Source organism: Crocuta crocuta, unplaced genomic scaffold, assembly GCF_008692635.1.
Source record: "Crocuta crocuta isolate KB4526 unplaced genomic scaffold, BGI_CrCroc_1.0 scaffold3, whole genome shotgun sequence".
Taxonomy (NCBI): domain Eukaryota; kingdom Metazoa; phylum Chordata; class Mammalia; order Carnivora; family Hyaenidae; genus Crocuta; species Crocuta crocuta.
The window spans coordinates 13,961,673-14,032,822 of NW_027529934.1; the positions used below are offsets into that span (position 1 = coordinate 13,961,673).

The window sequence follows — 71,150 nt, forward strand, 5'->3', positions numbered from 1 at the left end:
TGATGCTAGGAGACCTCCAGATTTAAAAATCTCTAGGCAGGAAGATTACGGAGACATGGCTGTCTGGTTTGTCATGAGAGCAATCCCAAACTTGTCTCCTTGGAGGAAAGGCAGCCAGGACCATATCATTGGGCCCAGTTCTCCTAAGAGGTTAATTTAAGAGTTCAGAAAACATGTCTCTTGAGATCCATTTAAGCTTCTTTTTGCTTAGGAAATGTCTTCCTCCATTCATACTGCCCTAATCTTATCTCTGATAATACTAGCTACTTTTTAATTGAACAATTACTATATACCAGGCAGTGTGTTGGGTACTTTTCATAAGTTGTCACTGACTCTGATAGTAACAACTGCAAGCCAGTCATTATGGTCCCCACTCTATTTCTTTCTCAAGGAAACTGAAGCTTGAAAAAAATGAACTAGCTAACAGGTGGCAGAGTTAGGATTTAAACTCTGGCCTGTCTCTAAGCTCACCTATTTCTCTGATCACAGAGGGCCTCCACAGTAATTGTTGAATGAATAATTGCTGGTGAGATAAATGAACAAACATGTAGTTAATTGGGATACTTCGATGTTGTTTTGGAGCTTTATCTATGACTATTCTCTGTCTCCCATGCCTCCCACATCTATTGTTGCTCCAAGTATTCTTTTTAATTTTTAAATCAAGATCAATATAATTGTCTAGCCTGTTAATTATTTCATGTATCTGCTTGAGATCTTCTCCCAGATATCTCTATATCACTGCTTATGTGTTTTGTTTTCAAAAGTCCTCAAAATGATGTTTCAAATCATCATGTTTGGAGATAAGCCTAAAATGATCATTTTTTTTTTTTTGTCTGCAGGAAGATAAAATAATTACATAACTGAATAAAAACACAAGGGAAGTTCTGAGGGTCAGGGATGGAATTTTGGGCTCCCCAATGGCCACCTCAGCCACGGGGGAGGCCCACAGGACCCTCAAAGGATCCAGACAGAGGGCTTCAGAGAGATGGAAGCCATCGGCCCGTTCCTCACTCTCGGTACCATGGAGAGAGGTACCATCAATGGCAAGACACAAGCCAGAGCCCCCAGCCCCAGCAGGACCCCAGGACAGACCACCAGCAGCCCCATTATGCATCCAGGCCTGGGGAAAGGCATCAGCCTGTGTCAGGGGTTGACTATTATGAAGGTGGTTACCCCGGTCAGTTGTATTCAAGGTATGGTTCTCGGGCTTGGAGTTCATCCAACTCTCCTACGTTCTTCTGAATAGATTGTCCTTTTCCTTCTTCCTTTTCCTTTTATTCTTCCTCTTTTTCTTCTTTTTCCTTCTCCACCCTATTACATTGGCTTCACCGGACACTCCCCCCCCCCCCAACTGGATTTAGGGAACTGAAAATAGTATTTCCCTCCTTTTTTTCCCCTAGTGGGGCTTCTTAAAGAGGTGATCACAGTGTGACTGGGTGTTGGGGCCAGGGCAGAAAGTAGAAAGAATGGTGGATTCAAGATAGCAGATGAGGAGACCCTTTGACTTGGGATGGCAAAAGGCAATATTTGTAGATTACGGAAAAGTTTGTGCTTTTTAAAAAAAATTTTTAAAAATGTCTTATTTATTTTTGAGAGAGAGATAGAGACAGCGTGATCAAGGGAAGGTCAGAGAGAGAGGGAGTCACAGAATCCGAAGACAGGCTCCAGGCTCTGAGCTAGTTGTCAGCACAGAGCCCGACGCGGGGTTCGAACCCACGAACCGTGAGATCATGACCTGAGGCAAAGTCGGACGCTTAACCGACTGAGCCACGCAGGCGCTCCAAAGTTTGTGCTTTTGTAGAGATCCCTACAAAGCTTCTCAGTGTTGTTTGCATTGACACCACCAGCACCAAGAAGAGACTCAGTGCCCAGAGCAGTACTTAGGGTGTGACTGGCATACAGAAAAAATATGCATTGGATGAATAAATGGGAAAATTTAAAAAAAATGAAATTGACCAGAGAGCAAGCAAATATAAGCTTGTAGTCTCCAAATTCAGAGTGAAGAGGTCTCGGTGAGGTAATGCTAGGAGAATCTGGAATTTCTGTTCCTGAATTCTAATTGAGAGCACAGGATTTAATATTTTATGAAATATTGGAAGCCATGTATGTTTTACTTCAGCTTTTCCAGGTGGAGTGATATTTACCTGCCTACAGATTTCGGGTTGAAATTATTATTATTTTTTTAAATTTTTANGGGTTGAAATTATAACAATTACTATAAACCTTTACCCCTATGAAATACTGAAGAATTATTATTTAATAAAAAGACTAACAATATGACATTCCTTTCCTCAATCTGTTTCGTATTGTTGAATTCTCAAAGACGGTATGTTAAGCACAGAGGCAATAAAAGCAATCAGATTTAAGAGAGTCCAATGTGACTTCTTCATCTCATTTCCATCTGTAATATGCATGGAAATTACAATGGCATATTGGGTACCTACAGAGTCATCTCAGGAAGGAATATTCTTTTTTAGACCTTATTTATTTATTTTGAGAGAGAGAGACAGAGAGAGAGAGAGAGAGAGAGAGAGAGAGGGCGAGCACATGGGGGAGGGGCAGAGAGAGAGAGAATCCCAAGTAGGCTCTGCACTGACAGCACAGAGCCTTACATGGGGCTCGAACTCATGGACCACGATGAGGTTGTGACTTGAGCCAAAACCAAGAGTTGGAGGCTTCACGGACTGAGCCATCCAGGTGCCCCAGGAAGGGGTATTCTAAGATCAGGGCTGGGTTTTCTAAGATGACATCGTGTATTGTTGGATGTATGTATTTGAGAAGTAGGGGGAATCATGGGGAAAGAGAATGAGACACTGGGCTGTGGTTTTGCTATAAAAATCCCAGATCTGTTCTGAAATAAAGGCCTTACTCCTGCTGATCTAGAATTAACTGCAGTTTTAAAGCAGGTTCTAGACTGAGGTCACAGATTTGTCCTCTGAAGTTATCTGGTTTGTCAAGTCCAACATTGGTTTCTCTCTTTACACACTCATCCTTGAACAACTGGCCTTCTTCGTGATATTTTAGGCCAGGCATTGAGGATCCGTATCGGAGCTATCGTTCTCCAACCATGAGGGAAGAATATGCTTACGGAGATTATTACTACCACGGATACCCGCAGCAGCTACGGGAAGAAAGAGGTATGGAGTAATCTCCCAGGAGCCTTTGGGGTGGCGCTGCTGGTCTGGTAGACAGGCCGTGCTCAGAGCCTCACCTGGGCCGTCCTGCTTGGCTGACGTAGAGCCCCTGTCCACACCCGCTTCTTTCTTGGCCGGATGTGGCCACAGCAAAGACACTACTGCCAGGTGTCTTGAGGGGAAGAAACAGAAAGGAGTCATTCTCCTTTGTATGTGTCGGTGATAGCCCTGAAACTATTATGGGTAGTTTGTACTTCACCCCATTTTTTCTTCCACTCCTTGTTACAGCCAGGATTAACAGTCTCTGAGCAAGTAACAGTGAAGTCAGTTCTTTTTTTTTTTTTCTTAAATAGTTTATTGTCAAGTTGGTTTCCACATAACACCCAGTGCTCATCCCAACGAGTGCCNTTGGGGTTACTCCCAGTAACCGCACTGTGGAGCCCAGGAGCTCCTGTTTCTCTGATATCGGTAGACTGGGGAAGCCGAGGGAGGGCAATGCTTTTCCCTGTGGCACACAGGCCACCTGACACTGCCCACGCTGTGCAGCGGAAGTCTGCAGCGGAGAGCAGCTCACTCTGGCTGGCTTGCCCAGGACACCCCTCACCTGCTCCCGTCATTTTGCTGTAGATCCAAGAGTCGGAACCCTTATAAAGACAGTCCTGCTTCTAACACTGGACAGGAGAGACCTGGGGACCTATTTCCGCAGAGTCTGCTAACAGAAACCCAGAAGAACAAGGTAATCGGAAGTGACATGGGGGCTGGTGGACTGTGACAGTGCATCACACCCAACAATGAAATAGTGGGAAGGCAGGGCCCTTGGGAGTGGGGATGGCCAGTGGCCAGAGGTCTGAGTGGTGCCATTGTCCCCTCTCCATGAACCTCCACTCATACCTCCTCCTCCCTGCCTTCCTGGGGCCCTGACCTGGCCCTTAGGCTTTTATGTGTATGTGCGTGCGCGCGCGCATGTGTGTGTGTATGTATGTGTGTGTGTGTGTGTGTGTGTGTGTGGCTGGATCAGGAAATGTCACCCAAGTCATTCTGAGGTGTTGGGAAAGAGGAGAGGCTGTCACCGGTACCCCAGTGGATGGCAATTTGGTTTACCCAGCAAGTAGGGATTTGCTAGAATCTGAATTCTGGTCTGAAAAACAGAGCTTGAAACCTCTCTTGACTCTCCCAAGTCTCTTCTGAAACCTTACTGAGTGTACCAGCTGGACCACACAGTGAAGTTCTTACAGTTTTTAAAAATAAATTCTTAATTTTAGAATAATTTTAGATTTATGGAAAAGTTGCAAAGATGTTACAGAGACAAGCTATTGATTTTTAAATTTTTTTTTTTAACATTTATTCATTTTTGAGAGTGAGAGAGGCAGAGCATGAGTGGGGCAGGGGCAGAGAGAGGGGGAGACACAGAATCTGAAACAGGCTCCAGGCTCTGAGCTGTGAGCACAGAGCCTGACACGGGGCTCGAACTAATGGACCGTGAGATCATGACCTGAGCCAGTCGGACGCTTAACTGACTGAGCCTGCCAAGTGCCCCAAGTTACTGAATTTTGACTGTATTATATTACTTTTGTTTCCATGATTAGATATATATGATTTTTGAGAACATTTTCTCCTGTATACCTTAAGTCTTAACAGTGCAGACTACAGACTACAATATATACCCATAATATTAGAAACCACACACAAAAACAGCACTTTACAGTGTGTAAAGGGCTTTTGCATCTATTGTTTTACCCTCCCAGGCTAAATTCTGTGAATTTCTTGTACACCTTATCCCCAGGGAAAGCACAGCACCTGGAGCATAATAGGTACTTATTAAATAGTTAGTGAATGCATGAGTCTAAGTACTTGAACTATATAGGGCAGATATGATTATTTATATTACAGATGAGTGCACTGAGCTCAGAGAGCCTAAATCATTTGTCCAAATGATTATCACAGCAGCTAGGTATCGGTAAAACTGGGATTTGTAGATTTATTTATTCTTATTTTTATTTTTAAGTAATCTCTACACTGTGTAGAGCGGGGCTTGAACAACTCCAAGATCAGGAGTCTTTTGCTCTACCAGATGAACCAGCCAGGCAAAACTGAGATTTGAATTCAGGTCACATGGCCTCAGGGCCCACACTCTTTCCACTAAGCTTTAATTCTTTTTTTTTTTTTTTTTTAGCAAACACCTGTCAATAAAATGATCCCTTCTTTCCCTTTCAGCACATCCACATTCAATGTATTTATTTGAAAGTTTCAATTTTGTTGCTTTGAAGGAACACTCAAGAGGACCCTTTCTCTGAAAGTGCTTCTGATTCTTCCCATGGGTTTTCGTTATTTTTATCTCCCAGTCACCCCTGGCCAACGAGTCCAACCTTCTCCAGCAGCATGAGGCTGGTCTCAGCTCCAGCGCCTACGAGCTCAGTCAGTACATGCGAGATGACCCTGAACCATACGACCCCATGGCGTCAGCAGCTTGGACTCCAATTCAGGCCGGTGAGCACTGCAATGATCTAAGGAATTGGTTGGGTCTGGGGAGAAGAGGCCTGGGTGGCAACTTCTTGGAAAGTCACCCTTCCCCTGTACCTCTAAGAGTGGACAACTGCCTGCCTCATTTACTTATGTAGTTTCTCCTGAGGCCATTGTGGCTCCATTTCTCAGCTTTTCTCTTGTACTGGAGATTGCATCATAGCTGATTCTTGGAAGGGAGCAGGGCTTCTAACCTCAGGATCAGGCTGGGAGAGGAGCCACCCAGATGTACTTTTATATAACAGGTGAAGGAAGTGAAGGCAAGAGTCAGTTTGGTAAAGCAGGGGCAGGCCACAGAGAGTACTTGTTTTGTCTGGATGGAGGGTACATGCATGAGTATGGGAGCAATGAGAGCAGAGTCCTCAGCCTCTTGCCGTCACTGGGGATCTGGGCCTGGTGTTTTCCCATTTGGACCAAAGCAGTGGATCCTCGTTTTATATTCTGACATATTCTGAGAGACTTCAATCTGACTTGTAGCATGGGCTTAGTTTTTTGTTTTTTTAAAATAAATGTTTGTTCATTTCTGAGAGAGAGAGAGAGCATGAGCAGGGGAGGGGTAGAGAGAGAGAGAGACAGAGACAGACAGAAGATCCAAAGCAGGCTCTGTGCTGACAGCAGATAGCTTTATACAGGGCTCGAACTCATGACCCATGAGATCATGACCTGAGCTGAAGTCGGACACTCAACCGACTGAGCCACCCACGTGCCCCATCGTGGGCTTCTTCTAATTATGTCACCTACCCAGAGTCTTATCTTGGCTCAGGTGGAATTTGGATAGAAAGGTGTCTGTGGTGTACTTATAGAGTGAAGAAAAGCAGTGGCAGTAATGCTAACCGTGGCTAACTGTGTCTGTTGGTCAGAGGATGTCTCGGCAGCTGGTCCCAAGGCACCCATGAAGTTCTACATCTCTCATGTGCCTGTGAGTTTTGGGCCAGGAGGTCAGCTGGTGCGCGTGGGTCCCAGCTCTCCCAGTGACGGACAAACGGCCCTTGTTGAACTGCACAGCATGGAGGTAAACGAGATTCCGTGTCCCGGAAAGCTGGCACGCTGCCTTCTGCTTTCCTTTACGTGAGTCTGGACATCTCCAGGAATGGGGTGATCTTGTGGGGAACTGCATCAGGCATTCTGTGGTTTGCGGTATGTTTTGTGAAGGAACATTAGGGATCTTCTCTTAAAGAAACGATGCTAGATTTGTGTTTTTCCTGAGATGCTCTTGGCTCATTTTCAACAATTGGAGAACTCACTTTTGACCTGCTGTGTTCTCCACGAGGCACTGAGCCGCAGCCCAGGACCATAGCTATGGGTTCTGATGCTAGACTTGACTGACAGGGGCATTGGGTAGACATAGTCTTGGACACGAAATATGATATTTTTTTTTTGTTCCAGATTATTCTTAGTTACTCTGAGGAACAAGAAGAGATGAGGACTTTCTCAGGACCCCTGACCAGGTAACTCATCTTAAGAGCTGCCCAGTAAGGGCTTTTGAACCTACAAAATCTGCCTGCGCAGATCAGCATTTTGGGGATTTGTTCTTGGCTTCCTTGAAAGAAAATGTCTATCCCCCTTGGAATGGAATATTCTGTGCAACGAGATTGAGACAAATGTGCCCTGAGCCATTTTTACAAGCAATTTGATAGCTGAAGGACAGAAAGAAAAATTAAGATTAAAAATCTGAAAACAGTTCTATTTTGCAGGAGCTACGTGGTAGGAGGTTTTAACATTCTTAGCACTTAATAGGTACTGGTAGAAAAGTGGAGCACAGCCTGGGAAATCATAGACAAGTGGATCATAGTGGAAAAAAATTTTTGCCTTTCTCTAGAGAGAGGGATAGCATAGTCTGCGTTGTTATCGGACAGTGTGCAAGTCTGCCCTCTGCAGGACTGAGCTAGAACTGCTTTTAAATTCCTAAGTTTCGGATAAATTTTCAGGGCACTCTGGTAGAGAGAGTCCTGGCTGGAGTCAAAAGGAGCTGGGTCCTTGGCCCACGCATCCTACTAACTAGAGACCCCATGGCAGACAGGTGAGTTAGTCTTCTTTGAGCCTTAGTCTTCTCTTTTGGGAATGATGTAACACTGGTTATGTCTACTTTAAATGGTGGCTTTGAGACACAAGTGAGATAATGTATATGGAAGCCCTTTGTATTTCATCATCACTACTCTATAAACTTATCCTGAAGCTTCTCCCTCCAAGAAAAGCCCATAGCATTTTGACAGTTCCTTCAAGTAAAAGTGAGTGTCAAATCTATTTCTTACACACAGGTATACAGAAGGGGGCTAGAACCCCGAGCTGGCTGTGTGGACACTGAGGTGCTACTCCCAATTTGAGTGATTTTATTGAATGACCTTGAGCAAACAATGTTGCTCATTTATTGAGCCCTTAATATACATTGTTAATTCCTTTTATATGGAGGTATTTTTATAAGGTGAGAAGTGGCAGGCTAGATTGAAATGCAGGGTGGTCTGACTCCAAAGTCTGTGCTCTTGCAGTCACTGGGTCTCAGTTTACTCATCTATAAAATGGGGAGGGCATGTGAGAGAATCTCTGAGGTCCCTTCCTGTTCTGCAAGGAAACTATGGAGTCAGTACCCCAGCCCTGGGTGGTCAGGCTTCTATCTCAGTCTCCCCACCATCTGCTAGCACCCTCATCTGTACAAGGAGCTTGCAGTGCTGTGCAGGGAAAGAGTCTGCCCCTCACCCTTTGTTCCCTGAAATCTTTCCATAGGGAAGATGTACACAAGGTGGACATCATGACATTTTGCCAGCAGAAAGCAGCTCAGAACCGGAAATCTGAGACACAGAGGAGCAGAGACTCAGCTCTATTGTGGCAACTATTGGTTCTCCTTTGCCGGCAGAATGGGGTAAAGTATTATTACTCCAACGGGTGAGCAGGTGCAGGCTGGATTGAAATTTAAGTCTTCCTGGGACAGAGAGGATTTGGCTCATGGCATGATTATAAAAGATAATGTTAGGGGCGCCTGGGTGGCTTAGTCGCTTAAGCGTCCGACTTTCGCTTAGGTCATGATCTCCTGGTTCGTGGGTTCGAGCCCTGCGTCGGGCTCTGTGCTGACTGCCAGCTCAGAGCCTGGAGCCTGTTTCAGAGTCTGTGTCTCCCTCTCTCTCTGACCCTCCCCTGCTCATGCTGTCTCTCTCTCTCTCCCCTAGAAATAAATAAAACATTAAAAAAAAAAAAAGATAATGTTAAAGAAGCAACAAATGGCCCTAAGGGTCAAAAATTGCTCAGATGTCAGTTCGCTAATGATAATCTTTTCCCTGCCCTTCTCCACTGGCCTGGGGTCACTTTACCAACCACATAATCCACCTGTAAGAGTGTGTGTATTACTGGTAATCTTGGTGGCTCCGGACAGGCAGAAAATAACCATGGGAGAGTGAAGATGAAGTTTGAAATACAATAGCCCAAGGAAGGGCTGTCTTGTGTTTGCAAGCCAGCCTCCTTGGCAGACGGCAGTACTCTGGTGACTTCCTTATTCCGTGGGGGCTGCCGGCACGAGCACCATAGGATTCTCCCTCAGGATGACCCCCTTTGCCCTGCAGTCCATGGCGGGATCCGACATCGCGGAGCTGCTGATGCAAGACTGCAAGAAGCTGGAGAAGTACAAGAGGCAGCCGCCGGTGGCCAACCTCATCAACCTGACAGATGAGGACTGGCCGGTGCTGAGCTCAGGGACGCCGAACCTGCTCACCGGGGAGATTCCCCCCAGCGTGGAGACGCCTGCACAGATCGTAGAGAAATTCACTAAACTGCTCTACTACGGCAGGAAGAAGGCAAGTGTGGCCTTTCCGTGCTTGTTTTTAAAAAGTAACCACGCCCACATCACTCACCCCCTCCTCTGATTATATGAGAAATTTATACCCACGTTACAGCACCTAAGAAGTTCAGAAAGGTACAAAGAAAAAACATTATATAGTCTTTGCATTAAAAGATAACATCTAGGGGTGCCTGGGTGGCTCGGCTGGTTAACTGGTCGCCTTCAGCTTAGGGCATGATCTCACAGTTCATGAGTTCAAGCCCCACATCTGGCTGTCTGCTCTCAGCACAGGGCCTGCTTTGGATCCTCTGACCCCTTCTCTCCTTGCCCCTCCTTGCTAGCATTTTCTCTCTCTCTCTCAAAAATAAATAAACATTAAAAAAAGATAACATCTGTTAACATCTTGATATACTTACTTTTAGCATTATTCTATGCATATATATTATAAATTAAATTAAATTACAATACAATTATTTCTGTCTTTTCCGTTAAGATTACATGGTGTAATACTCCCATGATATTAAAATGCACCATTTTAACAAATGAACAGTATTCTATTACATGAATGTTTAATATTTTATTTATCTAATTCACTGTTTATGAATATATCGGCTCTCTACAACTTTGTCACCCATTCTAAATTACACAATTTGAACATCTTGTTATATAAATCTTTGGCTTATCTTCTTATTTTTTCTAGAATCGATTCCTAGAATGGAACGATGAGTTAAAGGGTACGCACTTTTAAAAGCTTCTTCACATATACACTAAATTAGTTTCCAGGAAGTTTGTTTTACAAATGTTATCCCCACCAGCTATATCTAAAGCATGCCTACCAATACTGCATACTTTAATTCAACAGATGAAGAGACACCTTTTTTTTGATATGTAAATTAGATGATTTTATTATTTATTCAAGAAATTTTTAATTGAGGTATATTTGATATAAGATATTTAAGGTGCACAATGTGATGATTTGATGTACAAATACATTGTGAAAGGATTTTCCTCACGGAGTTAATAACATTAGCCACCTCGTATACTTACCTATTTTTTTTTTTAACGTTTTATTTATTTCTGAGAGAGAGAGAAAGAGACAGGGTGAGCTAGGGGACGGTCAGAAAGAGAGGGAGACACAGAATCTGAAGCAGGCTCCAGGCTCTGAGCCAGCTGTCAGCACAGAGCCCGACGCGGGACTCGAACCCATGAACCGTGAGACCATGACCTGAGCCGAAGTCAGACGCTTAACCAACTGAGCCAGCCAGGCACCCCACTTACCTATTTTTTTCCTGCCTTGTTTAATTTTGAAGTTGAACTCACATTTTACAGGAGTCTTAAAGAGAGCTTAAATACTGGAGTATATGATTGAAATCAATTTGAATCACTATGATTCAAAACTCAAAAGATAAGAGGAAAGATCGTGTCCCCATCCTCTCAGCCACCGAACTGCTATCTCTGAGATACCCAGAGATATTTTCTGTATGTAAGCTTATTTTCTCCTTTTTTTCCCTTATAGCTTACTACATACTATTTCTTTTTAAAAATATTTTATTTTAAAAACTAAAAAAAGAAAAGATTTTATTTTAAGTAATCTCTACACCCAGTGTGGGGCTCAGACTTAACAATCCTGAGATCAAGAGTCACACGCTCCAGTGACTGAATCAGCCAGGCACCCCGTATTCCATTTCTTCACCTTCCTTTATTTCATTTAATGAAGTACCTTAGAAAATGCTCTCTGACATGGTTGCAATCATTTTCTGTAAAAGAACAGACAGTAAGTATGTAAGGTTTTGCTGGCCATGAGGTCTCTGTTACCACTACTCGTATCTGCTATTGTCCAGTAAAAGCAGGCACAGACAATATGTAAATGAATGGATGTGGCTGTGCTTTATTTATGGACATAGACATTTGAGTCATATATAATTTTCATGTGTAATGAGGTGTTATTCTTTTTTTAAGTTTATTCATTTATTTTCAGAGAGAGAGACTGAGAGAGAAAGAGAGAAGGCACATAGGGGAGGGGCAGAAAAGAGGGAGAGAGAGAGAGAATCCTAACCAGCCTCTGAGCTGTCAGCACAGAGCAGAACCTAACCTGGGGTTCAGCTCACCAACTGTGAGATCATGGCCTGAACTGGAATCAAGATCTGATGCTTAACTGACTGAGCCATCCAGGGGCCCCAGTGTTATTACTTTTTAAATTTTTTCCCAACCATTTAAAATTGTGAAAAGTTATTCTTAGTTTGTGGGTTGTACCAAAATGGGCAGTGGGCTGAATTTGGCCTTCAGGCCACATTTTTCTGAACCCTGCTCCTTATAATATAGAAATATCTTCTTCCTTATTTTTATGGCTGCATAGATTTCTAAAGATAAGTCATAATTTATTTAACAAAACCCCAACAGATTGACAGTTAGATTATTTACAGTCTTTTGCTATTACAAATAGTGCTGAGATAATGACCAATATCATTTGCGATGTGAGAGAATATACATATGATTTCTAGAATAGTTTCTGGAAATGGAAGTGTTAAGTAGAAAGGTTTATGGCTGGATTTTGAGGAATATCAACAAATTGCCTTTTAAGAGGTTGTACCAATTACTCAACGAGCAATATATGAGAGTGCCCGTTTCCCTGTTCCTACCNTTTGGAGAGAGAGAGAGACAGAGCACAAGTAGAGGAGGGGCAGAGGAGACAGACACAGAATCTAAAGCAGGCTCCAAGTTCTGAGCTGTCACCTCAGAGCCCAATGTGGGGCTCGAATCCACAAGCCATGAGATCATGACCTGAGCCAAAGTCGGATGCTTAACCAACTGAGGCACCCAGGTGCCCCTAATCTGTGAATTTTTTTGTCATGGATCTTCTATAGTGTTCTGTTGGGTGTTTGATCTCTATTTATTGGTTTTTAGGAGCTCTTTATTTTTTAAGGACTTTACATACAAAATTACTTTTGTGGGGTGATATTTAGAAAGGCTCCTACTTCAAAATTAATTTATGAAAATAAGGTTCAAGTACTTTTTTGACTTTACCTTTACTTTGAATCTTTAATCTTGTTTATTTGTATATGATGTTATATATTATTTCCCCCCAAATTTTATCTAAACTCCAGTCAGTTAGCATTCAATGTAATATTGGCTTCAGGAGTAGAGCCCAGTAACTCATCACTTATATATATAACACCCAGCATTCATGTGATATTATATTTTAAATAAGTGCTAGACATGATATTCAGTGAAGATCAGTGGGATCGTATGATAGCCATCCCCTGTTCACTATATAGTAGCGACCTGGAGTTTCACCAATTTATTTATTTCGTGAACATTTGTCAAACAGCCACAACTTCTAAGGCATTGGGTCCAGTGGGGGATACAGAAATAAATCAACAATAATCTCTTTCCTCAAGAAAGATTAAGTAATGACCATAGCAATAATGATAACAAAAACAACTATTTAAAAAACACTTTTTATGTACCAGGCACTTACTTAACGTCTTACATGCATTGTCTCATTTATCTTCATAGAAACGCTGTAGGTTAGGTTCTATTCTTGTTTTATGTGCTGACAAACAAGGAAAGTTAGTCAGTAATAAAGCCAGGGTTCAGATCTAGGCAGCCTGATGTCTGAACTTGGGCTTCTAACCATCCAGGACACCACCACGCCACCATACCTATAGCCCCAGGTGAGCAGGGGACAGGAGAGCTCTGGGAGTTCAGAGTGGTTTGTGAGGAGCTGGAGACCAAATATCTTTAAAACCTTTATTAATATTGACTAGGGTCTCATTTCTGGCACTGTATGAGATTAATATCATCAATGTTAGTTCTCAATTTCTTCACTTACTGTTAATTATATTCTTGGAGATGCAAATTTTTGCTCAAAGTGGTGATTCCCAACCAATTATTAGTAATTCCCTTAAAAAAATACTGTTGTGGGGGCACCTGCATGGCTCAGTCCGTTGAATATCTGATTTCGGCTTAGGTCATGGTCTCACGGTTTGTGAGTTCAAGCCCCATATTGGGTGAGCTAGAGCTCTGCTTTGGGATTCTCTTTCCCTCCCTCTCTCTCCCTCCCTCTCTCTCTGCCCCTTGTTGGATTCTCTCTCTCCTCCCCCCTGCCCCTTGCTTACTCATGCTTTCTCTCTCTCAAAAATAAACTAAAAAAAAAAAAATAAAGTAGAAAAGCTATATTTATTTTAAAAAATACTGTTGTGAATTAGTTTAACCTATGAAAAGAGTAACTCAATGTCATTTTTGCTTGTAGTGGATGTGAAGTTGAATTTCCTAATGGTGGTTGTTTAAATTGTTCTCTCCCTCTTCAAATAAGATAGCACGGAGATGTCAGCATGATCAAGGAAATTTGTACTTGGAAGTGGAGTTACCTTATTAGCGACTTCCTGTCCCCAAATCACATTATTTGGGGGTGCTAAAGAAATTATTAATACCAGGTCAAAACCTCAAATATAAATTAAGCTCTTATTTAATAATTCTGAAAATTGAATGAAAAGATGAGTGTGAGTGTGTATTAAAACTTGCAGTTTCTAACCCATCTCGCCAAGTAAATGGTGCCATTAATTTGGCATACGAAGTTGATAGATAACAAGCACTTGATAGTTAACAAGCAATTTGTTATAATAATCTTAGGTGGGGCAGGTTAACTGCTATACAAACTGGCTTAAACATGGTAGCAGCTACACTCTATTCATGTGGGAGTCCTGGGCAGGTGAACAGAACAGTGGGGCACCCCCTTCTTCCTGGAGTAGTTCAAGGCATGTAACAGGCTGTACCATCTGAGCATATAGTCTCTTCGGTTTCCAGGGGGCTGTCTTCACTCCAGCCAGCCAGATGGGGAAGAGGGTATGGGGGACTGCACAAGGGGCTTCTATGTGCCAGGTGTGGATGCAGCACCCATCATTTCTGTTGCCATTCCAGAGCCTGGAACTCAGTCACCTCTAGGTGCACGGGAGGCAGGAAAATGCAGCGCAGTTCTTTGCCCAGGAAGGGGACATTTGGTGGGGGAACTAGCAGTCGCTGCCACAGTTGTTAAAAAAGAAACCACTCCTGGGGCGCCTGAGTGGTTCAGTCGGTTAAGCGTCCAACTTCGGCTCGGGTCATGACCTCGCGGTTCGAGGGTTCGAGCCCCGCGTCGGGCTCTGTGCTGACAGCCAGCTCAGAGGCTGGAGCCTGTTTCAGATTCTGTCTCCTCTCTCTCTGACCCTCCCCTGCTCATGCTGTCTCTCTCTCACAGAAATAAAATTTTTAAAAAAACATTAAAAAATTAAAAAAAAAAGAAACCACTCCTGTAACATGCCCCCACGAATATCATCTTGCTCCCTGTATTATGAGATTCAGTCCGTGGGGTGTGGTGCTTCTCCCGTGTTGGGTGCTTAGGTTCATAAAAGTATCGTGTGGCTTCTGCTAGAGAGGTAAGGCTAACTGGGACCTATGTCTGAGGGGCAGCTGATGAATTAGCAGAATGGATTTGATAAAGTGAAGGCTGGAGTAGCGACAACTTGGACAGAAATACGCACCACTGTTCTTTTGTCCCACTCACAGATGAGACTGACTCTTCCTGGGAGCCCAGCCTGCAGGCTCAGGGGCAGCTGGACCCAACCACCGACTGTTGTTGGTAGGAAGGTGAATAGGGCCATGTTGAATGTGATATGTTTTTGTTTTCAGGAAGCCTTGGAGTGGGCCATGAGGAACCACTTGTGGGGCCATGCTTTGTTCCTCTCCAGCAAGATGGACCCAAGGACCTACAGCTGGGTTATGAGTGGGTGAGTGGGGCACTGGCAAAGAAGAAGACCTAAGGGGCAGTGAGGCATCCCCCCACCAAGGGAGGGATTGCGGGGGGGGCGATGCAGGATGCGCTGGGAAGCCCTACACACCAAGCATCCTTCCAATTTTTCTTTTCTGACCGGGACGTAACATATCACTTCTCCAGATTCTTATAACCTAGACACGGACACATTCTTTCTACTTGCCGTGTCAAATAAACAGTTTAGTAATATTTCCCAGGTGCTGAGTTTCCAAAAAGTACATAGGTTTCTACAATCCGGTGGTTTTCTTTGGGAGGGGCTGTTCTAGATTGTTCCATCAGGGAGGGAATAGGTGACCACTTAGGGTTAACTGACAGAGCTTTAGGTCTGAGAGTTAGTAGTTGTCTATCACTGAGTCTTGTGGCGGGGGATGCAGACGCTGAGGTGAAGGTAGGGATACGGGGGAGCAAGAGCTGTGCTGGGAACAGACTTTATAGGTCTGGGGATTAGAAGCAGAAGTCTTCATCTAGGGCAGGGGACATGATGAGAATGAAGGAATGTGTTTAGTCGGAGATCATGCCGGCACACCAACACCAGGAAGAATGCCCCTATCAGGACGAGACAGGAATGGAGGCTGACTACATAGAGCCGGGAGTTTGGAATAAGGGGATTAAATGGAGGACGGGATAGGGGGTGCTGGAGAAGGGCTCCTGAGTAAGCCTCTCACCTCCGCCAGATCTGTGGGTCGGCGGGGCCCTCCCATAAGGGGCAGGCTTGGACCGGACTGTGAGAAGAATGTTCCCTCAAAACGTTCATCTTCCTGTGTTGGTTGAAGCTGTGAAGCTGTGAACCTCTCAGCTTGACCTAAGTTTAAATTGGCCATAAATGGACTGTTGGGCAGATGGCTGAGACGATGGCACCTCCCTTCAAGGCTGTCACACTACCCATCTCCACCACAGCCTCCGTGGAGTCTCTCTTCTACGCTAACCCTCCGTCTTCCCAGGGACTAGTACTGCCTCTGCGCACTTCATTATGTTCAGGATGGTGAGGAGCACTGGAGTTTTATTACGATAAGCGCTCTGAGCTCCCGAGGCAAGGGTGCTATTAAATAAAAGACCGTGTTCCGAGGGGTGATTTTCCTCTGGGTTTTGGGAATGAACATCCCACGACCCCACGTCAGAGCATACATCTCTGCCACAGATTTTTGCCTTGGGCCATTGATTTTTGATGGGGCCCAGTGAATGGTGAAAAATATCTCTTACTGGGTATGCTTAAATCTCAAATCAGCTATAGAGCTTATTATATCCTTGTTAAGCATATCCCACGATTTGTCATCAGGAAGATCATTTCTGGTCCCTGTTCTACACCTCTTTGGTTACTGAAAATGGCTATTTAGTGCATATGAGTCAAAGCACTGTAGACCCAGGTTAGTCATGAGCCAGAAAACCAGCCGGGGAGGCTGTGGGAGTGGCACGAAGGGAGCCACTTCAGGGGACTGGAAGTTGAGGGGAGCTAAGCACAGGCACAGCAGAAAAGCGAGGAGAAATTCATGTTCTGAAAGAAGCTGCTGAAATCAAATAGAGATTGACGGGGCGAGGTGGGGGGTTGTCCTGCTGGCAATGGGTCAAAGGCTCTCTTGACTTGGTCCCCACTGACGGTCACCTCTCTCTGCAGCTTCACCAGCACGCTGGCGCCCAACGACCCGCTGCAGACCCTCTTCCAGCTCATGTCAGGGAGGATCCCACAGGCAGCCACGGTACTCTTTGCAACAGACCTCCTTCCATACCCCCAGCATCCTGGGGGCTTGGGGGGGCTGGGGACAGCTCAGGAATGAGGTGATGACTTTCAAGATTAAAAATAAGTAGTAATTGGTCGTTAATCTCCTACCATGCCCCTGGCCCTGTGCTAAGCACTTTGATTCATTCATATTATTTCATTTAATGCACAGAGGAAGGAATTATTACCCCTGTTTTACAGATGAGGAAACTGAGGTGCAAAGGTGTAAAATGACCCAAGATCACTGAGCTAGGAGTTGTGGAGCCATGATTGGCTCAGGTCTGTCTGATTCTAAAAACCTTGCCCTTTTCACAATACCATAGCTGCCTGCTTTGTGTGCATGGATAGCCCGAGAACCCCACTGTTCCCAGGCTTCCTGCAGCCAGGCCGCCATTCCTTTCTCCCCCTGCACATCCATCCTGCAAAGCTGGACACGGTAGATCTTTCATGTTGTCTAGAGTTGGGGATGGTTCAGGAGAGCTCTGAGGCCAGCGTGATAGTTTTCCTATGAGAACAGATTTTATCTTTTTGCCCCAGGGTATCCTTCTTTACCTTTGAGGTCTAGTAACTTTACCAGGATATATCTTGTTATTCACTGTCAGGGTCACTTTTCCTTGGGACATAGCATGCTCTTTTACCATGTGCATTCATATTTTACAGTTCAGGAAAGTTTTCTTTAATTATATCCTTCAATATTTGTTTTGTTCTATTATCTTGGTTTTTTCCAGGAATTCCATATGTGCACATTTCATATATATATATAAACGAACTATATAAATTTGGATATACAGATTATATATACATCATTTTCTCTTTAATTAAAATTTCTTTCTTTCTTTCTTTCTCTCTCTCTTTCTTTCTTTCCTTCCTTCTTCCTTCCTTCCTTCTTTCTTTACCTTCCTTCTTTTCTTCTTTCCTTTTCTTCTTCTTCTTTTTCTTCTTCCTCCTCCTCCTCCTCTTCTTCTTTTTCTTTTCTCATTTCTAACCTACGTGTCCCTTACTGTATTTTCATATTGATGAAAGAAACACTGTCTCTTCATTTTTGTGCTGTTGCTGTTTTTATCTTAATGTCTCTCATTTTTCTCTCACCTCCCCCTGACCTCTGCAGGTCACATTTGCTTCTTCCTGTTGTTCACTGTCACTTAGTTCTTGTCACTTAGCGTTAGTGATAATGCCCTTGCTTCACAGAAGAAGTTTCATGATTTTACTTAAATTCATAATGAGGGGCGCCTGGGTGGCTTAGTCGGTTAAGTGTCCGACTTTCGCTTAAGCCATGATCTCGCGGTTCGTGGGTTCGAGCCCCGCGTCAGGCTCTGTGCTGGCTGCCAGCTCAGAGCCTGGAGCCTGTTTCAGTCTGTGACTCCCTCTGTCTCTGACCCTCCCCTGTTCACGCTGTCTGTCTCTCTCTCTCCTAGAAATAAATAAAACATTTCAAAATAAATAAATAAATAAATAAATAAATTCGTAATGAAATGTTTGGTGATACTTGTTTGTTTTGTGGTAACATTTTCCAGTGAATCTTCTTTCTACCTTCCATTTATTTTTCATATCACTTCCCTCCTTCTGTCTTTAGCATGTATTTGTACAGATTTTGTCCTTGTTCCTTGACAGGAGTTGAGTCTTCCCTGGGCCAGTAGTTTCTGGTAGGTTTGTGCTGGGTCAAGGGGCCAGGGCCACACTGCAGGCTCTCTGGCATTTCCTGCATGATCTGGAGGGTTCTGTGGGTATCTATGCAGCCTTTCCTTCTCCTAAACCAGCAGAGATGGCTGGAGAATCCTCTCCTTCTGGAATTCTCTCTCTGCTTCCTCCTGCACTCACTCTGTTCAATCTCCACTACCTTTGGCAGCCTTTTCTTGCGTTTTTGAGGTTTGGGTTTTTCTTGACACCCAGTTTTAATGAAAATGGACTTCACACTTTTGCTTTTCTGTTCTTATTGCTTGGGGATGATTCCTAGAAAGGGAAAGAGAGATGATGACTTTCATACCCCATTGTCAAACCCACTGGCTGTCCTGGAACACGGAGTGCTCACAGTTCAGCAGACGGTCGCACATCGCCAGGACTTTGCATCATGTCGCAAAGCACTAAACGCAGGAAATGATGTGATCAGTGTATGGTCCATTGGGTCTCACTGCAAGGGTAGAGTTAGCTAAATGTTTCCTGCGTTTAGTTGAGAAAACGAGGAGTTAAGGTGATGCACCAATGCAGTATTTGGTCTTAGTGTCTGAGAGCATCCTGCATTGTGACACCCAGGAAAAGGCGGGTCGTTAGTTGCTTGGGATGAGTGGAAAGGGCACGGTGGCCAGAAAACCCAGATGTAGGCTTCTATCCCATGTTTAACCAGAGCTTGCTCCTTACTGCTGTGCAAACTTGGCCTTGTTACTTAATCTCAGAGCCTCAGGTTTTCCTCTTTGTGGGCATTTTGATGCCTAACCAAGAGAGTTATTGTGAAGAGTAAAGGAGAGAGAATATCTGAGCATATCAACCACCATGCTTGACCCGTTGGTTAGTCAAGTCAAGTCTTTCTCTCCATATATCTGTTTTACAGTGATTTTTGTCAAATCACCTGGGGAAGAGAAAGCAGGATGACTTCTACATGTTTGTTCTTTTCAGCAAGGGTTTTTCCTTTGCTTGTTCCTTTCATTTCAGTGAGAAAGGGCCTGGCTTATGTGGGGATAATAATAGTACCCAATGCGTGTGATCGTTCACGGAGAAGCGCTTAGCAGCGGATATGGTTCACGGTCAGAGTGCAGTGAGTGAGAACTGCTATTCTTGAGATTCATCATCATCATCACCCTCATTCACACTGCATCACCCAGATAAACAAAGAGCAACTACAAAATGGAGTTGGATAAAACATCTTTTGTTCCTGGGGATAATTATAAAGACCAAATAATTAGGAATTATTTTGACTTCCAAATCTTAGCGATTACTGTCAATCTCTTGCTCTACTCACTCCATGTAACAAACTGGGAGATGGACTGGCCTGCAAATCACCTCTTCCCTTTTGCTGGGCTTCCGTGTGTGTGTGTGTGTGTGTGTGTGTGTGTACGTCTGTGTATACGCACTTACGTATAATTTATATAGGGCAAACAAACTAAGTGCAAAGCACTATGCTATGCGTATCACCTAGCTATCTTATTTTATTATCAACAATAACTCTGTTAGGTAGAAATTATGATCTCCACTTAAGAGATGAGGAAAAAAGGTTCTGAGAAACGTGCTCAAGGTCACACAGCTAGTAAGAGGCAGGATGCCAGTTGAATCCAGGGCCTGGGTTGTCTCTGTTCTGTTCCATTGTTTCTTTATAGATATTTCCTGTCCTAAAATTCCCCTTCATTCAGGAGGAGGGAAGCCCAAGCCCCATGGTTTGTGGGGGGGGATTTCCCCACCTGCAGGGCTCTGTGTGCACCCTGCTGCCCCCTTGTGGAGTTCTGATGTCCCTGCATTGTCCCCAGAGGGAGAGGGCAGAGTCCTCGGCTGGGAGCAAGGTGAACCCACTGGGTACTGGGCTGGGCCACCTGGCCTGCTTTCCTCCTTCTTCAAGTGGCCATAGGAATTCGACTTAACAGGGTTGTGAAAATTAACTAAGGTGATGTGTGTGAAAGGCCTTTGTAAAACCAGAAAACACAAGCCATTTGGTAAGGTACCAGGGGGCATAGGGTTGCCCCGACTTCCAACAGGCTAATGTGGATTCTTCATATGAGCCCAGGATGTTTGGTCTTCCTTCTCCCACTGCAACATCAGGGTTTGTTTTGTTTTCTGTTTTTGGATTTTTTCCCTAGCTGTTGGGCTTAGGGGTACCACGGAGAAATTTGAAAATCAGTTAAGTGATCCATAGTGTCATTTTATTTCCCTATCAGTTGAGGTTCCTGTAAATGCATGTATGTGTATGTGTTCTGTCTGCCTACCCATCCTTCTGGGAACCTTGTTTCTTTTTTTTTTTTTTAAGTTTATTTATTTATTTTGAGAGAGAGAGAGCGAGCAAGAGAGCAGAGGAGGGGCAGAGAGAGAGGGAGAGAGAATCCCAAGCAGGCTCTGCACAATCAGTGCAGAGCCCAAAGCAGGGCTTGAACTCGTGAACCGTGAGATCATGACCTGAGCAGAAATCAAGAGTCAGTCGCTTAACCGACTGAGCCCCCAGGCACCCCGAGTCTTGCTTTCTGAAAAGGAGATCTGGAAATCAGTGACCGGCAGCGCCGCAGACCGCAGAAGCCGGCCTTCCCCGAACTCTAAACCGAGAGACAGACAAGGAAGTTCTGCATCTACGTTGTGGCCCGTGATCCTTCAGCCAGTAAATCTCCCATTTTCTGCTGCCTTCCAGTGTTGTGGGGACAAGCAGTGGGGAGACTGGAGGCCTCACTTGGCTGTGATTCTGTCGAATCAGGGTGGGGACCTGGAGCTGAATCAGCGCACAATTGTCACCATGGGGGACACCCTGGGTAAGCAGAAGCCACCCCTAGCCCCCTCCTCTCCTCTAGGTTGTGTCCAGGCCGCTTTGTACATCCATCCTCAGGCTCTTAGGTTCTGTGCGGGGCCTCTGTGCCTCAGGCTTTCCTCTGACCTCCGGCCTCCATGTTTGGGGGACAGAAGCTGCAGGGAAAGGAGCGTCATTCTTGCCTCTCCATTTCCCAGATTTCTACAGTCCAGGCCCCAGAGACTCAGGCTGTTTTCTGCGGAGTCTCCCCTCAGCCGCTGGTTTTCTACCCCTGGTCAGATTACCCCCAAGACGGAGCTCACACACGGGGACCCTTGCCTCCTGTTACGGTTACTCGCATGGCGGCCCAGCTTAGCCAGATAGGAAATTCTCTTTTTGCCTGAACTACCCTGGGTAATCGTGTAGTCTTCACCTCTATTATCTCTCAGTGAACATTCCTTTACAAACACTTAGGGGCTCCAGAATGTTCCAGATCGGCGGCTCTCAAATTTGGTCAAGGGACTGAACGCCCTAGAAATCATGATACTCTCTGTTAACTTTGTGAAATACGCTCTGTTCAACCGAAGAGAGCGATGTGCAGCCTTATGCCAAGTCAGATGGCAGGTGGGTCCGCAGCCAATGGTTAGAAAGGGAAGCGGTTTTCTAACCTCTGGGCACCTGGCACTGTGCTGGGTGTGTCACCTACGTGAATTAATTCATTTTGAGGTAATGGAAAATGTATGGAAGAACAGTCTGAAAGTGGGAACAGGCTAGTCATTATTGGTGGTTTTTATGAGCCCTGGGGAAAGTTTTCTATTGTTTGATTTTAGCAGGAGAAGCATTAGTGCCCCAAGGAGCCTAATTTAAAACCAGTTACCTCTTTGCTCAGGTGTAGGCATCTGCTCTTTTTTCACCCTCAAGAAGGAGCAAAATGCTTAGAAAATCCCTAATTACAAATACATCAGGGGGACAGGAACCAGTGATGTATTCTGGCTGAAGAGAATTGAAACATAACGTGTCCGAAGCCAAAAATGCTGGTGGGAGGGGGGAGTGTGGTTTGGGACCAGCGACTTTGACGTGACTCACTGCCTCCTTCACTCCCTCGAGGATTCTCCCCTCTGACCTCCGAGCCCCTTTCGCCATCTCTCTCCCACGGGCCCAGAGGGCGGGTCTCCACACAGCCATGTCCTGTGACTGGGCCTTGCTCTCCTCCTGCAGCTGCGAAGGGGCTGGTGGAGGCCGCTCACTTCTGCTACCTCGTGGCTCACGTGCCCTTCGGCCACTACACCGTGAAGACAGACCATCTGGCCCTGCTTGGCAGCAGCCACAGGTACGCGGTCTCCTGGGGGAAAGGGACCGGGAAGGACGTTTTCCAGGGGAATGTTTTAGGGAGGCCTTGCTGGGTCTCATGGCTCCACTTTCTTGAGTGAATTTCAGCTACGGCTGCTCCCCTCCTCTGGGACTGTTCTGCACAGATCTGGGAAGGGAGGTGCCGGGTGGGAGCCGCATCCCGCCAGCAGGGGGCCTCAGGCCCCAGTCCTGCTTCCCAAAACTGCCTGTGGGTCTTTGGGGTGTATTGTCCCCCTCTGACCACTTGATGGCGCCCTGGCTCCATGACCGGACGTCATCTCTTAGGAAACGTCAGTGCGATCAGGGTGGCTTGAGACTCAGTGTTAGGCAGCCCTGGGCTTTCAGAGTCAGCCCCGGGCAGAGCTGGAAATTGGAAGTTTATGTTTACTCCTCACATCCCTACACTGAAGATGCACAAGCTCCTCAAAGTCCAGCCTGTTACTTACTCTTTGTCGGCCATAACATGAGGCTTTTCACACAGACGGAGTTTTTTAAAAGTTTGTTTATTTTGAGAGAGACAGAGAGATTGCGAGTGGGGGAGGGGCAGAGAGAAAGGGGGCATCTCAAGCAGGCTCCGCACCATCAGCGCAGAGCCCAATGCGGGGCTCGAACTCACGAAGCTGTGAGATCATAACCTGAGCTGAAATAAGAGTCGGCCGCTTAACCAGCTGAGCCACCCAGGCTCCCCTGCACACAGAAGGATATTAATAAGCCTGTAGACAATGAGTACATGGACAAAAAGACCAGTTTGCTTCCTTGCAGTTCTCCATGTTCTGGATCTCTGTTCCCCCCTCCCTGTAATATTTAATGTATCCTAAGCTTTTACATTGTGCCAGTCATTTTATTTGCACTCTTTCCTTTAATCACTACAAATTTGCCCTATGAATAAAGTATATGCTTAATCTTCACTTTAGAGAGGAGGGAAACCAAGGCACAGAGAGGTTAAATAACTTATCTAAGATGGCACAGCTGGCCTGCGGTCACATTGGCCTTGGAATCCAGGCTGTGAGGCTGCAAAGCCCTTACTTTTGACTGTTGCGCCAAACTGCCTACCTCTGTGGAAACACACAGGCGTGGCCGGCTCTCTCCGGATGGCGGTCTCTGACCGCACGCGGTGGGCTTGTCAGAGAAGCCCATCTGTGCCAAATGTGACAATACATGCGCACGGATTAATTCATCTCCCTCCTATGTTTATATCGTACGAGGACATCTCTGGAGAGAACCGTGGTGACCGTGATTTCAAACAGCACTCCAAGCTGTCGGGACANTATAACACCCAGTGCTCATCCCCACAAGTGCCCTCCTCCATGCTCGTCTCCCCCCTCCCCCCCACACCCAAAGTCCTCAGTTTGTTCTCATCATTCAAGAGGAGCCTAGTGCCCCACTGAGGGAGAGGAAGGGCTGTTTGCTTAGGTAACCTCCAGCAAAGAAGGTGGAGAACCCCCCCTTTCTGCACCTCTGGTGCAGGACTCTGCTCTGTTCCTTCCCAGCCCCAAGGAGGAGCAGGAGGAGGCAAAACATTCACTCCGGAGGCCCCCAGTCTCTTTGCTGTCTTGGGGACGCCCCAGGGATCAGTCCGGGGCAGGAGCCCTAGCACATTCGGGTCAGCTGGTGCTTGTCTACTAGGACCTAAGTTCCTCCCTCCCCCACCCCTCAATTTCTTTTATTGTTATTCCCTGGTTGTAGTCAAGAGTTTTTGAAATTTGCAACAACCGAGGCTATCCAGAGGACGGAAATCTTCGAGTACTGTCAGATGCTGGGCCGCCCCAAATCCTTCATCCCTTCTTTCCAGGTAACTGAACCCACGAGGCCAGCACCGTGGCTGTGTCAGATGACCGCAGCGTTGCTATTTGGCACAGGGTAGCTGGGCGAAGTCATCTGCAGCACTTGTCCTCGTTAGCTTGAGCGTGGGAAGAGTTAGGATTTCTTTCTAGGTCCCCTAAAAGCCTGCATTTAAGATGTGAAAGCCAATCAGTCCAGCAGCCGCTGTTGCTGGTTGCTCCAGCCTGGCGCCTGAACAAATGGAAATTAGCCCGTGTCCTGGGGCCCTGCCCCTCGCACCTGCCCCGCAGCATCTTCAGTTCTCCGCAAACAGCAGTCCCTTCTTCCGGGCCAGGCTGGCCACCCTGCCGGGGGGGGGGGGTGGGGAGGGGGGGCATTGCCTAGCCTGCTTCCCCCTTCTGAGTGCTCCTCGCATCTCTTTGGGACCCCCGTGTCTCCTAGCTCTGAAAGTTCTTTCCCGCTCTGTCCCTGCCCTCACACTTCCGTCATCCTGTCTGGGTTCAGCTGTGCAGGTGGCCTCTGCAGGCTCTGCTCTTCTCTCAACTTCTCCGCTTGACAGCCTGATGTCACCTCCAATTCATAAGACTCCTTCAGTGCCCGTGTGGAGAGTGCGCCTGGCAACGCGCGAGCACACACTCACAGCCCACGAGACAAAAAGCACAAAAATGCTTGAAAATGACGGAATTAGTGTATAATGACCTGTCAGTATTTTCCTTCATTGTTCTACCTAAAACTCTCCCTAGCAAAGCCCAGCCGACCGGCTCCTTTGGGAACAGGTCTTCTCTCTCTTCCTTCTTTGGTTGTCCTACCTTTCAGTCACGTTGGGCAGACAGGAAGGGGATTAGTTAGCTCCAGAGAGTGTGCTCTATGTGCTACTGTGCTTTGAGTGTATTATTTCTAACCCAGTGAGGTGGGCATGGCTGCCTTCCGTTGACAAAACAGGAAACTGAGGCTCAGAGGAGTTACATGCTGTGAACTCCTATCTCTCACGTCCCATTTGTTCTAAGAATTTTACATGGGTTATCTCATTTAATCTTTACAACACCCAGTGGGTGAATAGTATTATGTTGAATATTTCCTCCCTCCCATGTTATAGTGAGGAAACTGAGGCACAGGGAGGTGTGGTAACCTGCGCAATGTGACGCACCCAGCGGAAAGCTGGGATTTGAAGCTGGGCCTGTCTGATTCCCAAACTGTCATGCCTCCATCTTGCTCTGCCACTCATGCTTCTGTGAATAGTTGTCTGCCCGCATCAGAATCGTTCCTTCTTCTTTTGTATGTCTTCCCTGGTCCTATGCTCCACGTGTACCAGGCTTTCCAGAAATGTGGGCTTCCTGATGAGAAGGAAGTAGTGCATTTCCATGGTGACTAGGTCTACAGAGACTACACTGAGGTGACTCCCATCCCTTTCTCAAAGATGCATGACGTGCAGGCTGGATTTGAAATCGTGCCCGTACCCAGAGAGTAAACCAAGTGGTGTGAGGCCCTCCTTGATATTTTGGATGCCAGAGTTAGCGGAAGCTGGCAATCAGCTGACTTCCAGGAAGTCTTATCTACATTTCTCTCCTTCTATCCCTGCCCGGAAGGACTAGTCACTGGCCCTGCTCCTCTCCACAGGTGTACAAGCTCCTTTATGCTTCCCGGCTGGCAGATTTTGGCCTCACGTCCCAGGCCTTGCATTACTGCGAAGCCATTGGCACGGCCCTCCTTAGCCAAGGAGAGAGCAATCACCCTGTGCTATTAGTGGAACTCATCAAGGTGAGTTTCTCAAAGGGTCCTCTGCAGGTGTTTTATCTTCGGTGTTCAGAGAAAGCTATTGTTAGAGCAGCTTACACTCCACAGCCCATCTCCTTTGAACATGCTGGAAAATTGGAGCCCATGGCTGTCTTTGACCACGTACGCATGCCCAGGCGTGATAAGCAGAGTCCTGACACCTCGCAAAGAAGCAGGCAGTGGGCGGGGGTGGTGGGATCGCCGGCTGGAGAGCAGGCGTGTGCTCTGCCAGGAATCTATTCTTGCATCTGCTTTTCTGGGACAGTAAAACCGCACGTTACGGTGAGCCGTTCTAATTATAAATGCTGGACTTAGGAAATATATTTTAGTGATTAAAATGGGAAATCATCCTTATTAAAACGCCTTTAAATGCATGGAATACTTTATCACATGAGGGGTACGTTTCAAAAAGAAAACATAACGTATCAACGTGTAGTTCCACTGGAGGAAAATGATCGGGTAAATAGTTGTTCCAGTTAACTGAAGAAAAATCCATTAGCTGGAGAGTGACAGCCTGTTGTCAGTTCTTGCTTTGCTTTAGACAAGGCCCAACTTGGATTCTGGAGCCAATAAAATCTGTGATGCTGGCGCCCCTGCCCCCGAAATGTAGGGAGCTCAGGGACCCAGAATGGAGGCGCTGCTCGTGCGCCCCCCTCACCGGCCCCAATGCTGGAATTCCGGGGATCGGAATTAGCATTTTAGCAACTGTCCAGGTGATGCCTAGGGGCACCGAAGTGTGAGAAGCACTGCTTAGAGCAGACAGCTCTGCAGAGACTTAAAGCTGGGTAACAGTTCCTTCTTGTATTTTACTGAATATCTAACACCAAGATGGGTTAATTGTTTATTTACGTTGCAATCTCAGGAAGGTATCTGCTGAATTTGCTACCTCTCAATGATTCTTTGTAATCCAATTTGCAAGGGAGTTAAGACTGTCTTTCTTCTGTTCCCCCATTGCCTCTTGCCCCATCGTCTCCGTATCCTTTCCCCTCTGTCACCTTCGCCCCTGACCCTGTGGGGAACCTGGAGCAGCTTGCGGAGAAACTGAAGCTGTCAGATCCCTTGGTTGTAGAGGGACGCGGAGACAGGGACGCGGAGCCAGACTGGCTGGTGCACCTTCGGAGGAGATGCGAGGGGCTGGCGGTGAGTGGGGTTGGAGCCGGGCCAGGGGCTGAGGCCTCTGTTTCTCTCTTCGTTCCCCTGGAACAGAGCACTGACCTCGGCAAGTCCCTGACCCCACGGAGGGCCGTGAAGTCCCCCATCATTCGCGAGATGCGAACCCAGAAAGGGGTGGCACTGAGCCTCCCAGCTGTTGCCTCCCTCTCGGGCGGAGATGGTTTCCTGGGTTTGCCTGTGAGGCCCTGGGGCCCTCTTGCCGATCACCCTTGTCTGTGGTCCGAGAAGATACATTTATGAGCATGAAAGCTTTCATCTCTCTGTTAGGAACGGATCACAGTGGGCCCGTGTCACTTTCATGTAATGTAGGGCAATTGCTTAAAAGATTTCCGGGCCTTTCCTTTTTGTCCTGACAACTGCAAAAGCGGCTGGTAGTAATTGTACCAGTAATTGGAACAGGGCTGCCTCCATTTTCTTTCTTCCACTCTCTCTAACGACAGGAGAGGGTGGATTTTTCAAGGCGCACACGGCCCTGACTCCTGTGTGCTGCACACACGGGGCCCTGGGGCCCTTCCCTTTGCCGATGGGAGATGCTGGTCCCTGGCTGCTGTGAGCACACCCAGGAGAGAAGCAGGGCTGAGGCCTCCCACCAGCCCTCAGCAGCCAGTCCAGGTTCCCATACCCTCTGAAGTTTCTTTTTGACTTAATTTTTATTTAAAATTTTTAAAAAATGTTTCTTTATTTTTGAGAGAAAGAGAGAGAGAGAGAGAGAGAGAATCTGAAGCAGGCTCCAGGCTCTGAGTTGTCAGCACAGAGCTCAGTGCAGGACTCAAACCCACAAGCAGCAAGAGCATGACCTGAGCCAAAGTCGGAAGCTTAGCAAACTGAGCCACCCAGGCACCCTTTGACTTAAATTTAAACCATTGTTCCCTGTTCTTGCTTTTCTTTGTGTGGCTTAAAAAGATTTTACTTTGTGTTTAATAGCAGAAGGCAGCAGGAGACACTGGGGACCTTCGCTCTGCTCACCCAGACGCCTCAGGAGCCGGAGGAACAGGTACCCAGGCAGGTGACCTGAGTGTGCCCGTGGCTGCCTCTCAGGCTTGATCGCAGAGACAACAGAACTTAGGAAACACTCACCTGGCCCTTCCTGGGGGCACTTCCTTGCTTGTACAAATCCGACCCATCATCCCAGGCACCTCGTCCCCACAGCTCCGTGCGGCCACAGCCACCCCGACACCTCCAAGTGCCCGCATGTTTACTTTCTGCTTCACATTCAGGTTTTAATACTCACTGTGTTGTATTGTGATGTCCTTGTTTCACCTGCCTTCGTACCTTCTCCCCAGCTGATGTGCTTCTCGGGCCCGACATGGTGGGTCATCTGTATTTCATGCAGGTGTTGGAGACATAGGAAGATTTTTTTGAGATATCAGTTTTGATTTTTGAGCTAACAGTTGCTACAGACATGTGACAGACATTTCAAAGTGTCACCAGCACATCCCTCCTTTGCCCTCGGGATGCCCCTGAGTGCTGGGTCGGGCGGACATTATTACCCCATTAGTGCTGGGTCTTTTCCTCCAGTGACCACTGTCCTCTGCCTGGGGTGGGGTCAGGACAGGGTGTCATCTCTTCATTTGCAGCCGTTTCCCACCCGCTGGCACCTCCTTCTGGGATGAGCTGGGGGAAGGTGAGGAAGGCGGGCCCTGCTTTCTGTTTCTCGGCTTTGCTGCTGTGTTGTGGTGGAGGCCTGGAGGGGAACCATGCCGGGGCTTTTCTGCTGGGAAGCAGCTCTGTCCATTGTCACCCAGTTGAGCATGTGGGACAGCAGCCCCGCTGGCCCTGTGACCGTGGGCAAGTCATTGCATGTGTCCATACCACAGGCCGTCTCATTAGCAAAGTAGGAGAGCCAGAAGGAACCCCCCACATTCACTTCCAGGGCTGATGTTCTCTGTCATTTCTGTGGTCTGATGTGTCTTTTTTTTTAATTATTAAATATTATTTTATTTTTGAGAGAGAGACAGAGTGTGAGTGGGGGGAGGGGCAGAGAGAGACAGAGACACAGAGTCCGAAGCAGGCTCCAGGCTCTGAGCTGTCAGCACAGAGTCTGATGCGGGGCTCGAGCCCACGAACTGTGAGATCATGACCTGAGCCGAAGTCAGACGCTTAACCGATTGAGCTCCCCAGGTGCCCCTGATTTGGGTTTTAATGGGAACTTTCTAAGTTTCAAACACCCAAGTCCATTAGGAAATCCTTGAAGGAGAAAGTTTACCCCCAAATAAAAAAGTGTGGAGTGAAATGAGGCAGTGATTTCTATCCACCTGATGTACTGGTTCAGGCTCAGAGATCATACAAGGCAGTGAGCGAAATAATTTTGTAAACTCTAAGTCACAAGCAGTGAGTGACAGGTGTTACAGTCACTGCTGTGTTGTATTTGTCATCACATTAATGGCAGCCACATCAAGCGGCCTGTCCTTGTGACTGCTTTCCAAAGAGGACATGGGCAGGACTGACCCTGGTGTGATGGGTCCTGCTAATGCCACAATGCAGGTCTCAGTCCTTCTTTTTTGCCCTATGTCCTTAGAAAACTCTTTCTACCATGATCTTTTGGGACACCAGAGCCACTCAGAAGCCCTTGGGGACCGCTCAGCCTTGTGGCCAACACCGGAGCAGATGGGCCCAGGCCAGCCCAGCTCACAGCAGCCCATTCCCCACCAGCCCAGTTCCTGTCCAGCAGGAGGGGGTGTGGGGCAGATGGGGGTCTCCGTGCCTCTTTACTCGGTTCCTGAGGTCTACCTGCCAGGGACTGGTGGCTGTACGGCCGTGACAGGGACTCCTGGAGGAGGAGCCGGGGAAGACACCCAGCAGATACATCCACCTTCTGGTAAGACCTGCTGGCTAGGCTGGAAGCCTGGGCTGAGGAGTTTCGAAGGGGAGGAAGCAGATGGTGGAGGTGGATGGGGTCAGAGGTGGGGGGAGGTGGGGTCAGAGCTGATCAAGCCCTGAATGGTGGGTGTGCCCCTGACTGAAGGCCTACCACGTGTAGCCCCGAGGCTGGGGCTTTGCATGCCTCTGAGGGCCTGCCCTCCTGTTGCAGTCTGCCTCTCCACGGGACAAGCATAGTGAAGCTCGAGCGGTCACTGCTGCCCTTCTCTTGGATGCAGAGTTCCTAGGGGAGGGGCTGCAGGGTGGAGAAAGGAGGAAAATGCCCCCTGCACCCAAGTGTGGTGAAGGGAGGCAGAGGGGCCTAGTGTGGTGAGCAGTGCTGAGTCACACCAAGCGAATGCTGGCACCCAAACAGGAGGATTAGATCGTAGACCTTCTTAGATAAGGTCCCGTCCAAAACAGGAAGCTCAAATGGAGGGAAAGGTCAGGGAGGAGCCCTGCGTTCTAGCTGCATGTGGCTCAGGTTTCCAGGATTCCGAGGAGTAGCCTTCGTTCAGGGTAGAGGTCAGGTGACCAACATGTCCTGGGCGTGGCTGGAATCAAGAGAGTTGTGCCCGTGGACTTTGCATTTACATGATCTGGTTGGTTTGGACCGGGTAGGCTGGGATGTCAAAAAAGCTGACAGCATCCCTGTTCCTTCTTCAGACTAGATGGGAAAAGCACAAGTTCAAATCACTGTGTTTGTGTTTTGTGCCATAGCAGAGAATACAGTATCTCAAGGAGGTTCCCAGCATCCCGATGGTCAAAAGGCTGTTTCCAAACCCCAGGTGAGAGGGCAAAGCCCAGCAGACACGGATGCCTACGTGAATGCGTCAGGCTTTTTCCATTTGCCCAGATATCGTAGCCACGTGCACACTCCTTCTTCTGCCTGGCCCCACGTCTCCCTTCCACATCGCACCCTGTTTCTCCTTGTTTCTTGCTACACCAGATCCTAGTGGTGGGAAGGAGGGCTGTGTTCTTGTTTCTGTTTGGTCCCACCAACAGGTGCCCATGTGGGGAGGAGGGGCAGGACTGGGTTTAGTCGTGGCCTCTGAGATCTCTCACACCCTCCCTTTACTGTCCCACCAAACACTGCCCACGTCCCATCCTGTTATGGGAGACTCTGATGCTTATTTCTTTACTGTAATTTTTACCTTGCTTTTTTCCCCAAGAGGGATCCATGGCACCTGTGTCTTTTCTTTTTTTAAAAAAAGTTTTTTAATGTTTACTCATTTTTGAGAGACAGAGACTGAGTGGGGCAGGGTCAGAGAGAGGGAGACACAGAATCCAAAGCAGGCTCCTGGCTCCGAGCTGTTAACACAGAGCCTGACATGGGGCTCAGACCCACAGATGATGAGATCGTGACCTGAGTTGAAGTCAGACGCCCAACTGACTGAGCCACCCAGGTGCCCCAGCTGTGTCTTTTCTCCTTATTTAGGCTGCAAGATCTTGGCCATGTCTAATTGGCCATTCTGTCCAGCTGTCGAATGAAAGCACCCTTCCCCCAACAATGGGCATCACAGGTCCCAAACTTAAGAGGTTCTTCAGCTTTGCCTGATCAGAGGGTTATATTGTATAAATTTGAGCATATAAGTAGTTGTCATATCTAAAAACGTCTCAGGCCAACAGGACTTAAAAAACTTTTATGCTCTACTTTTTTTTCCTGACTAAAAAAGTAGTACATCATTGTTGTAACAATAAAAAATAAAAGAAAAAATAAAGAGAAAGTGTCATATAAATAACCAAATATCACTCATGTGTTTTAAACTGTGTATATGATGTTTTATTTCCTATTTGTTATTTAATACTATAAATGAGGTTTTCCATGTTTTTAAAATTTATTTCTTTATTTTGAGAGAGAGAGAGAAGAAGAGAGGGAGCATGAGTGAGGGAGGAACTGAGAGAGAGGGAGAGAGAATCTCAAGCAGACTCTGCACTGTCAACAGAGAGCTTGACATGGGCCTTGAACTCACGGCTCATATGATCATGACCTGAGCTGAAATCAAGAGTTGGATGCTCCACCAACCGAGCCACCCAGGAGCCCCATAAATGATTTTTAATGCGGGTACAGCAAAGTCCACTGTATGAAAGCTCCATCGTTCGTTTGTTCCCAAATCCCGAGGTCGTGCCGTGTCCGCAGCACCGTCACGGGGTTGGGGAGACACAGGGTACCAGACAAGTCCTGCTTTCAGTTTAGTGGAGATGACTGCAGATGACCAACTGTATGCATGAGGGATTTCACCTGAGATGGGGCGGCCAGGAAGGGCACCTCTGGGGAGTCCTGGAGCAGCGGTCAGAATGGGGGCCAGACCTGAGCCAGGGCAATGTCTAGGGAACGAGCGTTCAAGGCAGAGGGAATAGCAAGTGGCATGGGACTGCCTTGGTCTGTGAAGGATGGAGCAAAGGAGTCGCCGTGTGCAGACAGTGGGGAGCAAGGGGCTCAGAAGCAAGGCCAGAGCGACAGAGGCCAGACTGCACAGGGCTTTGTGGGCCACGGGAAGGAGCCTCAGGTTCCACTCGCCACTCCCACGTTGTTAAACATTCCAAGTGTGTCTCTCTTCCTTTTCTTTCTTTCCTCTTTTCTCTCACTGCAAGTTGCCTTCCCTTCCCCTCATGTACAAAACACAGCAGTGGACATTCTAGTGATGGACGTGTAAGCTTGAGCTATTTCTTGAATTATTCAGTCAGGAGAAATTCTTAGAAGGAGAGTCTGACTGCTTAAGTTTGAATCCTTGCTCTGCCACTTACTAGCTGTGTGGCCTTAGGTTGCTTAATCGTCTGTGTCTTCATTTTCTCCTATGTAAATGGGATGATAACAATAGTAACCACCTCATGGGACAATTGTAAGGATTAAATGAATCCCTGTGTGTAAAGTGCTTAGGTATTTACTACACAGTAAATTCTATATTCAGAATTTTAAAAAATGAAGCTTTTTCTAGGTTTGCCAAAGCATTTTCCAAAGGTTGTGCCAATTTTGCCTTTTTGGAGTATAAAATGTAAATATAATACAAAGGACAAATACTGTATTTTTCCACTTAAATGGAGTACCTAGAACAGGCAAATTCATGGACAAAAAGGGTGGAGGCTATTAGGGGCTCGGGGGGAGGAGAAAGTGGGGAGTTAGTGTTTACTGGGCACAGAATTTCTGTTGAGGTTAATTAGGTGTCCTGGAAATGGACACTGATGGTTGTTCTACAACATTGTGAATATACGAATGCCACTGAACTGTACCCTGAGAAACAGTTAAATTGGTAAACTTTGTGCTATGTATGCTTTATGACGCACACACACAAATAGGCTCGTGGGCACATGGCTTCCCTGTGCTACATTTGTTCACACTTGATCTTGAGCAAGTCTGTCAGGAACGAGCTCTAGGATGAGTTCTGGCCTGTGGTTATCACAGTGTCTGTCCTGTTGGGTGTGCGGGTCCCCACAGGGTGTTTCCTGGCCCTCTTCATCTCTGGCGGTAGCGTTCCGTATCTTCTGCTCCAGATCTCGGCCTCGTTCTGGAAATCTGATGTGGGGAGGTAGCTAGCGCAGCAGCCAAACCCGCAGCCGGTTGGGGATACTGTGAGGAGGGGGGTTGGGCTCCGGCCTTGTCCCAAGAGCTTCCGCAAACCACTTTTCCCAGCCCAGCCCNCAGCGCGGCAGCCAAACCCGCAGCCGGTTGGGGACACTGTGAGGAGGGGGGTTGGGCTCCGGCCTTGTCCCAAGAGCTTCCGCAAACCACTTTTCCCAGCCCAGCCCGATGTCCTCATCGGTCAGGTGTGACCCGGGAAGCCAGCCTGCTGAGGCACCGAGCGGGGCTGGCGATTTGCCTTTGTAACCTGTCAAGTGCTATGACAACATTAGTTCTTATCTTCTTTAATTCTAGGTGCCGCTGATTCCCAGGTCACGGAACATTTCTGAGAGTTCCACTGTTTCAGTCAAGGAGGTCGAGGAGGAGTCCTCCGATGAGGCAGATAAAAAACCCTCCCCAAATCCAGCACAGAGAGAAAATCCCGGAGATGTGAAAGAGAACACAAAGGTGGGAGTCTTGTTCTGTTGCCTTGGATTCCCCCCACCCCCAAGTTGGGGGGGGGGCTAGGTTGGGAGTCTGGGCTCTGGCTGGGCCTCTGACAACCCACCGTCAGACGGAGGCTGGCGAATCTACCGGCAGGAGCCGCGCAGGCCCTGAATCTCCCCCTTTCCCTTCCAGACCCCAGGGTTTGGCTGGTTCAGCTGGTTTCGCTCGAAGCCCAGAAACAACGCGTCCCCTTCTGGAGAGGATTCATTTGACAGTCCCGACTCTGAGGTGAGTGTCAGGGCGTGAGGGTGGGATGCTTCCCCTCCTGTGGGTCCTTTGGAGGAAGTTTCCTCAGAACCTCTGAGGCCCGGAGCTGGCAACTGGCAAAGGTGGGTGATGAAGGGTCTTAACATTAGGACGAAGAATGTTAACTGTAGGGGGCCCGCCGTTGTTTGATCCTTGAGCAGAGCAGGGGCACGAAGAGCGTGGAGTTTTGGGGGGAGTCCCTGGCAGCGGGTCGCAGGCTGAGGCCGCTGCTGTGGGCACGGCAGGAACACAGCCGCCGGCATGAATTTGTCAACCGCCGGCATCACCAACGCTGCCTTTCTTTCTCACTAAGCAGGAGACCTCCGGAGCATCTTCTGCCCCCCAGGCTGGCCCCAGCCTCTCACCGACATCTCTCCCGGAGCCCCAGTCTCTGCCAGGCATCAGCACCTTCACTGGGGCCACAGGTACCACCGACCGCATGTCCTTGGGGCTGTCTATGGGCCCTCTGTGCTTCTTGCCATTGGGGGTGCCTTCTGGGAGTGGGGACTCCTCAGGCCTGAGCAGTGGACACAGCGCCCACTCGTTGCTTTCTAGGCGAGAGCGAAGTGCGAGGACCAGCATCCAGTGGGGGAGCGGCTGAGGGCGCCAGCAGTGGAGGCTTGTCTGGGCCTGAGGTGAGCAGCCTCGGGGCTGGAGCCTGGGGCCCCACCAGACACCTGTGTGAGGAATGTGCACTCGGGGTGGGCTGGAGGCGCCATCCTGGGGGGACCTGAGCCGGGGAGTCAGAAAGAGAGCTTCTGTACTAGTTTGCAAGGGCCACCATAACCAATGTCTCAGACTGAGCAGCTTCAACAGTTATTACCTCAGCGTTCTGGAGGCTGGAAGTCTGAGATCGAGGTGTGGGCAGGGGTGGTTTCTCCGGGGACCTCTTTCGTCGGCTTGTTAGAAGGCGGGGGTTTCACACGGTCGCTCTTCTGTGTGTGCTTGTGTCCAAATTTCCTCTTCTTATAAGGACACGAGTCATACTGACCCAGGGCCCACCCTAGTGACCTCATCTTGCCTTAATCACCTATTTTTTAATTTTAATTTTTTAAAGGTTTTATTAAAAAGTTTTAAATATTTGTTTTTGAGACAGAGACAGAGCATGAGTGGGGGAGGTGCAGAGAGTGAGGGAGACACACAGAATCCTTAGCAGGCTCCAGGACCCATAAACCCATGAACTGAGATTATGACCTAAGCCAAAGTCAGATGCTTAACTGACTGATATTTATTTAAAAATTTTTTAAAATATTTATTTATTTTTGAAGGAGGGAGACAGAGCACAAGTGGGGGAGGGCATAGAGCAAGAGAGGGAGACACGGAATCCGAAGCAGGCTCCAGGATCTGAGCTGTCAATACAGAGCCCAATACAGGGCTCAGACTCATGAGCGGTGAGATCATGACCTGAGCTGAAGTTGGACACTTAATTGATTGAGCCACCCAGGCACCCCTTTAAAGGTTTTATTTTTAGGTTATCTCTACACCCATTGTGGGGCTTGAACCCACACCCTGAGATCAAGAGTCGAATGATCTACCAACTGAGCCAGCCAGGTGCTCCCTTAATCACCTCTTTATTTATTTATTTTTAATGTTTTTTATTTTTTTATTTTTATTTTTTTAAATTATAGTTTATTGTCAAGTTAGTTTCCATATAACACCCAGTAGTCATCCCAAAAGTGCCCTCCTCCATGCCCATCATCCCCCTTCCCNCATATATAAACCACATCTTGATCTATTTGTCAGTTGGATTTAGGCGCTCTCCATGATTTGGTATTGTTGCAAGTGCTGCTATGAACATTGGGGTACCTGTGCTCCTATGCCTCAGTGTTTCTGTATCCCTTGGGTAAATTCCTAGCAGTGCTATTGCTGGGTCATAGGGGAGTTCTATTGTTAGTTTTTTGAGGAGCCTCCACACTGTTTTCCAGAGGGGCTGCACCAGTTTACATTCCCACCAACAGTGTAGGAGGGTGCCCGTTTCTCCACATCCTCGCCAGCATCTAGAGTCCTCTGATGTGCTCATTTTAGCCACTCTGACTGGCGTGAGGTGGTATCTCAGTGCGGTTTTGATTTGTATTTCCCTGATGAGGAGGGATGCTGAGCATCGTTTCATGTGTCTGTTGGCCATCTGGATGTCCTCTTTGGAGAAGTGTCTATTCATGTCTTCTGCCCATGTCTTCACTGGATTGTTTTTCGGGTACCTTAATCACCTCATTAAAGACACTACCTCAGAGTCTGCCTGGGTATCTCAGTCAGTTAAGTGTCTGACTCTTGATTTCAGCTCAGGTCCTGATCTCACGGTTTTGTGGGTTTGAGCCCCTCATGGGGGCTCTGTGCTGACACATGGAACCTGCTTGGTATTTTCTCTCTTTGTCCCTCCCACACTTGGACTCTCTCTGTCTCTCTCAAAATAAACCTTAAAAAAAGGACAGTACTTCCAAATATGTTCTAAAGTACTAGAAGGGTTAGAATTTCAACACATGAAGTTTCAAGGGGACACAATTTAGCCCATAACAACTTCCTCAGGTGAAGGCTAGAGAACTGCCTCTTTCCCTGTTCCAGAGCTCATTTGTGTCTTTGGCAAGGGCTGTAAACAATTCTTTTTTTTAATGTTCATTTATTTTTGAGAGAGAGAGAGAGAGAGAGAGGCAGAGCATGAGTACAGAAGGGGTAGAGAGAGAGAGGAAGACACAGAATATGAAGCAGGGTCCAGGCTCTGAGCTGTCAGCTCAGAGCCCGACGTGGGGCTCGAACTCATGAACCACAAGATCATGACCAGAGCTGCAGTTGGATGGTTAACCAACTGAGCCACCCAGGTGTCCCCCACCTTTTTTTTTAAATGAGGGCTGTAAATTCTTGATGAATCTTCCACACAGTACAGACTTCATGCTAATTGCCAGGAAAATGTTTTTATTTCCTGTGGTAAAATATACTCTTGTAGTATTTTAGGCCTCTCAGAGAATATGACATTACATCCAGGGTTGACTGTGCCCACGTAGGTGATATCTGTTTGCTTGAATTCCCTGAGTTCTATCAAGAAACCCTTTCCATTTGCATCTCTTGACCAAAGTTGATGCTCAGGGAAGCCCTTGATGTTCTGGAATCAGAAATAGTGACTGATAGGATTTTCTATTGTTTTCCATCACAGGGTGTTTCCTTTGAGTTTTGCTACAATCCTGCTGTTCTGCTCCCCCCACCCTCCTTGAAAGGAGGTGTTCCTCTCTACAACCCATCTCAGGTCCCCCAGGTAAGGAAGCCCTGAAGGAGGGGGGGCTAGGAGCACAAATTCTGGATGAAGGAGATCTAGGTTTATAATCTTAGTTTACCACTTGCTGTGTGTGAATTCTTGAGCAATGACTTACCCTCTGTAAGCCTCAGTTTCTGCATTTGTAAAGTGGGGTTGGTAGTAGCTACCTTGCAGGGCAGGTGTGAGGATTAAATGGGAGCATGTATATGAAGGGCCCCACACACAGAAAATGTCCAATCAATGTCATTGTTAGTAATACCACTTTTGACCTTTCACAGGTCTTGGGACTTTGAGAGACACATTGGTGTTGGTACCAGTGGTGTGGAAATACCATCACTCCATCCTAGGGGTGAGGGGATCATTGCAAGCTTTGAGAGAGGCTAAACTTCCTGCTCTTCAGTGACCTGGGGCAGACTGATCGCTCTAATGTGCCCAGCTGGCCTCCCCTCTTCATAAAATTGAATTTCTTTTGCCATATCTAAGAGATATTGGGTAAAAGTAAATAATTAGAATACCACAAAAGGAAGTCACATACAGCTCAAGTGTTCTAGACTCAGGATACCATAGCTCAGTCCAGCTAGCCTGTCCTGGATGGAGTCCTGCTTGGGGCTGTAATCTCATGGGATGTTTATTCTTTTCCAGCTCTCCATGGCTACTAGCTTGAACCGACCTAATCGTCTAGCTCAGCGCCGCTATCCAACCCAGCCCTGAAGAGAACCACCACCCATCCCAAGCTGGTCTCCTTCTTTGATCTCCAGCCCCTCTGCCATACTGGGGCCCCCAAGAGGGTTGTACTAGCCTATTACCTCCCCCGGCCTGAGGAAGGATCTTCTAGGACACAGCCCAGTCCAGTGTCTTGACACTGGCTTCAGAATGATGGATAGTAGCTGGGTAGCATAGCAGACTGGAGGTGAGCAGAATCCCATGGGGGAGCATTCAAGATGGCGGCTTCAGATCCTCAGGAAAGTCAAGCCTAAGAACCCCGTGGCTGGAATCAGTGAGAACCCACTGGGCTCTGAGGCAGGAAATGATCTGGGGGAGGCTCTCAGAGCGATATATTCGCAACTAACTTTGACTGGTTCCTCAGTCTTAGTTATGGACCAACTCGTGCCTCTAGTTAGCAAAGCTTTCATACTGAAACTTGATTATTGCTTCCTGTCATAATTCTCTCCACAGTGACATTTCAGCAGTTTCCCTCTTGGTCCTAGTTTTGTGCACATTTTTATGTGCTTCAGATTAATTATATTTCTCTCACTTTCTTAGCTGGTCCTATTTTTTCACATTCTGGCATCTGGCTATCAAGTTAGATTGCTGTAGGCATCATGTTGTCATGGTAACCGCTGAACCTAATGATGCAGATGGATGGAACATCAGTATAATAAATGATGGGGAATGTTTCCTAAAAATGCACCCCTTCCATAAGAGAGGAGAATGTGTGCCTGATAGTGTTGACCCCACCCTTCCTACCTCAGGCCTTTGCAGATTGATGTTCGGAGGGTCGCTGGAGCCGGAGGGAGGCGGGGGACATCTTGGAAGCTTCCAGTTCTCTTTTCAAACCCAAAATAGGAGTGACTCTTGCTGTTTGTCAGATTTGCTGAAAATTGCTTCTCACAAAGAACATTTTTTGTATGTGTAATTGTACATACAGGTTTTGTACTCTAATGCAGTGCAGTTCTGATGTTGATAGCGATTAAACCAGATAATTTTATAGCAAATGCTTGTCTCTGGCTGATTTTTGCTAAGGGAGAGAGCATCAGAACACACTCGTCTCTGAAGTGCTTCTCATAATGGTTTCATTGTGTGATAAGGTGCGTGTAGCTGGAAAGAGTCCTTTGTTAACGAAGAATCTGGGGACTGATCCTCTTAACTTCCAAGTCTAGTGTTATTTTTTCAATCGAATAAATACGGACAAAAGCGCCCCTGATGCACATCAGTCACTCCATTAACTAAATATTGCATATTCTGTTCTCTAAAAAGTTTATTCATCTCTCAAATTAGGAAATGTCTGCATAAGTGTTTTTTGGACCGAGAAGGCCCTCAGTCCATGCTGTTTCCTTACTTCTTCTGAAAGCTGCTGCTCCTTTAGTTGGGTGTGCTGACCCCCAGTGGCGGTGGAGTGTGAGTTTCACAAGGAACCGGACTCGGACTCGGATCGCAAGGCCTCTACGGTTCACCTTGTAACCTTGGGCAAGGTTATTTCACTGACGCGTGCTCCAGTTCCCTCAACTATAAAATAAGGTTGAGAATTATGACAGTACCTACCACATAGGGACATGCAAGAATTAGAGTCAAAGTCTTAGAAAAGTACCTGGTACGTACTGAGCACTATGTAAGTGCGGTTTAAAGGATTATTAGTAAACAATATAATAAGTAAAATCTAGACTATCTTGTTGCCTACCAAGTTAAACTGTCAGTTTTTCTTAAAAAATTTTTAATGTTTATTTTTGAGACAGAGAGAGAGAGAGAGAGAACAGAGAGGGAGGGGCAGAGAGAGGGAGACACAGAATCTGAAGCAGGCTCCAGGCTCTGAGCTGTCAGCACAGAGCCCGAAGCAGGGCTCAAACTCACGAACTGTGAGATCATGACCTGAGCTGAAGTTGGCCACTTCAGCTGAGCCACCCAGGTGTCCCTAAACTGTCAGTGTTTCATTCATGATCTAGGTAATGGAATAGTAACTTAAAACTACTTTTCAGTAGGTGTCCTTATCACTAAGCAAGTTTTTCTTCCTGCGTCCTTTCTGCCACAAATGACAGATCATGTGGCTTGGTGCCCCTGGGAGCAAGGACATAAAGGAAGTCCAACCCCATTAAAAAAAAAAAAAGAAGCTCTTTAGAGGAGGAGAGTGAGGGCTGAAGAGGAAGGCAGAGACAGCAGATGCTGGTGTGCTCACTTCTTCCTCCCGGTGGGGTTATTCATGGACAAGCCGGGAGTAAAGCATCAACAGAGCAAGCACTGAGCCGAGTTACTTCCTGGGCAGAGGGATACGCAGCAGGGGACTACTTTTCCGAGGGGAAGTCAGGGGGTTTTACTACTAGAAAGGGAGGGGGTCCTGCTATGTATGCTAATCCGTGACTGAAAGATTGTGCTCCGCAATGTCAGGTGCGTCCACCAGTCTGTATACAGTTGGTTAAAACAAGTCCTGCTGTTTCTTGGGCAGGAAGAAGCCCTCAGCTGGGTCCAGTGAGGTCTGATGAGCCAGGGTCACTCCGAGTTCTTGGTTGTTTATCAGCTCTTTTTCGCGGTGGTGATGGTGGGGAGGTTGCTGAAGGTCAGGATCCTTTAGAACTTCAGCTGGCCGAAACCAGTTTTGGTGAAACAAAGCAAGTGCAGCTGTCAGAGGAAAGTATGTGTTTCCTTCTTTAGAAGGTGGAAGCTTTGGGGACCAGAGCAGGTTGTGATAGAAATCTGCTGCTCGGGGCGCCTGGGTGGCTCAGTCAAGCGCCCAACTTCAGCTCAGGTCGTGATCTCACAGTCCCTGTGCTTGAGCCCCACGTCAGGCTCTGTGCTGACAGCTTGCGGCCTGGAGCTGCTTCAGATCCTGTGTCTCCCTCTCCTTCTGCCCTCCCCCACTCACATTTGTCTCTCTGTCAAAATAAAATGAAGACCTAAAAAAAAAATCTGTTAGGGATAGGGAGCCCAGGAGCATGGGGCTGTGGCTTCTTCCTCATTTGTGGCTTGGGAGAGGCCATAGCAGGATTCTCCCACAGAGAGTTGTGACACTGAGGCTTTTCTTTCCAGGAAGCAACTTTTATTCATGCTGGTACCGCTCAGTTGGGTTCATACCCAAAGAACTGCGCGGTCCTCATCTCGTGGCATAGTTTTTGTTTTTTTTTTACGCATTTTCTATTTCTTTTTCTCCCATATATGATAACACCCATAAACATGCAGTTTACAAGGTCATGGAGGATGTAGGCACCTGGGTGCATATCCAGGTGACCTTGAAGTCTTCTCTTTTTTCTCTCTCCTTAGGGAGGGTCCCTAATGCAACGTTGCCAGGTCTGAGGAGAAGCTGGCTCTGGCCTAGCAACTTGTCCCACATGGCTTGAGAGTCCTAACAGCTTGGCCTTGGGGACGGCCAAGGTCAGAGGCAGAGCTGCTGCTAGCTCCCTGCAGCCTGGTACATGTGGACCCCGGCAGGGAAGGACGGCTCAGTGTCCCTGAAGGCCACAAGGGACCGGCTGTGTCCCAGCCAGACACCTGCAGAGGAGAGGGCCCACTGTATCAGCCACAGGCCTGCCTTCTCGTCACCATAAGCCATGTCGGGGAGAGAGACTAAGCGGAATCCTCTAAGGGAAGGCATTACCAGCAGACGCTGTTTCAAAGGGAAGAGCGGATTGAGATATGAATCCGCAAGTGTGCCTTCTCCCCTGTTCTTCCATGGGGTGTAGGCTCGGACCAAGAATATTTACAGGGAACAGAGGCACTACATTTTCCTTAAAAAACCCAGTGGTGATGTGCAAATTTGCGATCCTGCAATATACATATAATTTAATATTTATATGAAAACATTTAAACTTAATGTTCGGTAATTTGGAAAGGAACAAACCGTTAAATTCCATTTAAGTGTCTTTATCACATATCACCATTCCAGCCCTTCTGTCTAATCCCCTTACATGCCTATAAAACTGCAAACCAGCCGGGTTTCCTCAGTCACCTGCACCCACTCTCCTTTCAGCCTTAACTCAAGCTTCAGGTTGTGCAGCATCAAAGCCTCTGTGAGCTTTTCTTCCCCCCTAGAAGTCTTTTTTTTTCCTCTTTGGTCTCTTTCTGTGGGCAACCAAGAGAGAGCAAGAGACTGCATCACCTCTCCACTAAAATCAGAGTATTTTCTTCCCAAGAGGAAATATGCAAAACAATCTCTGGCTTGAAAAGAACAATAGGGGCATAATTTGGGTCTGTGTCCTCTCTGGGGTTTCTCTGATAGTTTTCCCCACCCCAACCCAGAGCGTGGAAGGGAAGTGATTTTCACCTCTTCTGTTTGCCTTCTGAAGCAGGGAATGGCACAGATCACCATCTGGACACCACAGGGTGCTGGCTGCTTACCTGAACTTGCGGCTGAACGCAGTCCCCAAGGCTATCAGCTCCCATGAGTGCCTGAACCTGCCACCACCCACTCAGGTCCTCCAGAAATGGTTTCTTAATGAGATGTAAAGTTATTTTGAATGAGGATTAACAGCATATTAAAATGTTTTATTACAATCTCATTAAGTAGAGGAATCTGCTTCCCATGCTTTCTTCCTTTCTGTATGAATCTCCAGGTAATAGCTCTTCTCCGGAACTAGGTCAACAGCAGCATAACTCGACTGACCTGTACAAACTGCTTGTTACGTGAACGTGAGGCGCTTTCCTGGTCTTGATCCACCTTAGAGCCGATTAAGCATTCAGTTTTTAGAGAATCTCAAGAGAGGGGGATTCCACGGCAGCCCTGGAGGCAGCCCAGACTCTCACACCCTCGAACATTATAATGGAAGCTATGCCTAATACTTTATACGCAAATCACTCTTGTGGCTCTTTAAGGCTCTCAGCTGGTCCTCAGTGGAGATGGAGAACAGCTGCTTACCACCACCTGTGCCCAGAGCTCTTTCACGTTCTGGAAGGCCATTAAATCCTGCCTCAGCTTCTGAAATGAAGGTTCACAAAGTGGGGTTTTCTTGATTAGAATTGGGGGTAAAACTACCTAAATGCTTGGAGTCTCCTGGTAGCTACAACAGCCAGACATTCCAGATTTCAAGAATAGTAATAATACTTATTTAAAAACCTTTTTTTAATGTTTATTTTTTTTGAGAGAGAGAGAGTACGAGCAGAAGAGGGGCAGAGAGAGGGAGACACAATCAGCAGCAGGATCCAGGCTCTGAGCTGTCAGCACGGAGCCCAATGCGGGGCTGGAAACCACAAACCATGAGATCATGACCTGAGCCGAAGTCCGATGCTTCTCCAACAGAGCCACCCAGGTGCCCCTAGTAATAAGACTTATTGACTGTTTACTTTGCATCAGGTACCGTGGAATGCAGTCTATGAAGTGCCTAGTATTATTGCAACATATTATAGAAAACTCCAGAGAGATTAAACAATTTGTCCAAAGGCACATAGCTAGTAAGGAGGGAGCTGGGGTTAGAATCCAGGTAGAATCTAGCCCTCAGAATCTGGGCTTTTATCCGCATTGTCCCTGGCCATATGTACATTCATTTGTTCGGTTATTCATCAAACATTAATTGATGTTTCAGGCACTGTACTGTGGTCCCAACAAGATAGTCTTGACACTTAAAATACTCATAGTCTAGGGAGGGACACAGACAGACACAGAATTTACTACATAATGTAAGAACTTTTATACTTAAAAATATGTTCGGGGGCACCTGGATGGCTTAGTCGGTTGAGCGTCTGACTCTTGATTCCAGCTCGGGTTATGATCTTGAGGTTCGTGGGATGGAGCTCTGCATCAGGCTCGTGCTGACATCTCGGAGCTTGCTTGGGATTCTCTCTCTCCCTCTCTCTCTGACTCTCCCCCACTCATGCTCTCTGTCTCTCTCTCAAAATAAATTTAAGAAAACATTTAAAAATGTGTTTGAGGAACTTAGTACCTTGACATTCCTTAGTAATATAGGAGTTTCGTCTATTTATATAACTTGGGAGCTAATCTGTAATGTGTTCAAATTGTACCCCTTCTCGTAGGCTAAGATCCAAGTTAAATTCACTGCTCACGTTTCCAATAGCAAATCTGTTGGTCAGAGTTTAAAGTGGCATCGAGATGTTGAGTGTGCATGGAGTCTGAAGGACCCAGAGTAATAGAGCACTGTGATCACAAGTACCATGGAGCGACGGCATCTGAAAGAGAGAGAATCTGATTTTGACTTGCCAGATTGTCACATAGCCCCATCTTGCTTCCTGCCCTTTGCAGGCTTCTGGGGCAGGAAAATACTGACTATTGCAGTGGTGCTTTCTGACAGGCAGGGTGCAAAGTGGACATGTGTGTGTGCACATACGGGGCTGCCATCCCATGGCGATGGCTTCCAAGTGTACCTCTTCACCTAAGTTCCACCCTGCCTTGTATTTCCTCTTCACAATTAATCTTTACTCTCAAGAGAGGATTATTTAGAAGCCTCTTCATTAATTAATGCTTTGGAGGCTGATACTTTGTAGATATCCATAGAGTTTCATTAGAACAGGATGTAACAGATCATAAGTCAATGCATCCAAACATTTAGCTAGTAAAGTTTAGCTAATTTCTTGCGTTCCTGCAAACTGGGTTCTTGAAAATCAAAGGTCTGGACTTTTAAAACTTGACTCTGAGTTCTAAGGGCCTATTTTGGAATGTAAAAGATAATCGCTGAGTGTTTTTCGTTTTGGTTTTTCACTGTCCTTGTGTTCTACAATCATGATTTAGGGTCCCAAGGAGACCTCCTTGTCCTGGAGCAGAAATAATTTGAGTTTTGGGGCTTCAAGATGTTATTGCCATTTTTTTGATATTTAAATAAATACCCTTGAATTAAAGAACAAACCAGAGCCTCATAGTCATGACTTCATGTGATTTTTCAGCTTCTTTGTGGACAGCAACAACCCCGCCTAGCCCACAGATGGTGTTAGTAACCCCAATAACACCCATCAGTTGATACCTCGAGTCTAAACAGGTTCATTGCCGTCAAGTTGCAGACACACTGACACTTGCTAAATTGGTTTTTAAATGCACGAGAGTAGTTTGCAATTTAAAGGTAGTTGACGTTAAGCCCCTAAAATAAAGAACGATTTGCAAAGAAAACAGTCACTCCCAATTCAGCACCCTGTAGAGGCTGACTCTGTAGTCTTGGGGAAGACATTGTAGCAAGAATAAGATTTTCATTCTAGGTTCTCATCCCAGTAGCTGAACTGGTGACTTGAAGTGAGTTAATTGAATTTCTCAGGGTCCCCAAACTTGTTAGTCAAAAACTTGGATCCGCTCATTCAACAAACATTTATTTAGGACCTCCCGTGGGATTGAGAAATGAAAGTGCTAGCTCTCAGAGTACACTGGCTTGCCCCAGGTGCTATTGATGTATTGCATCCTGGTTCTGCCTACCAGGAAGGAGGCAATAGGGAAGGTTCTGGAGAGGGTAACTTTATCCATGGAAAGACCATGGCCCAGAGAAGGTACTCAATTTTTCTAAATTCCCTTAATTAAAGTTCTGATTTCCAGGTTAATGAGCTTTCCTTTGAATATGAAAACGCAATTTAAAATGTAAAGCTTTTTATTGTTGCAATGAAGGTGTTTTTTGGTTTTTTGTTTTTTTAGAGAGAGGGCATGCAAGACGGGGGAGGGGAAGAGGGAAAAAGAATCCAAAGCAGGCTTGGCCTCACCCTGGGATAATGACCTGAGCAGAAATAAAGTCAGTTGCTCAACAGACTGAGTCACCCAGGGACCCCAAGTGTGTGTTTGCAGTAATAAAAACATATAATAATAATAATAATATTTTAAACTAGGTATCGATATAAGAGTGTAAGTTTACATGTGTTTTTCTTTTTTTTTAAATAAGGGTAGTCATTCTTTTTTTTAAAGTTTTTTTTAACGTTTACTTATTTTTTAAATAGTTTATTGTCAAGTTGGTTTCCATATAACACCCAGTGCTCATCCCCACAAGTGCCCTCCTCCATGCCCATCACCCCCCTCCCCCTCCTCCTACCCCGTCTGCCCTCAGTTTGTTCTCGGCATTCAAGAGTCTCTCATGGTTTGCCTCCCTCCCCCCCACTATTTTTCCCACTATTTTCCCCCTTTTTTAACGTTTATTTTTGAGACAGAGACACAGCACCAGCAGGGAAGGGGCAGAGAGGAAACACAGAATCCGAAGCAGGCTCCAGGCTCTGAGCTGTCAGCACAGAGCTCGACCAGGAGGTGGAAACTCGAACTCATGAACCTGTGAGGTCATGATCTGAGCTGAAGTGGGAGGTTTAGCTGACTGAGCCACCCAGGTGACCCTACTTGTGTTTTTCGTTAAATTCTCTTAACATACAGTGAAGTGGGTAATTGAAGAAATTAAGCACAGAGTTCAAGTAATTTGCATAAGGTCACCCCTGTCAGTGGTGGATCTGGGAAAGCATTGTGCTAGGGGCCTCTTCTTATTTTAAAAACAACTCAAGGGAGGTAGATTTATTAGTCTTGCTTCCCAGAAGAGGAAACAAAGGCAAGTGAGTTTAGTTAACTTCCTCAAGAGCACACAGTAAGTGGAGGAGCTGGGATTTGAACGGATGCACTCTGGCCCCAGAGCCAAGGCTCTTCTGTCTTGTTCACCTAGTTCAAGGTGGTTGTACCTGTTTTGCAAACTCAAACAGGACCACTGACCCTCCTTCCCAGCCTTCCGATGCTGTCTCAGCCAGGGTAAGTCTCTGTTTCCCATGTGCAACTAACGGGTATTACTCATTACCTTGAGTGTTCATGCCTATGTCTGTTTTGTCCATTAGACTTGTGACTTTTCAGCGACAGCGTGATGTAACGTGTCCATCTTTGTATGTCCAGCACCTGGCCCAGTGCTGATGCCTCATACGGGCAAATTCCAAAATAGACCTGAATGAATAATGTCTCATCATGAGAAACTCAAAACTGTTTGTAAGGAAATGCCCACACATTACCTCTGGCCTAGAGGTCGCCCTATGGGGTCATCTTACTGTTAGAATTTGATCCATTTCTGCATCTTTAGAAACTGGGACAGGTCTTAGTACATAATAAATGTTCAAAAAAATCTGTGAGTGAATGAATGGCTTTGGAAGGGAGGTCAAATGAGAGGATCACCACAGCTTTTGAGAAACTGCCCACAGGATTGATGATACATGTTTGGAAGAGGGAGCCCGGGCCCCTTGCAGAGACTCCCAGGCAGGCAGCTTCTGGAAGCTGCTGGAAGATAGGTGTCCCTTCTTAAGGTCAAGGGAAGGGATGTCCTGTGTTTACAACTCCTCATTTGACCCTCGGGGGTGCATAATTTTGGCAGAAGCATGTCTTGGCTTTAAAAGGTACTTTACCCCCTTTACAACCTGTGTAATTGCTGTTGCAATGCTTTGCCCCAGTAGTGTCTTAATTAGGTCAGATTCTATATCCTGGGCTTTAACCTAATCCTCCCGCATCTGCAATTCTAAGGTTCCCAACTCTTGGCACTGCCAGAAAACGTTCACATTTTCTAGACGGGGTGGGGGGACACTCTGCCCCAGAGCCTGTTTTTGTACCCTTCTGGGGGTGCAGATGGGTTCCGGGGGAGCGAGGTGGAAAGGACGTAGATATGTCAAGAGAATCTTCTAAATTCTTCTAGAAAAGAAAATCTCATATTGAAGTCCCCCTGCTCCCAGCACTGTTTGGATATTGCTTGGATAATTGCAGGATCCAAGGCTCTTCGTGTTTAGTTAAATTATATAGTTTGGCATGCTGTGCGTTAAAAAAAAAGCCACCTTTTTATTATCTGCCTCTTATCAAGCAGAACACGCCCCTAGAGTTATATCCTTCCTCTCCCCACCATGCCACCCAATAATGAGAAGTAAGCCATTTGCCAAGAAAACAAACACAATATAAAAATTACACAAATATATAATCCCCAACCCAGAAGGAAAAGGGGAGCTTCCAGCTGGCGGTTTAGTATTTATCCAGAAGAGAAGGTCCCCAACAGACTGTAATTCCTCTGTGGGATGGGGGAGGCTGAGGGAGGTCAGTGATGAAAGTCACCTGCACGGGCCTGGTCTAAATGGGGACACGGTGGAAATCAATTTAGCGAGCTCAGTGTGGCTCTCCCCTGTTACAGGTGCCTGAGGAAGCCATCAATCTGTCACGTGAAAGGGGAGAGGGGAGGTCATTGGAATTGAGCTGCACTTGGGACTTCTCCAGCGGGAAGTGTAGCTAAGAGAAATATGGAACAGAGCCACCCACCCCCCCAGGTAAGGTAAATTGGAGCTTTTGCCCCTGCCTTGGGGAGCAGTGTGGTGAGAAATGAAAATCTGCTCTGGCTGTAACATTTCAGACAAGCCTCTTTGCTAACTCGTGGTCTGCTCCTGGGCTGGGATAGAATTTTACTCCTCCCGCCCTGAGAAATGCACTTTCCGTGGCCTCAGTTGACTCAGAGCTCACATTGATTTATATATAACTTGCATCTAATTCCTTAATCAAATGCTCTCTGAGTGAATAGAAATTCCGTTATTAGAAATTGTGCAGTGCATGGAAGCTAGTCAATCTTCCGTTTTATTGATAAATTGGAATGTTAAAACAACTATGCCAGTTGATATGACAGTTCTCTCTTAAGAAACAGGCAGTTAGCAGAGCTGTGTAAATCAGAAGCATCCTGAAACTGTGGTTGGGGCAACATGATATGGCAAAATGTCTACCAATAAAGTGCAGTATTACAGCAAATTACCCAGTTTATACATGCAGGCAAAGCTCCGCTTCTCATGCCATGTTTGAAAGCCAATAAAGCTTGCAAATGTGATGGGAGCCACTATTTCTGCCTCTGTGCAGCTGTTTATCAGCAGCTTTTTAACACATTTTCACATATTAATGAGGTGGCATAGCAGTTCCAGAATTAGAACAGTGGGATGTATCATTGTCTGCCTTATCTGAAGATATGCCTGCTGTCAGCGTCGTTACCAGGGTGTGCACAATGGAAATGGAGTTTTGGTGGGTGCTGCACGTGCACACCACCCCTCCTTCCCCCGGGGCCCCAAACTCCCTCATCTCTGAGCCTGTTCATCTCTCAGCTGCTATTTGCGGTGTTGCGGCATTTTGCAACTTTGTCTCCTTGTTTCATGATTTATGTGTCAGTAGGGCTTGAAAATTCCTCAGTTGCGTTCCCATTTGCTCCCTAAAATAGTCCCTGGCATTCAGTCGGCGCTCCATAAATGTGGAATGAATGAATGAATGAGTGACCAGGTAGATGGATGAAAGCGTTCCTCAACTATACTTCAAAAAAGAATAGAAAAAAAAGTGTTCAGTGACTACCCTCTGCAGGCAACTGTCACCGTGGCTTTAAGAAGCAAAACAGATACAATGCATGGCCTTCCTTGAATTTGCATACAGATGGCACAATGGCAAATCTCTAAACCAAGAACTGGCAGAGACGTAGGAGCATTTAACACAGAGATTCCCAGACAGAGTCAGCCGCCGTGGCCAGAAGATTCTGCCACCATGGCCAGAACATTGCAAAGTTTTAGCCAGTCTTCAGTGAAAAGAGAAAAAGAAGCAGTGCGTTTTCATAGAGCTACATGAATTCTCTGTTAGATTTCTAAGCTTGGGATCTTCTATAATTATTTGACATTGAAATGCTATTTCTTTTATAAAATAATGGTAACAGACACTGACATTTTAAAAAATGACTTGGCAAAACAAAAAATTCCTGAGTCTCTCTCTTTTTTTTTTTTTTTTTTGGTTGGGGGAAGGGGAAGTTTGATTGTTCTATGAAACCTCAAAGTCTGGAACCATCAGTTTAACTCATCGGTCCTTTTGAAAAAAAAAATGTTCACTGAATCACCTATTGGCCTTTGGTAAGATACCAGGCTACTTCAAAAAGTGGCTCATTTCTGTGAATAAGACCCATCAAGTAGGGGCGCCTGGGTGGCTTAGTCGGTTAAGCGTCCNTTTTGTGCTGCACGTGTAGTTGCTGCTTTGCCTTGAGGCAGGACACACATGTGCCCCGACGTGCATAGAGAGAGCACCTCTCTGAGCTCTGATGATTACAGCTGGCGTGAATTGTGGGAAAAGGAAGCGCTGCATAGACACACCTGCACAGTCACGCCTCCTTTCTCTGAATTCCCGCAGCTCTTCCTGTCTACGCCACCCAGCATAGCCCTGGATTTTTTATATTGTCATCTGTGCTGTGTTTATAATTCTTATCTCCCCTAAAGAATAGGAACGCACAACTTGAATCCTCTTACTAATTGACAAACTTTTTTTCTCCTTCTTTTGAAAACACAATCTTTTCTGGAGGCTCTTGGCCACTCATGGCTCTATGTATGTCGGAGGGATGTGAGATTCTGTTGACCTGGTTTCCAGCACTGGCTCTGTGGCTGATGGGTGATACTGTACGAGTGAGTGCTGAATCTCACGGACTCCAGATCCCTGTCGCTAAGAGGAAATGACAGTACTGACCTGCCTCACTGCGAGAAGTGTCATATGCATTAACTGCCTAATGATGCTAATGCTCTTTGAGAATATAAATGTGAAACATTATCATTATGGTTAATGCTAGTCTTCAGTTTTTAAATGTTTTTCCTCAAAGGGGAGAGGCGGAAAGATTATTTAAAGAAATAGTGAATAGAAGGCTACAGTTTGTGCTTCATTTATGACTGACTTTGATCAGGACGGCATAAGCAGTGGGAATGCAGTCTTGAAGTCCTGAAGGTAATTATTTCTACTTTGGGGCATGAAGTCTTTTCTTTCTCCTCCTCCCATCAGGGAAAAGAGAAAGAAAGAAAAAGCAAGGAAAGCTAATGGTCTTAAAAAATAAGACGATTTCTCTATGTCAGGTCTGGAAATAATGTTTGCTAAAGCTGCTCGTACAAAAGCAGCCCAGCTGAGCAGACAGGAAACGGCAGAGAGCTGGCCTCCGCCTCCACCATCGTGCCATGGAAGGAGCCAGAAGCAGGAGAAGCTATCAGAATTTTTTTAAAGCTCCTTTAGTTTTTAGAATTTTAAGAGTAAAAGGATTCTTGTAGATCCTGTAACCCTTGTCCAGTGCCCCCACTACTTGTGACAGACATTGTGGTTCCCCGGTGGCATGTTTCCTGTTGCTGCTGTAAAAAATGACCACAAACTTAGTGGCTTGAACCAATACAAATTTACTATCTTACAGATCTGGAAGCTGGAAGCCTGATGAGTCTTCGGGGGCTAAAATCAAATGTTAGCAGATCCAGTTCCTTCTGGAGGCTCTAGGGAGACTGTTCCTGGTCTCTTCCGGGTTCCAGGGGCTGCCCGCATTCCTTGGCTTGTGACCACGTCACCCCAGCCTCTGCTTCCATTATAGCATGGCCTTCTCCTCTTCTCTGTCAAGTCTCTCTCTCTCTCTGCTTCCTCCTTGTAAGGAGTCTTTGATATATTGGGCCCACGTGGGTAATTCAGGCCCAGAAAATGGCAAGTGTAAGGGTCCTGGGGTAGAGCATGCTTGGTGTATGAGTAAAACAGTTAAGAGGTCAGGATGCTGGGGGTGATGCAAAGGAAAGGGGGCAGTAGAAGAGCTCAGAGATGGGGGCAAGGGCAGGTCATGAAGGATGTAGAGGTCAATGTAAGATCTTTGGCCTTGGCACAAATGAGAGGGAAACTCCTGATGAGTTTGAGCAGAGGAGCGACTGCCATGATCTGACCTACATTTTTCCAAGGACCACTCTGGTTGCTGGGCGGAGACTGTAACAATCCAGGTAATAGATCATGGTGGCAAGTTCAAGGTGGTGGCTGTGGAGATGGTGATAGGAAGTGGTGGAATATATTTTCAGTGGTATATATTTTCAGGGTCGAACTAATAGATCATGGTGGCAAGTTCAAGGTGGTGGCTGTGGAGATGGTGATAGGAAGTGGTGGAATTCTGTATATATTTTCACGGTCAAACTATTAGAATTTGCTGATGGGTTGGCAATGGGGTGTGAGAGAAACAAAGGAGTAGAACCTAGGTTTTTGGGTCTAGCAGCAGGAAAATGGGGGAGGCCACAGGGAAAGCAGATTTGGGGAAAAGATCGAGTTTGATTTGGGCATATTCAGTCTGAGATGTGTGTGGGAGTTACAAGTGGAGATGTGTCAAGTCCATGCAGCTAGATTTGCTTGTCCCAAGTTCAAGGGAGAAGTAGGTAAAAGTCTTCAGAGAATACATACTTAAACCTATAATGTTCTGCTTATTTGTCAAAGGACAAAGACCTTTAATGTGACATTTAAGGTTTTCTATGGGCTGGTGCAGCTTCTCCTGCACCCAATGCTTCAATCACTGGTAATCTCCAAACCCCATGATGCTTTTCATGCTTCATAGTCTCCACTCGTGTTGCTGCCTTGACCTGGAATGTGCTTCCCTCCCTTGCCTTCAAAATCCTGTTAATCCTGATGGCTTCTGATTGCTTTAGTTGAAATCCACCATGGACTCCCCTGTGTTCCCAGGTAGATTGTGTTCTCTGTCTACTGATATTTGACTACTTGCATTTACGTCTGTATTCTCTCTAGATTTTAAGTTCCTTAATGGTAGAGAAGGACCATAGTTCATTGATCCTTATATCTCTAAGATGTCTCCATGATGGAGGTAGACATGGGGGTAGGATCCTGAAAACTATAATCCTCAATCAGTCACTCTTCTCCACTACTGGTTTTGTGTAGACTTGCACGGAGGACATGGCCAGACAGTAGCACGCTATTGATTACTACAGGTGTTGGCCAAAGCCTCCGTGTAGAACACATGGCCTGGGGTGCTGGCTTCAACCTGTGAATCATAGTGTCTTCTTTTCCTCTGAAGAACTCAAAGACTGGGCTTAAAACTGGCTTCCTAGGTCCCTTTCTCTGAGGCCCATCCACAAGTCTTGACTACTGTCTGTGAAGGTAAAAGGGCAAGGACAATAGAATCTAACAGGGAGAAGGTCTAGGGAAATAGAGCCCAGAGCACAGCTGGCTTGAGTCATGCCCCTGAGAGACTTAGGAGAGGAGAGTTGGTAGGAAGCCAGAGGGGTAACTCATCACAGTAACCAGATATGAGGGCACAACCTGGAAATAAAGTTAGGGACTAAGTAAGGGGAGGAGAGAGTAGGTCAAGGATGCACGAGCGTCTAACTTCCTGTTCATTGCATTTTCCGAGATTTAGTAGTTGTCCTAAGCCACGTCCAGCAAGAACAGCAGTGAGGATGGCCCTGAGCTCCACCGCCAGTGGAGTCTATCCTTGCATCTAATCCTGATTTTTCTCCTGGCAAATGCGGAATAAGGTTTCATTGGATTTGCTGAATTGAGTAAATCCTCAGAACACACACATGTTCCCAATGGGAAGAGAGAGGTTACTCTGTGTCAATAACAGCAAGTGCGATGAAAATCTAAGATGCTTTCTCTGATATCCTAATATAAGATATAGTATAATGTCGTGGGTAAGAGTGAAGGCTCTGGAGCTCTGTGATCTTGGATAAGTTAACTTTAGTTTTCTCCTCCATAAATGGAAGTAATGATATCATAGAATCTTTTTTTTTTTTTTTTTGCATTAAATGAGTTAACATTTCTCAATACTTAAAACAGTGCTGGGCACATAGTGACTATTGGATACATTCTAAATATTTTATAAAAGCAAGTTAGTTACAGAATGGCAGAGAATAGCTATGTCAGAGGACCTCTCTAAATCTTTGTTTTAAGGAGGTTTGAAATTTCTTTTTTTTCCTTTTATTTTTTAATAGTTGATTGCCAAGTTGGTTTCCATATAACACCCAGTGCTCATCCCCACAAGTGCCCTCCTCCATGCCCATCACCCCCCCTTCCTCTCTACCCAGCCCCATCAGCCCTTAGTTTGTTCTCAGCATTCAAGAGTCTCTCATGGTTTGCCTAAGGAGGTCTGAAATTTCTAAGGAAGAAAGAGACTTTATCACATCGTCCATGTCTTTTACCTGAGTATTTCTCACTGCCATGCAGCCCATTTCCTGGCAGCACGTATGACCCTTCTCATCCAGAGGGAAATCTTTCTGGAGCTGGTTATGGGGCTGTTATTTAGAGAGCTGCTTTTTGGCGTGATCCCAAGCGAAATGTTTGAGCTGGCTCTTTCCTCGGCCTCAGAAGTCACCTGGCTAATGTGAACTTTGATGATCCTGGGATGCTCAGCTGGAGTCTCTGGCTTGGGTCACACCAAGCAGGTGGTCTAGGACCAAGGACACAGCAGCTGGCAGCAAGGGGTGTTGGAAGGGTACCAAGGCCCAGGCACATTCTCATCAGTTTGTGTGTGTAGCCTCGCCAGATGGGTAAAAAGGATCTTACCGGGAAGCTCTGAAGCAGATTTTCTTCCCAGTTTTTCTCTGGCTTTCGTTTGTTCAGCATTTCATTTTTCTCTGGGTAGTTTGAGGGTCTTTTGCTACACAGCGTTTTGGTCTTCATCCTGTTAACATTTGGCCGGTTAGAACTCTGATGTGGGACTCCTACGTGCCTTTCTGGTGGTGTCCTTTTATTTTTTTTATTTTTTTATTTTTTTAAATTTTTATTTATTTCTAGGAGAGANGGTGTCCTTTTAATTCTTATATTTACCTTTTTAAACCACACTCCACCCCTCCCCCCCATTTCTATGAGGATCATCATGCGTCGTAAGAGGCAGCTGGCGGGGACAGAGGGACTCAGAAGTAAATACAGATTTTTGTTTTGATACCTGATTAATTCACCCCCTCCCCAAATTCCAGTGTCAATATCTCCTGTCACTTTCTGCATTCCAAGAGGGGATTTACTTTGGGAATCGGAAAAACAAAAATCAGTGCTTAAAGGCTTCTCTTTTCTGAACCCTATTTAGGTGGGTCAATTATAATCTCTTATTTCCATGATATGTTTTACATAAGAATGTTCATTCAACAAATATTTACTAAGTGTGTGTGTTGGGGGGGGCGAGAGGCTGGCTTGAACACTGAAGGGGAATGTCAAATGTAGATTTCCATCTCTGTACCTACACATGTAACAGAGATTATGATCTAACAGGGAAGACACAATACACGCAAAAGCGGGGAGACCGGAGTGAAGAAAAGGCTGAAATACAGATGCTCTAGGACCTTGGGACTTTTGCCCAGTTTGTAATAAAGGGACATCTTTTCCTTTTCCTTACAGGGAGGAAAGGATTCTGAGGACACTGGGATGTGTGAAGGCTCATTTCTCCTTCCTAGAGTACTCATTCAGGGGGGGTGGCCTGTATATAGACATTGCCCGGGACATTGCTGCTCACTGCCCACCGGCCCTTTGGGGTGTACTCCATAGCTGCCCGTGGGGTCCCGCAGCGTCTTCTCAGACAAGGCAGCTGAGTATGAGCGGATCTGGGTTCCACTTCCAGCTCCTCCACCTGCTGGGCACCTCTGGGTGGGTTTCTCAGCTTTTGTGAACCCCCGTTTCACTGCATGCAAAGCTGAGATTGTGCATTTTCCTCGTGATATAAAAATGAAAATGAGACCTCTGTACCGTACATGGTACGTAGAGGATGAGTGGTTAACGTGAATTCTCTCTGTTCTTATACCAAGATTTCCTTTCTTCTTCTTCTTCTTTTCTTTTTTTCCCCTTTTTTACTCAGGGTGAATGTCAATTAGTTTTTCTGGGTTGCAGGCACATCTGAGATTAATATCAGCCAGAACTTGAGCGTGGTTGCCAAACCGTGAGCTCCTTACCCTGACACGCGGACCCCAGGAAGGGACTTTTCTCAGTGCTAGGTGATGCTAATTGCCATCTGATCTGAAGCCAGAGTTGCTTTCCTTTGTTTAATAATTTATATCTTCTCTGAGAACACCGAGCTAAAGATTAAAATTACAGAAAGGGATGATTTATCTAAATGCCAACAAAGCTAAATAGCAGTAAAATCACCCAAACCCCCCTCTGTGGGCTGCCACTCACTCACCACCCGAAATGCCAGTTGGCATTGGAGGGAGTGCGCGCATGAGACAGTGAGAGAGTTGAGCTCCTGAGATGTTGGGTCTCGGTCAAGGCTCACTCTGTGGGAGCTGCTGGCTCGTGCTGGTGCAGAAGCCTGGCAGGGTTCCTCGAAGCAAGCCCACGACAGCACTGTACCCCGCTACATGTTCCCGCACTGTCGTTTCCATTTATTCCTTTATCAGGCATTTACTGAATGCCTACTATGTGGCAAGTCCTCTGCTGGTGTCCTCATGAACTTGGAGATTAGTACTCGCAAGTGCTCACAGCCAGATAAAGCAAATATACATTAATGGCCAAGGATCCCTTTCCTCTCCCTCCCCATCCATGCTCCCAAGTAGCAATGGAGCAACAGCCTCCTTCAGTGTTTTTCCTTCTTTGTGGCCTTTTGGAAGAGTGGGAGTTGAGGGAATAAGATTGGAATAACAATATGCATTTAAAGCAATTACAATATGCCAGATATAGCACTAGGTTATATAGATAGATATACATATTATCTGTTAGATATGCATGTACAGTATATCTGGAAGGAAAAAGATTTATGACCTATAGACGGAAACATCTGGAATTTTCAGAAGTGTCCCTTTATCAGACTGAGAAACCCTATTTCACTCTAAAAACATGTGTTAGTTAATAAAGGGCTGTTGCTATTTGTGTTTGACTTTGTGGAGAGCTCCGTACCTCAGTCTCACTTTGATCACTCAGGTGCTGAGACGTCACCTGTCAGAGCACAGTGAAAATGAGCTAGCTGATCTTTGCACTTTGGGTTCCCTCTGCTTGAAAGCTGTTCCCCGGCATCCTCATGGCTGGCGTAGATCTTCCTTCCCTTGCTGACTGCAAGGATTCCCCTTTCAGACAGGTCTTCCCCGGGCACTCCAGTTATACTGAATAGCCCTGCTCCCCAACATTCTTGCCATTCAGTTTTTCTCCATAGTATAGGTCCAAATCTAACATGCTGCATTTTACGTATTTATTGTGTGTGTTCATTTGTCTTCCCATAAGAGGCAAGCTTCAAGAGGCCGAGGAATCTTCTGATGTCTGCCCTCTGCTGTGTTTTCAGGACCAGAGCGGCACCTGGCCCAGAGCACATGATCGATAATTATCTGTTGAATGAATTACCTGATGCTATTGGGAAGCGAGGACTCTGGGCTGCCTGAGGGTGGAGTGAGGCCTTTCCTACCATGGCAGGATTAGAAAATGTACCATTCATTCATTGATTCATTCACTCCCCAGGTATTTATTGTGCCTGGCACAGTGCTGGGCTTTGGGGCCACAGATACGAGGAGACGTGGCTTCTGCTTCCAGAGAACCTGGTCTGCTGAGGGTAAAGGACGCATACGTTGTATGAATATAGTAATAATGGTGATGGCTCACATTTAAGGGAGCTACTGTGTGTGGGGAGCTCTGAGAGACCTGGGTGGAACACCACTCTGCTGCCCATCTCCGCTGACTGGCTCCTTTAGTTGCTGGATACTTCTACCTGCACCCCACCCCCACCCCGCACTTCTCTTCCTTTTTGGGGGGGAGCCTGGTCTCCTTGAGCTCAGCAGATGCTCTACTCTGACCATCATGACTCCCTGCTGTTTGGATCTTGAGTCTGGGGCCCCTCCAGTGCTTTAGATCAGGCATGATGATGGCTCAGCCCAGATATTCCAATTCCCCACTCTGTGCTCTCAAAGCTTGTGACCTTAGACACCCCATACTGAGTTCTGCTGTCCTCTGTGTGAGGGGAGAGATGGTGAACAGCCCCAGATTCCACAACGGCTTGCTCTTCAGGGACCCCCAAGGTCTGCATTCTCCAAAAAGACCCTTCTTTTGGGAGTTTCCAAAATGAGAAAGTTTAACACCTTCAACCTTCTCACCTTGTCTGCTTTCCCTTCAATCCCTTCTGGGTCTTGGGTGATCACCCTTTGTGCTTCAAAACTCTAGGAGGTCACTTGTCTTCCTCACCTAATGATGTGTTACAGAAAACAAGCTTCCATTACTTGCAAAACTGTGACGGGAACATGAATATTAATAACTCCCATGGGTTTCCTGCAAACATCCATCACTACGGCTTAGAAGGCTTGTTCTGACTTGCCTGGCATGGGGGTAACTGTTCAGCAGAACAATGATAAAGCATTCATGAACCCGGCTTACACAGAGCTCTTCCTGGGGCTTTGAACTCCTGCGCTCCTGCAGGGGCTGAGGGGCGGAATGTGCTCTCCTGCGCCTGGGTTCCAGCATGAAGATGTTTGACTTCCGTCAGGGACAGGACCTGGCAGATGCGCCAGGACCCAGTGGAGCCAGAGCATGGACTTCTCTTTATCAAAAAGAAAGTTCTCCTTGTTTACAGCATCTTGGGGAGCAGGTGTATTTGATTTAAGCCAGGTCAGGTTGGAGTGATGCTGGACTCCGGAGCTGGAGAACTAGTCCAGCACAGATTCAGAGAACAGCAGAACTCCGAGGCCATCATTTTGGGTAAACTGAGGCCACAGAAAGAAGAAGAAAATCAGCAGCAGGGCCAGGAGGAGAGACTCTGGAGGAGACCGATTTTCCTTTGAGAACCCTCGGACAAGGGACATTGGGACAGTGTCACTCTTGTCATTTATTCAGGGTTGCCACTGAACTCTGTTACATGTCTTCTCAGTGAAAGTCCTTTTCTCCTGGAACTGTCCAAATACATGGCATTTTGTGCTCCCTGGGTCTCTGGATGCTTGTTGAGGATCTCATAGGGTTGATCTAGGCTGTAAAAGAGCTCATAGGATTTCCATCTCAGGCGGTGCTGTTCTAGTAAAAAGTACTCCCTGGATCTGAAGGGAATTCCTGGCAGGACTGTAGAATGGCTGCAGTGCTAGGAGATGTGGTTAAGGAACCACATCTTGGGTTCTTTTTCCCCAGGACCCCCATGTGATCTTTGGGGGCTGGGCTCCTGGTTTGATGGCTAGTCAAGAACACTATAGCTTGGGCCCCCTAGCTGAAAAGCCACCGTTGAAATGTATTTTAATGGGGCGCCTGGGTGGCTCAGTCAGTTAAGTGTCCAACTTCAGCTGAGGTCATGATCTCATGGTTCGTGGGTTCGAGCCCTGCGTCAGGCTCTGTGCTGACAGCTAGCTCAGAGCCTGGAGCCTGCTTCAGATTCTGTGTCTCCCTCTCTCTCTGACCCTCCCCTGCTCATGTTGTCTCTATCTCTCAAAAATAAATAAAATATTTTAAAAAAAAGAAATGTATTTTAATGCGTATTGTGTGTGTTCTTTTAAAATTCAGGATTTAAAAGTCATCCATATCTGTAGCTCACAGAAAAAAAAATTTAAATCTTTTGCATTTTCTAGAGAAAAATATCTTCCTGGGTAATTTCAATGTGATCAAGGAAGCATCTGTTTTGTTGAACTTTAGGTCACTCATCAAATCGATGGTATTAATGAAAATGCTCATTTTCTTGGGCAGAGGCATGCAAAATCTCTCTGCAGTACAATTAATGGTGGTGGGAAAATCTCTGCCATTTCTTCTGTCAGATTCGCGTGTAGTTGGAATTCCAACGTCTTGCATCAGAGCGGACCATACCGATGAAAGTCAGGGAGAGTCATGCTTTCTCCCTAGAAGACTTTATTGCAGGAGGCCAATCCCCTTCGGAGTTCTGACACAGGTTGATTTGGGTCACAGCTGTGTCTGCTCAGCAACGTTTACTTGGGAGTAAGGACCAAGTCCCACCTGGTGTCATGGTGGAAGGAGTTGGAGCTAGAAGATCTGCGGAGTGAATCCTGGCTCTCCAATTTGCTGTGTGATTCTGTCCTTGCTGGTATTCAGTCTTCCCATCTATAAAATGAAAAGGAAAATAACTTATAGAATTGTCCTGAGGATAATATGAAACCTATGCATTGCTAAAGGGTTGTTGGTTTTCTGGATATTGTATAGAAATAGAGTTAGTCGATTTTTTTCCTCAGGATGTCCAAGAATATTCTTTGGACCACCCATAAAATGGTTACTGGGTATGTGCACTTAAAGCTTATGGTATAGGAAGGGTACTTTTCCGGTCAAAAGGGGAAAAAATTGCCATGGTGATTGTGGCAGATGATGTTGGCTATCAATTCTTCATTGCCCCTTTCTCCTTAGTCAAAGAACCCTGTTTTTGTTTACACATATACCCTGCTTCATCATAACCACATGTTTCTAGGGAGGTGAGCTTCAAGAAGCAAATCTTGCTTAGTCTCAGCCAGTGGTCCCTAAGCATTAATGTGAACCAGAATCATCTGGAAGAGATTGTTAAAACACCAATTGCTGGGCTCTACCCTCAGAATCTCTGCCTTAGTAGGTCTGGATGGGGTGGAGGATTTGTATCACATGATGCTGATACGGCTGGTCTGAGGCCCATACTTTGAGCCCTTCTGTCTAAACCAGTCACGGTGGTTCCGTTCTCCTCGCTGGTCATTGGTTAGATATAGATACAGGATACAGTGCTAACCAACGAGGTGTGGTAAATCCACTGGGAGCTTACAGGAAAGGTTTCTCCATGCTTCAAATGCAATACAGGGAAGAGATGGCTTCCTTTTTAGCTCTGGACTTGGCCTCTTGATGGAACACCTGGGAATACTACAGATACTTGAGACTATGAAGGAAGCGACCTGAAGGACAAAGTGGGCACTCTGAGAATGACTGAGCAAAAAAGGTAAAAGCATCTGGGTCCTTAATCATGTCATTATTTTGCCCAAATAATGAGCTATACATCTCTTACTTGTTGAGACACTTTGAGTTGGAGTTCTCTGTTACTTTCAGTCAAAGGAAACTTAATAGAAAAAATGATGATGTTATACTTCCTTTCCCCTCATGGGTGTATGTGGACAGGAGCGCTGAACCTCATGAGAGGTGATGGGAGGTGCCTGGCACTAGCGACTGTAGTCATCCATAAGCCATGCACCTATGTCAAGTTCTAACAGGAGAAGAATCAGGAAAGGAATGATTTTAGGGAGGGGAGAAGGTAGTGAGAGCAAAGGGCTCACAAGCTGGGAGATGTGACCATATTAGAATAAATCGGGAGCACATGGTAGGTGGAGAGGTATGCTGGGTGCCTTAAGAACACCATGCTTTTGAGGACTTCATGGTCTGAGTAGCCAATGATGGGTGGGAAGGGGAGCCCAGGGTTGAAAAGGACAGCTGTAGAAAGGCTAGATGGATCAGAAATGGGAAACAGAAAAATAAAAACGTGGCCAGGGGACTTGAGAACTTGTTTGCTCAATGAGATGTTATGTCCCCAAATGATACATTATTTTCTGCTGTTTTGACACCTGTAAAGCTTTTCTCAGTTAAAAGACAGCATGGGGTCCTGAAGTGGTTTTTATCCAGTGGTATATACATTATCTGAGGCAGCCAGTGATTTCACAAGAATTACTAAGAATTCTCCTTTCCTCAGACTTTGGACTTGTTGCAAATGTGTTCTTTCATCACCTGTAGGCTCGACCTGACCTTTCTGGTATTTGTCCCACTTGCTTCCTCTTACTCTCCCGGGTGTCTTCAGTGGGCCAATACCTACCAACGATACCTGGAAGCATTACCCACCATGGGTCTGCCCCCTCTGCCGGCTGCTGGGCCCTGGGGGGTCTCTGTTCTCAGCATTGGTGATGCAGCAGCAGAAAGACAAGAGCCTTGTTCTCCAGATCCTCAGTCCAGGGGCAGCACTATGCAACAGAAATACGATACAAGCCACAAATGCAAGCCACATGAGTCATTCTAAGTTTCCTCGTAATGACGTTAAAAAAATAAAATGGAAAAGAGATATTAATTTTANGTCATGCCTGGGAGGGTGCTGATGGCATCTAGTGGGCAAGAAACCCGGGCTGTCGCTAAACCTCCTGTGAGGCACAGGACAGCCTTTGCTGTGGCCCCAACTGTCAATAGTGCCAAGGTTGAGAAACCCTGATTTGACCCAATATATCCAAAACGTTTCACTTCAATATGTCATCAAATATTAAAGAAAAATCATTAATCTGTTTTCTTTTTTTTTTCTTTTTTGCCTATTTTAAAGTCCTAAGTTGTAAAATCTGGTGTGTATTTTATGCTCATAATACATCTCGGTGCAGGGCAGTCATGTTTCAACTGCTCAACTGCCACATGTACCAGGCAGCTAGAGCAGAGGCGTAGGGGGTGTATCGTAAAACCCAGGTGGCTCTCCCCAACTGATTTCCTGCGCCGGGCACGTCTGCTGAGACGCAAAGTCCTCTGGGTAAGATGTGAGGTTCTGCCACCTATGACAGATACACATGATGAGGAACTGAGATAAAAGGATTGCACGGGGTCTCTCTGATTATTAAACTAGGTAGGCATGCGGGTATTCTCCAATATATTTCCTACATCATCTATCCGACTTCTGGCATTACTTTCCTACAAAATTACAAAATGCCATCAAGAGGCTGTCGGTTCTCACTCTCTCGAGGCAAAGGTCAGCATACCCCATTGGGAGATTAACAGTGCGGGAGAGTTCGCCTCAGTGCAGCTTGGAGGATTTAGGTATTGATCACTAAGGCTTTCATGTAGTTAAAACAAACAACCGGGCAACACCCTTTGGTTCCTCCAAAGTGCTCTATAATTTTATCCATTTGAAAAATGAGAACCAAAGGTTTTCAGGTTAAAGAGAAGGTGATCGTGTGGTAATCAGAGCTTTAGAACAATCTCCGCCGACCTTGGTGCAACATCCTACACTCTGTAATCCCCAATTTGAGGGCTTTTCGGCATCTCATTAGCCTGGAGTAGCAGTACACAGAATTCTGTATTGAGTCGGTAATTAAGTGTGACATGGAAGCAGGCGAATGGATTAGTGACACACCCAGGGGTCCCTCAGAGGGGGCCTTTCCTGTTTCTGCCCATGAGGGAGGGCAGAGAGAAGCTTTGCAGAGCCCTTTAAGGGGGAACCGTGGTGCAAAGGCCAAGCAAGATTTCCCGCGTTACCCCTGGGCCAGGGCAGCGAGTTGGTAGGTGTGAGGACCGGACCTCAGGGAGGGACCCTAACGGAAGCCGAGCCCCATCTGTGAAGCAACAGGAGCACCTCTGGGGTGCTGCCCATCCTTCCTGAGCTACTGGGAACCCGTACTCCGCATTCCCAAGCAGGCCGCTCATCTGTCCTCAGTAGAACAAGAATCCCTGGGTTTACTTGAAGTCAGAGTGAAGAATGTGGCCCGTTGTTCCAGAGCTCTCTGCAGCCTGAGCACATCTGACAGGCCAGGCTTTGTTTAAAATGAAGGAAGACAAAAAGAGCATTTTCTCATTTTTATAGTATCGATAGGACACTTGTTTTCATAGAATTGAAGGCTTGGAGAGGAACTCACATAGCTCACCTTTTTGTTTCCGGAAAGCCCTTCACTCAGCTTTCCCACACATCTAAAAATCCACCCTATTTTTCCAAGTCCGCCTGGGAAGGAGTTTATAAAAATCTTTTTGGAAACAAATTCAATTTCTCATTAACTCTCAATGAACATATATCGAGCACAGACTTTGTGCAGGGAGTTAGGAGCCAAGGAAAGAGGAGAAAGCACAGCTTCTGCTTTTAAGGAGCTCATGAGAGAGACAGAAAAAGATGGGGTGACAAGTGCCAAATAAATGGCAAAGCCATGAAGGCCTGTAGGAATTGAGAAGAGGATGCTAATTTGGGCCTCCTGGGTGGGGGGAGGCAAGATTTCCTGTAGTAAGGAAATTTGAGTTGGTCTTCTGGGGTTGGGCAGAGGGGAGCTGTTGTGTGGAAATCCCATCCCATGTTCTCCCTTTCCCCTGTCCCCCAGTTTAAAAAAAAGTGTTTATCCATTTATTCTGAGAGAGACAGAGAGAGAGAGCGCACGCGCAAGGGGAGGGCAGAGAGGGAGAGAAAGACAGAATCCCGAGCAGGCTCCGCCCTGGCAGCATGCAGCCCAATGCCGGGCTCCATCCCATGAACCTCGAGATCCATGACTTCTGCCAGAACCAAGAGCCAGATGCCCAACCAACTGAACCATCCAGGTGCCCCCCCAGCCCTCCACATTTAAGTTGAGTTTTAGCAGCAAAGCCAGGCACCACACAATTACACCATGGATCAGGCTCTGTCCCAGCCTCTAGGAACCCACAAGGGATGGATGCAAATGCCCAGAAACTTGACCTCCCATAGAGATGGGACTCAGGCTCACAAGCTTGTTCATTCAGATATTTACTGAGCACCTATTCTGTGCTTGGTCCTGGGCTTCATACAGAGTATATAGTGGGAAACAAGGCAGACACAAGCCCTGCTTTATAAAGCTCAAGGTCTAGTAGGGTAAGAGACGATAAACAAATAATTACAAGCGTGCAGAGTTACAAAAAAGGAGAGAAGCAGGTCCTATGGGTTGTATAGAGCAAGGTATTCAACCTGACCTGGGAGAAAAAGGCTTCTCTTGGGAAGTCCTATTAAAGCCGCAAGCGAATGCTGAACTGAGTAAGCCAGGGGAAGGTGGAGAGGGGAACAAGGTGGGGAAGAATGTGTCCCTCAGAAGGAGGAGACTGAGCAGAGGACCAAAGTGGAGAGAGTGTGGAGCTTTTGATAAAAAAACAAAAAATGAAAGCTGTCCATGACGGCTGTGGCAGGTTTGGATGAAGCCCGACTTTTTGGGCCAGCAAGTGACCACATGCTCCCTTGGCACAAGATCAAAACACATCGTAGCTGAAATAAACATCCTGTCTTGTTTCTCGGCTCTAGGCGTAGGAGAGGAGGCTCCCTCTTTCAGTGGTTGTGGAGAATCAGTAAAGACCACGTGTGTCCTGTCTAGGAGGGTCCACCTGCATTGTCCCTGCACCTGCTGCCTCTCTCCTCCTTCCCCATCAGCCTCTTAGCAGAGGCCTCATGGATGCCCGTGACCTATAAGCTCTGCTCCACTGCTCCCTGGGTTAATTTTGACCATGAAGTAAGTACCAGGAGACTGAGTTTCTCGAGCGCCCGGCATGCAGGGCGCTTAACAAGAGTGTGTTTCTGTTGCACCAGGAGGAGTGCCTGGCATTCAATCCTTTCTTGGGGTGGGCTAAGCTCTGAATGCCTAAGAAAGCTCCAAGCAGCAGCCTTTTCAAATGCCACTGAGTTTGTTCATAATTGGGCCTCTGCCTCAGTTTCCCTGCTTAATATCTCAGTTATCTGCTAAGGTTGGAAGTTTGCCCAGAAACTCCCATCCCTAGGGTTTACTGAGAACTTGCTGAGTGCACAGACAGCGTCAGGATGTTGAGGATGGCGTGCAACATAAAAAACAATCACCCCGGAGCCCTGGCCCGTGATCACGCGCATTGTTTGTAATAATTTAATGTACTGGATTACCGTCAGTATTTTGAAAATGTGAAAATCATTCTTTTCATTACTTCAAAGGGAAAGATGATTCTTAATATAAATATGACTTTTAAGTCATTACACCGTTAAAAAAAATCTGGGCTGTGTAAGTGCCAACAATTTCTTCTTTGGTCTTCCAGTTGACAGTAATTCTAACATTCATTATATTTTTGTGTTGTGGAGTTCATATGAGGTGGAAAGTGGCACTGGTCAGGAGATGGAATAGACTTCAACATTCTAGACTTAAAAATTTTTTTTAAAAGTGTTTATATTTGAGAGAGAGAGAGGTGAGAGAGAGAGAGTGCTAGCAGGGGAGGGTCAGAGAGAGAGGGAGACATGGAATCTGAAGCAGGCTTCAAGCTATCAGCAGAGAGCCTGATGCGGGGCTCGAACTTGCAAACCATGAGATCATGACCTGAGCTGAAGTTGGATGCTTAACTGACCGAGCCAACCAGGTGCCCCGCCCCCCATTCTGGATTTGACACACAAAGCTTTCACCATCCACTTCCAATTTCCTTCCCCAGATCCTTTTCATGATCTCTACCATCTAGCTTTCTTCTCCACGTTTTCGGTCAACCAACCCCCCCCCCCTCCGCCCCCCGGCCTGGAATGCCCTTCCCTTTATCTTCACGTGTCCACATTCTCTTCCACTAAGTGCTCATCTCTTCCATTTCCATTCACATTCCCTCTTTTTCATTGTCTCTGACTTCTTCCACTACCTCAGGTTTCCATATTCTTTCTCATCTTTCACTTGGTCCTCTGCTCAGACTTCTGTCATCATAAATCACCTATATCTAGTGAACACTGATTTTCGAGGGCTAGCCTGGAAAGCCGACAAAATATCTTCCTGATTGTACAATTTAAACTGCTCATTTTTTAATTTGGGAAATGTGGAAGGCTGCAGAACACAAGGGTCTCCACGGACTGTGGAGGAGTGCTCGAGCACATAATGCTGGGCAAGTTCCTTAGCCTCTTTGGGCCTTAGTATTCTCATCTGTGAATGGAAAGGGCAAACTTCATGTTGTGGGCTTGCTGTGAGTATCTCATGAATATTACACAAAATCCTTAGCATAGTTTCTTGCAAGTAAAAAGCCCTCGATACTTGGGGGACTGTTGTTATTGTGATAACCATGGTAACAGTTTCAAACTCTTATTTATAATGTTACTTCTATTAAAAATACTTTGCAGATTCCAACCAACAATCTTGCAGGTCAAATTTGGATCCATCTCGTTATTGAGCGGTGGACTGCTTCTTCCCCCAGAATGGAGAAGGGAGTCGCCTTATGTCACAGAAGCATTCACAGGTGTCAGCAGGAAGGGGAACAAACATACTTGACTTTCTTGTCAGTGCCTTACAATTGCATCAAGCAGCTGAGCACAGTCATTTTGGTGTGAAATCAGCAGAAGGTGAGTACTGAGGGTTCAGTCACTTGATTCAGTAACAGGTGCTGTTTATAGCACCCAAGTTCTTTCCTGGAACCTTTTCATATTTGTGACATGGGCCATGTGCTAAGAGTGCAGCCATGCCATGTTTTGTCACCATGTGACAAACCAATGGCAGACATGGCCTTTGGTTTAGGCAACATGGGTCCCTCCTCTTCCCACCCAACCTTCTGCCCTGAGCTACCAAGGCGGTCAGGGTAACTGGCTTACATCTGGTTAGGAAGAGTTACCGTGATCACTAATGGGTAGTTATGGGCAGCATTCCACTTTCAAGGCTTTCAAGGGCCTTGAAAACTAGTGAGAAAATAACCGTTTATCAGCCACTTAGAGGACACCACACAGAATGGCGTTACAAGACTTCCTTTTTTTTTTTTTTAATGTTTTATTTATTTCTAGGAGAGAGAGAGAGACAGCATGAGCGGGGGAGGGCCAGAGAGAGAGGGAGTCACAGACTGAAACAGGCTCCAGGCTCTGAGCTGGCAGTCAGCACAGAGCCCGACGCGGGGCTCGAACCCACAAACCGCGAGATCACGACCTAAGCGAAAGTCGGACGCTTAACCGACTAAGCCACCCAGGCGCCCCTCAAGACTTCCAAATACATAGAAGCCGTATATCATAATGGAGCATAAAAGTTACATGTGAATAGGCTGTAAAGCTGAACAACTGTTTACCTCAGTGAAGTTTTATTTACATGCCCTCCAGCAGATACTTAACTATACTTCATACGAGTCTGCCGATCACAGGCTTCAAGCAGAGCCTGATTAAGTTGTGCCGTGATGGGTAGACGTCAATTGCAGTGTGATTTTAGGGGCTCAGAGAAGGCCTCTCCGGCTCCCTCCAAAAATCATTTTGCTTGCTCGATGCTTAACATCTCTTGAAAGGAAAGCTTTATTTCTATAATTATAGACAATTCAATTTGACCAATTCAACATTGAAATCAACATGAAATACACAAATAGCTACATTCTTTGCAGAGCTCTTCTATACGTGGACTCTTCTTTATCCTCAAACACTCCCAATAAGTTGGATCACTGTCCTCAATTATGAGAAGGGTCCTGTGACTTGGAGAAGTTATGTGGCCTGTCCAAGGGCACATGAAGGGCATGGCCGAACTGCCTCCTTCGTGATGTTTCCACTAGAGCAGGCTCTTGCATTAAATACCTTACAGGAAGAAGTCCTGGACTTAGACACATATGAGCCTGCGAGCCAGTTTTGAAAGGTGGAGCTGTGAACGGGAGCGTTGGGCCAGCAGTCTCCCTGGGCCCTAGTCGGCTGGGGCAGGTGCTGAGGTCCCCTCCTGTGCAGAGCCCCTTGCCTGTTCCGGGGTTGACCCTGCCCAGTGCCCCAGCAGACCATGAATGTGCATATGTACGTCCTCTGAGCTTGCTGAGCTCCTTTCATCCCATGTTCACATTCCCTACTATGACCGGAGCCCCACTCCAACGCTCAGGCTCCTTGGATAAAGTCCTGGAAACTTGCCACTTCCTTGCCACTTTTCTCCCCCAGGAAGCTAAGCTCTATTCCTTCTGCTCCCACCCTCAGCTGGGATTTTATTTCTCTGGACAAAACTCCCAGAATTGGATGCTGATTGTTCCCTTTTCACTCTTATTCCTGCTTTTTCAGGAACTACTGGTCCCTTCACTCACTGAACTCATTTTGATGGAGTACCTACTACATACAAGACACAGTCTGGAGTTGATTTCCCGTGGCTCTCAAGGTAATCCTAATGAAATAGGAGTTTGCCACCTGCCTTTAGAAACTGTGCTGTGTGCTACTGTTGACCAGCTCACCAGATGCCCTAAGCCTGGGTCATGGATTCCTCCATCTCCCATTCACTGTCAACCCATGGGGCCTGATAGCTTGGCAGGGACACTGAGAAGGGCTGGAGGTCATGGTGGGTGATGGTTGGGGATGGAACATGGGGAATGGGTTCTAGGAGACCTTTAAGACAACATGGGGATTTCTTAATATTACCAGGGTCTGGCTGGCCGTGACTCCAGGTGAGTCAGTGAGCACCTGACTCTGCTGGGTGACAGTCACTGAGCCAAGGAGGAAATGGGATAATTTATAGAAAAGAGTAAGAAGGAATGAACTTCAGCCCCATTGTTTAATCATATTACTTCACAAGCTGCAACCCTTAATTTCACAGATACTAGCATGAAGACTTGAATGAATCTTATCTGAATTTCTACTTTATTTATTTCCCCGCCAGCTTCATTTTGAAAATCACCTTTTCTGAATGACAACTCAATCAATTCAATAACATGTAATTTTACACAGTAGGAACCCATTCCCATATCCCCCTTCACACTTGTTATTGTCGGCTACTTTCCTGAATAGCCTGTGTGTGTTTCAAAGCCAAGTTATTTTCATCTCCAGGCTCCCGAGGCAGAATGACACTGTGGGATGGACACGATTCTGACTGAAGATTCTCTCCTCTTCCCCTCTTTTTTCACATGCATCTCTCGTTTGTCTCAGCCAGAGCTGCCAGCGCGCGTTCAATTTCCCACCAGTCCAGTTGTGTTAAGGAATCAATGGCTTGTTCAGCTTCATTTTAGAAGCTTTCTGAGATGGTGGGCTATTTTTCCTTGTTTCCCATGCTTTTGGAACCCTGCCAAAGCAAATGAAGGTAAAATTAACATGTATATCTTGGTTTTGTATTTCGGAGCTGGGTAACATGATGGACAGGATTGTATTACAAGAAGAATTAAGGAGGAGATGGGCTGCACACATTGGTTGATCCACAGAGTCTGTGGGTAATGAACTGGGAAAAAAACTGCTGATTGAAAATTTGAATCATTAAAAGCTTTGAAATCAACAGCTTCTTTTAGAATTTCAATCTTCTGTGATTTGCTTAGAGTCGGTGTTGCAGTGGTCTGAGCCACAGGCCAAATGGTCAATCAAAATGAGCAGGGTTTGCTCATGGCCTCTGTTGTTTCAGAAATTATATTAAACACTTAAAAAAAAAAAAAAAGCTGCAATAACTCTTCCAGAGCACTGGAGTGGTCATCATAGCACTCCCTGGACTTTCATTGATTTAGAATTTGCATTTCTCATTATTTGTAAATGACCCTCCAGGTTCAAAATATATTATAATTTGTATTTTTGTTGAAGCACGAATTGGAATTGCACTTGCTGGCTGGGATGCTGGAATGTAGTGTTGGGCTTCATGGCTGGTGAATGAGTCTAACACCCTGCCCCCAGCTGCTCAAAGAAAGTATTTCTCACCCATTGTATATGCATGTTATGGGGGAGCTTATGTGATATGGTGGTTCTCTGTGAACTGGGGATATTTATAAAGGTCTTGGAAAGAATTAGTCTTGAGTGTGAGGCTATGCTCTGGGGTATATCTTATTGCAGTGAAAACAAGTTATCTGGACATTTAAGAAATGACTTACTTTGTAATCCGTCTGTAAAAATAAAAGGGGGCTGCTGAGCAGATAATATGGGTGTTCCCACATCTATCCACACTGGTGCTCATGCTGTTAGCTCAAAGGTAATCTCCTCAAGTCCTTGTTCAGAACTGGCCTCTGCCTTTTTCTCTTTAGTTTGGGCCCTAGATGCAAAGAATCGCAGCCATCCTCCTGAGGAGCTCATGGCATGCACCTGTTGATAGTCTTTCACTTGGCCTCGTTTATTATGGTATTTCTCCCCTTTATGCCCATCCATACACCTGTTGTCTCCTTCACGTATAGTAAACATGCATCCTAATGGTTGACAATATGTCATTGAAATGCATGATCTTTAACAGTTTTTTAAAAAATGTTTATTTATTTTTGAGAGAGAGAAAGAGAGACAAAGAGTGAATGGGGGAGGCATAGTGGGAGAGAGGGAGACACAGAAACCAAAGCAGGCTCCAGGCTCTGAGCTGTCAGCACAGAGCCTTCCACTGGGCTTGAACTCACAAACCACCAGACCATGACCTGAGCTGAAGTAGGATGCTTAACCAACTGAACTACCAGGCACATCGAAGTATATGATCTTTAGATTTACATAATGGTACTTTAAAGTATATGCTTTTTTGCTTTGT

General features: G+C 46.3%; 1 protein-coding gene across 1 annotated transcript; it reads left to right on the forward strand.

Annotated features, from left to right (window-relative positions):
* The first annotated feature begins 897 nt into the window (after positions 1-897).
* SEC16B (SEC16 homolog B, endoplasmic reticulum export factor) lies at positions 898-39,544 on the forward strand. Its single transcript, XM_077763091.1, has 24 exons — positions 898-1,193; positions 3,025-3,137; positions 3,653-3,870; positions 5,477-5,621; positions 6,515-6,666; positions 7,041-7,102; positions 8,376-8,511; positions 9,206-9,436; positions 15,088-15,185; positions 16,842-16,923; positions 21,265-21,382; positions 22,576-22,687; positions 24,394-24,499; positions 26,107-26,247; positions 27,292-27,402; positions 28,360-28,429; positions 29,954-30,253; positions 31,015-31,082; positions 34,169-34,321; positions 34,493-34,588; positions 34,920-35,031; positions 35,162-35,241; positions 37,752-37,850; positions 38,493-39,544. The coding sequence occupies exons 1-24, from the start codon at positions 898-900 to the stop codon at positions 38,559-38,561; spliced, it is 3,168 nt and encodes a 1,055-aa protein (XP_077619217.1). The 3' UTR covers positions 38,562-39,544.
* Positions 39,545-71,150: the final 31,606 nt, after the last annotated feature.

Excerpts from the sequence above, each read along its gene's own strand:
- SEC16B (XM_077763091.1), top strand. The coding sequence starts at position 898 with ATGGAATTTTGGGCTCCCCAATGGCCACCTCAGCCACGGGGGAGGCCC. Across the intron at positions 30,254-31,014 it reads GCAGATACATCCACCTTCTG|CAGAGAATACAGTATCTCAA; the intron begins GTAAGACCTGCT and ends TTTGTGCCATAG. Across the intron at positions 34,322-34,492 it reads ATGTGAAAGAGAACACAAAG|ACCCCAGGGTTTGGCTGGTT; the intron begins GTGGGAGTCTTG and ends TTTCCCTTCCAG.